Genomic DNA, 70015 nt, shown 5'->3' with positions numbered 1-70015 from the left:
ATATTTGTAAAATTGAAGTCCCACATACCCTGTAACCCAGCGACTGTTTTTTAATGGTTATTATTATTATTATTTTTTTTTTTTTGAGAGGGAGAGAGAGCGCAAGTTGGGGGTGGGTCAGAGAAAAAGGGTGAGAGAAAATCCCAAGCAGGGTCTGAGCTGTCAGTCCAGAGTCCAGCATGGGGCAAGATCATGACCTGAGTGTACATTAAGAATAGGACATTCAACCAACCGAGCCATCCAGGTGCCCCTATAATTCAGCAACTTTATTCTTGGGTGTATATTCCAATTTTTAAAAATTTTTATTTATTTTTTGAGAGAGAGAGAGAGAAACAGAGTGTGAGCGGGGGAGGAGCAGAGAGAGAGAGGGAGACACAGAATCCGAAGCAGGCTCCAGGCTCCGAGCTGTCAGCACAGAGCCTGATGCGGGGCTCAAACTCACAAGCTGTGATTATGACCTGAGCCGAAGTTAGACACTTAACTGACTGAACCACCCAGGCGTGCCTTTGGGTATATATTCTAAAGCTACTCTGTTCAGTATGGTAGCCACCAGCCATTTGTGGCTATTTAATTTTAAATTAATTAAAAAAAATTAAAAATCCACTTTCTCAATTGTAGTAGTTACATTCCAAGTGCTCAGTAGCTACACATGCAACCAGATTGGGTGGCATAGATATCGAACATTTTCATCATCATGGTAAGTAGTATTGGACAGCCAGCCCTGCCCTGGAGAAATTCTTGCATACGTGCACTGGAAGTCATAGTCAAAACTGTTTATCTGAACATTTTTTGTGATTGCATAGCACCTGGAAGAATTCCAATAGTGAATCAACAAGAATTTAAATGAATTGTGACATAGTCATACAATGGAATATTACACAGAAGTGAAAATCAACATGGATGAATTTCAGAAACAGATTGTTGAATGCAAAAAGCAAGTTGCAAAGCAAATGGCATTCAACTATTTTCTAAAATTTCAAAAACAAGAAAATTTGAATAATGTATTGTTTAGAGATGCCTACATGGTAAAATAAATTTTTTTTAAATTTTATTTATTTATGTAATCTCTAGAGCCAACATGAGGCTTGAACTCTCAAGATCCCAAGACTAAGAGTGACATGCTCTTCTGACTAAGCCACCAGGTGCCCCCCCCACCCTTTTTTAAGGGAGGCTCCGTGCCCAATGTGGGGCTTGCACTCACTACCCTGAGATCAAAAGTTATAAGCTTTGCTGACTGAGCCAGCCAGATGCTCCAAGAATTAAAAAACAAAAACAAAAACAAAAAAACAAGGGAATGGGTGCCTGGCCGGCTCAGTCAATAGAGCATGTGACTCTTGATCTCACGGTTGTGAGTTGAAGCCCCACATTGGATGCAGAGATTACTTAAAATACAATCTTAAAAAAAAAAAAAAAGGAAAATTAAACACATTCAGGATGGTGTTTACCTTTGGGAAAGAGACACAATCAACTTCAAAGGTATGGGCAGTGTTTTATTTTTTAAACTGGTGGTTGTTCACTTTATGGTTATACCTAATTTTGTGTATTTTTGTATATATGAAATATTTCTTCTTAAAAAGATTATTCTGGCTGTAGTGTAAATTATGGACTGAAGAGAGACATGAACATAAGCAGGAGACCTGTTAGGAGACAAGAATTTGCTCAGGCAAAAGGTGAATGGTGACCTGGATCCAGAAAGCAGCACTGATAAGAAAAGAAATGGATACGTATGGGAAATATTTTAGAGGCAAATCACCCTAACCCTAATCCTGATCATCTACCATTATGCTCTGGTAGAGGTTTGTGTCATGTAATGTAGAGCATGGAAGAGGAATATCTAAGTCAGACTGGGAGCTTTAGGGAAAACTTCTTGGAAGAGATGACAGATCATCTGAGTTTGGGGCAATTAGGGGTTCCTTAAATGATGACTAAGGAAAGGCATTCCAGTTGCAAGTAATGGCCTATACAAAGATCTTAAGGCAACAAGTTGCTCTTTGGGAACTGAAGACACTGAGCATAGCTAGAACTGAGAAGGCAGGAGTCAAGCATGGAAGGCCAACTGTGTGCACTAAGGAGTTGAGGCCTTATTCTGGAAATGCAGGAAAACTGCCTCCATTTTCCTTTCCCTTTGCCAGGGAGAAACGAAGATCCCTATGAACAACAAAATAAGGCACTGAGATAATGCGAGAGAATCTAGCCCCAGGGAGGCCCTAATAGGGCTACTCTGAAAATGCTTCTCTTTACATTGATCAGTTTCATAAACGGATCACTTAAGATCACCAAAACCTAAATTTTGTGGAATTACATAAAGGTTGAAATGAGAACAAAAGAAAAAAATAAGCACACCAAAGAGAAAATAATAGAGATGAGAAAGAAGAAATTGGACCTGGGAGAACATAATAACTAGATACCACTGGAGACCATAGATCCTGGTTTCCTTTTAGGAATGCTGTTAGACCAGTTTTCCTTAACCTGCAATGAACAAAACCAGAGCTTTCTGTAATTCTTTTGTTCGAGAATTGCATTCATCACTATCTAAAGCAAATATTGAAGTATATTAATTATGACATTTTTGGCCTGTTTTAAAAAAGAGGTTTCTTGAGATGCATAAAAGGCATCAAATGAAAAGCATAAACATGTCACAAATAAAGTTTAATACATAGGAGTTGGTGACTCGAAAGCACCTTCTCCAATTTGTATCCTTTCTACTATTTTCTCATTAGACTTTCATTTTACATCTCATCTTATTTTTCTTTCATTTAATTTTCTTTCTTGCTTATTCCAAGAAAAATAATTTGTCAGATAAAAGTAAAACTGAACACATTCACAGGACAAATGGAAAACTAAAAAAAAGACAACATACATCGTACCCTGAAAGTAGATGAAGTATATATATATATATATATATATATATATATATATATATATATATATGAATGTATTCTCTTAAAAGCCGTCAAATAGAAATCCCAATTTTTTATGTTAAATAAGAAAGGCAGCACGGAGTTAAGAGGGCAAGGTTTGAAGTCCATTAAATCTGGTCCCAACTACTACTATTTATAGGCATAAACAATCTTTTCATTTTTTTTTAACGTTTATTCATTTTTGTTTCGAGAGACAGAGAGAGACAGAGTGGGGGAGGGACAGAGAGAGAGAGGGAGACACAGAATCTGAAGCAGGCTCCAGGCGCTGAGCTGTCAGCGCAGGGCTTGAACTCAAGAACTGTGAGATCCTGACCGGAGCCGAAGTCAGATTCTCAACCGACTCAGCCACCCACGGGCCTCTGCAATCATTTAAACTAAGTGTCAGCCTCCTCTTCCAAAAAGTAGGGTACCAGCTGTAATAACTAAAATTTAGTGAGTGCTTGCTGTACTACAGGTCTTATCATGTACAAGTCTTTATTTTTTTAGTGTTTATTTCTTTCAGAGAGCATGAGTCAGGGAGGGGCAGAGAGAGATGGGGGACAGATCTCAAGTAGGCTCTGCTCTGACAGCAGGGAGTCTGATACAGGACTCAATTCATGAACCGAAATCAAGAGTCAGATGCTCAACCCACAGAGCCACCCAGACCCCCCCTGCCCCCCGCCAAGCCATGTTCAAGTCTTTGTTCCTGCATCCCCTCATTTATAAAATGGGGATAGTAATAGAAGCTACTTCCTAACACAGGGTCATGATAAGGATTAAATGAGCTGAGAGGTTAGGTCACGTGCATATCCTCACTCAGCTAGTGAAAGAGTAGAGTTAGGATATACACCCAGGTAGTTTGATTCCAGGGACTAAGAGTATAAGCACAAAAGACAGAATGTAAGTGAAAGCATTTTGAAACTCAAGTACTTTAGACATGTCAGCCTAAACAATAAGCCTACAGATTTATAAATTGCTGTTACATACGTTATATGTCATTTTTCAATTTGCAACATGGCAACCATTGTGGATATTCCATTTGTGGGTGGTTTAGGTTTATGGGTTCCTTTATTCTAGGCTTTGACAAATGGGATAAAATCAGGAAGTTTGTCTTGGGTGCTTACATATGCAGCTGTTATGTTTTCACACTGGCCCATTTTAATTTGTCTGATACAGGTAGAAAATCACGAAGACCAGGGCACCTGGGTGGCTCTGTAGGTTGAGCGTCCTATTTCGGCTCAAGTCATGATCTCACAGGGTCGTGGGTTCAGGCCCTGCATAGAGCTCTGCACTTATAACTCAGAGCCTAGAGCCTGCTTTGGATTCTGTGTGTGTGTGTGTGTGTGTGTGTGTGTGTGTGTGTGTGTGTGTCTGTGTCTGCCCCTCCCATGCTTGTGCGCTCTCTCTCTCTCTCTGTCTCTCAAAAATAAGCAAATAAACACTAAAAAAAAAATCATGAAGACCAAACAAGACAAAAAAGGATCAATGACAGAAGCCTTAGTTAGATGACTAATAGTGTTATGGAATCATAAAGCGCATTATGCCTGCATTTAGAGTGATCAAAAGAGAGTGTACAGAAATCTTTAGCAGAAATATGAACTTGTTAATAAATCATTAAATATTTTCTTAAAAACAAATATGATCCACATCTCAAATTGGGGCAAAGTCCTTTACACCGGTGATTTCCAAGTGAGCCAAGTTTGTTATTAAACACTTTTATGAGTACCATAACTATAAAATACAGGAATTCAAGGCTATGATTCTTTAGCAGCAGCAAAGTTTATATCCTCTTTGGTGGAATGTTTTAAATTATGTCCTTGAACTGCCTATAAAGCCTACAAATGACATGACAGCAGGAGTGAAAAATGACCTGTTTTGGGCTAAGAATCTGTTGCAAAAGAAGCATACAATTTGCAAAATGCCATACAAAGAAGTAGTGAGGGCTTCTAAGAGGTACTTCATTATCATCGATATTTTTTTAAATGTCAATCATTTAATATGAGGACTCACAGGATCTTAGAGATTATCTTTTGTCTAGAACCTCAATTTGGAATCTCTGGAAGATTATGGGACATCCTTGAGCTGAGCAGCTCATTAGTGGCCGAGCCAAGAAGGGAGGCCTGTTTTTCGAAGCAACTGTTCATACATCTGGTAGCTTCATGTACATCTGGTAACTAAAACTTTTCTGTGAGCAATGTTGAATATACACAGCAAAGTTGCATTACACACTACAGGAATGCAATCACTCCCTTTGGCACCAATCAGGTTCACTGATACCAAGTGGGTTGTGGCTTACTCAAGGATTAAGTTCCAAAGTCGGGCAAAAATTGGTTATAATCAATATCCTTGGAAATCCTTTGAGAAAGTGTCACTTCAGAGACCCAAACAGCTCCTCTTCTTGTGCACAGCAGAACAGGTTTTCATTCCAGTATGGGAAGAGATTGCTGTTTCTTAGGTGGAGAATCAAACTGAGTAGTTGGCCTGCGTTTAGGGGCCATGTTCTAAGAAAAATGCACATCATCACTAGACTCGTCCTCAGCACATGAGATGCTCACACTTTCAGAACTATGAGGGAACTAGAACCGGCCAGGAGAGCTGATTCTCCTCCTCATCTGATGCTCACATCAGGGCACGTGTTCTCTGAGTTGAAAGGCAGTCTTCTCAGAAGCTACCTGTCTCTCCTTCCTCACCCCAGCCCTTTTTTACCCATTCTCCCCTCCCTCCCTGTCTCTCTGCATCCACTTTCTGCTTGAATTCAAATGTTAAATGTGTCACTCACAGGGATTAAGTCAGTCTATATGTGTTTGTTCCTGCCATATAGAGAGTACTGTATAAGTCAGTTCTTAATGTAAAGGTAATTTTTCCTAGTGGTTAAAAACTCAGCAACCATACTGCCTGGGTCTAACTCTGGTCCAGCCACTAATAAAAGCTGCATGACCAAGGACACACATGACTTAACGTCTCTGTGCCTCAGTTTCCTCTCCTATAAAATGGGTATGATAAAAACAGGACCCTTGTTGTGTGAATGTTAGGAGGATTAAGGGAGTTATAATATATTTAAAGTGATTAGGGCGGAGCACAGTAAGTGTAGGAGTGTAACTGTTGTTATGTGATGTCACTTTAGGTTACTCAGAGAACTCGGTTTTGACAGTGTCTATTAATTGCGTGTGTTAGTGTAATTTCTCATCTTCTGTCTCCCTTCTTGGCATACAGTGGTCACGTATAAGGCAAAAGCGTCTTATGTAAAACTGAAAGCAATTGTAGCACTTACGTAGAGCCCATAGGCAGGGTCATGGGACGGATGACTCCTCTTACTAGCTATGTGACCTTGGACAGATCACTTAAACCCCCTGAACTTTAGTCTCTCCAGTTGCAAATCATAAAGAGAGACAGCGCTACCTATGTCAAAGAGTGGCTGTGTCTGTGAGGATCAAAATAAGATACACGTAAAAATGTTTCGTAAACTACAAGGTAGCTTGAAAGTGTAAGAGAATGTTGTTAACACCCATAATCTAAAAGAAGGCCAAAGCTATTATTATTGCTGTCAAGAGTGTCTGAAGAAATAAAGACATATTTCGTGTGCTGCCACAGCAAAGCTTTACTGTAGGAATCTGTTGGCAGGGATTCCAGATCTCCAATTTTCCCTTACCATGTACACAATTCTCTGAGAATTCAGGTTTTTGGGAATGCACAGTGATGTCTTCCACGTTTTCCAGTATTCTGTAAGTGAAAACTACCCATGTTCGAAGTTGTTTGGTAAATGATAACCTTGGTGTTGCAGAAATAGACTCTTGAGAAAAGTCCTGCATGTTAAACAATTTGTTATTCATGTAAAAGTTTTGTTTTCTATAGTTGCTGGCATGAGATTAAATGTTATTTGGATTTTGAATTTTTTTTCATTTTAATGTTTTTGAAAGAGAGTGTGTGTGCGAGCAGGGGAGGGACAGAGGAAGAGGGAGAGAAAGAATCTTAAGTGGGCTCTATGCCCAGCACAGCGCCCCATCTCACAAACCATGAAATCACAACCTGAGCCAAAATCAAGAGTTGGAAGCTTAACCAACTGAGCCACCCAGGTGTTCCTGGGTTTTTTAATGAGACAGGTTAATTTTTTTCTGGCTTGCTCTACTGCTGCCCTATTTCCTTAAAGATGTGTTCTCAATAGATGAGAATTAATTCACTGGGGAAAATGGGATTTTATTGCAGGTTTTTCAGCATTTTAAATGACTCAGGGTCCCTGGTGGGAGGGGTTGGGGATTATTATGAACTTATGCCTGAAATTAAGCATCATTTCATTAAAGTAGATTAAATGTCCTCCTGATTTCTTACTGTAATGAAATACAATTAGGATAAGCTAAGTTATGCCGCAGTAGCAAATTCATCCTAAAATCTAGTGGTTTGACACAAGGGTCTATTTCTCGCTTATATGTGAGTAGGTAGCTCTGGTCCACATAGTGACTCAGAATCCCAGGCTGACAGATGCTCTACTGTGTCTCCACAGTTGCCATGTCAGGGGAACCAAGAACCTAAAGAACATGTGCCCATTCTGTTTTGCTTTGCCCAGAAGTGACACGGTTAATTCTATCCACAGTGCTTTGACTACGACTAGTCTCATGGACTAGCTAATGGCAAAGGGGGCAGGGAAGTGTGACGTGCATGAGGATATTCAGTTAATGACAGATCTCTGCCACAACTCCCAAGCTCCCAGTCAGTAAGATGCTCTCAATCATATTCCAGTACCTTTATCCCTGGTCCCTCACCCCAGGATGGTGCAGTGTAGAGAAGGAGCATGAACTGTGAGGCCCTTGTGCCCTGGGTTTGAATCCCAGCTCCACCCCATGCTAATTGTGCAAGTCTGAGCAAGTTATTTTGTTTCTCTGATCCTCAATTTCCTCATCTGTAAAATGAGGATTCCAACACCTACCTTAGGCAAACCCTTTGGCAAAGAGTAATACTTGGTGATTATTATCATCAGAAGGACAAGCAAATATTTAGGGCAGCAGTTCTCAGCTCCAACACTACAACACTGTAGGACATCTCAAATTATCTCAAGGAGTGTTGTAACATCTGCAAAATACTCGCCAACCAAGATGGTCTTAAATTCCCTTCACTTACTAAAATACGTGATCTGTATATAGGTCACTAGGAGTAGGATTGGACATGAACTTTGTCTTTATTATTCAACCTTTGCTCCTTCTGTGATATCCTCTCCCCCATTCCAGGCCCCAGGCTTTGGATCAGTCCAATATGAATTGTAGCTTAGTCACTCTCTATAAGTCAGTTAAGCATTCTGAGCCCAGGTGTCCTCATCATCGAAGTTGGAACAGCCATGAGTACTTCCTAAAGGTTTTTTTTTACAGAATCGAATAATGTAGGTAAAGTCCTCAGTATGGTATCAGTAACTGTCCTCTGACTTAGTTCTTAATGATCGTGCCTGAGCTTTGGAGGAGAAAAGGATAGCTGTGAAAATTATAAGAGCTGTTTCACAAAAATCTCCACAGGACAATGAAAGCCCAAGGCAACACTGGTTTGTAACTTCACTAACAGAGATTAGCATATATTGGGGTGAGAGGATTCTTCTACTCCTAGACATCCAGGATTAAAAAAAAAAACAACAACCTTTTTTTTTTAATTAGAAGAATTATACATACAAATTCAGAATTCTGACTTCTCTCAAAGAATCAGAAGATCTATGCCGAATGGTAGCTATTAGCCCTTGTTCAGACAAAGATGTGCTCTCCGTTTGCCACAGTTTCCACCACTCCCTATTGTTTTACAGATCTGTCCTGTAAAACAGATCTGCTTGACCCGGTCAGAATTTATGACTCCTGGCCAGTAGGTTCAAGAAGGTGGTGATCATAGCGATAACAGGGGTAAGGTTGGTGAGCAAAGGAGTTTGTAAACTATTTTCAATGACTCAAAAACCTAATGGCAGTGATTATATTGTTAACCCATGAAAGATTGCCCAGGTTAAATAAAGTACCAGATTTCTTTGCTTTGAAATGAAATTACATCAACTGGGTAATTGTGTTGTCATAAAAGATGTTCAGACGGTGAGTAGATACCACTGATGTTTTAAAAATTGGGCAAGCAGATTGCTATTATTTAATAAATACAAGCTGCTTGGTAGACCAGTTTTTTTCAAAAAATGGGGCCCAAGAAGGAGAGAAATGATAATCATGAAAGGTGTCCCTATTGCTAGCTTTGTCTGTCACTTCTCCACTGGTATTTGTAGTCCAAAGTATCAAAAACAGACTAATAATGAATGTTGGCATTTCAAGTATTTCATAGTAGATATAGAACACATTTAGGGAAAGGCTTTGGGGGCTTCTTTTAAGTTCTGGAATTTCATGTCCTTCTAAGTCAGGTTCTAGGCTGAACTTATTAAAAAAAATTTTTTTTTAATGTTTATTCATTTTTTGAGACAGAGAGCATGAGCAGGGGAGGGGGGAGGGGGCGCGGAGAGGGGGTGGGCAGACAGAGGGAGACACAGAATCCAAAGCAGGCTCCAGGCTCTGAGCTATCAGCACAGAGCCCAATGTGGAGCTTGAACTCATGAACCACAAGATCATGACCTAAACCAAAGTGGGACTCTTCACTGACTGAGCCGTCTAGGTGCCCTAGGCTGAACTTCTAATTTTAAATAATAGACACAATTTTGGGGGGCATCCTCAGTGTCTCAGTTGGTGAAGCATCCGACTCTGGATTTCAGCTCAGGTCATGATCTCTCGGTCTGTGAGACTAAGCCCCCGCATTGGGCTCTGTGCTGTTAGCACGGAGCCTGCTTGGGATTCTTTCTCTCTGCCCTTACTCTGCTCGCACTCTGTCTCTCTCTCAAAATAAATAAATAAATAATAGACACAGTTTTTAATAAAGACTCTGTTTTTTTTTCAAAACTGCAAGGCAAAATGAAATGCAGTGACCATTTATAATATTGCTACGCTCTGTTAAAACTAGTTAATGTTCCTCACCTATGCTAATGTACAAGGTCACTGTAGTTTATAAGGGTGACGAAATTCTCTACTGATGACTTGTAATACTCAAGAATTGCTATATGTCCTACAACAAAGCTGATTCATACTTCTACCAGGTAGGGCAAAGGTATTACATTTTCAGCTTTTCTTGCCAACTTCTTCCAGCATTTAACTAAACTATTTGGGAATCTTTCTAGAATCACATGAATTAACATGAAATTTAACATGAAAATAAATCCCAATCCTTCTTCTAATTTTCCAAAAGCCCAAGAGAGAGAAAAGGACTATGCCCAAAGTAAAACAGTCAAGACGGCAATTCAGGTCTCTTGTATCCGAAGTCCAGTTAGATAGAGTCCAGTAAGTTTTTCCTGTTTCCTCTTCCACTTTAAACTATCCCAACCCACCATTGCCTGAGATCTGTTTTTTCCATTTGGTCTCCAGGCTTCTCCTTAATTGTCTAAACTTTTGGATTTTCACACTCCTCCTACTTTGTTCTTATGCCATTTTTAGCAGGGCTTCCAAATTCTACTTTGAGAAATCCTGAATGAGGAACATAATTTGAAATCCCACAAAAGCCTGCTGGGGCCTCCAACAAGATAGAGAAATCTGTAAATCATAGTCTTTAACAGTCTCTCTCTCCATTCCATGCAGAAGTTTTCCAAGGAAGCAGCGAGAAGCCTAACAGGAGGATTGGGGGGAAGAGGGTCTCTCTTCCAAACAAGACAATTGAGATTTCATACATTCTGTCCATTTCTTCTCTTTGCTTCCATGTCAATAAGAAGCTTTTAACCACCAGCTTTTAACCACCTGTCCGATAGCAGATCTCTCTCTCTCTCTTGCTGTAGCACATTTAGCCACTGCCATATTAGAAAAAAAAATTGTTTTTTTTTCTAAACGAGAGGGTGAGCACAGCAGGGACATCAAAGTTGGTTCTGGGGGCGCCCGGGTGACTCCGCTCGTTGCGCATCTGACTCTTGATTTCGGCTTAGGTCATGATCTTGTGGTTTGTGGGTTTGAGCCCCACATTGGGCTCCATGCTGACAGTGCAGAGCTGACAGTGCAGAGCCTGTTGGGGATTCTCTCTCTCTTCTCCCTCTGCCTCTCCCCTTCCTGCATGCACAGTCTCTCTCTCAAAACAAATAAATAAACTTTAAAAAAAAAAAAAGGTGGTTCTGGCCAGGATGGTCTCTCTCCCTAACACATCCCACCTGTGTGGGAAAGCGAACCAGAGACTCTTAAGGGAAAAGAATGAAGAAAGAATGGAAATGGGCAAAGTCGAAGACAAATTAGAAGAGCTGCAATTTAAAACAGGTGTATGAGAAGGAGTACAGGCTGATTCATAATTAATGTCCCTGGATGTAGGCAAGTAACTGCTCCACAAGGTCAGAGGCTGCTTGTGAACAGACCGCTGGCTAGCCCCCGCGCCCTGCAGGTTTTGTCTCCGTCACCATGTAAAGCTCACCAGGTCTGCAACTGTGTCACCAAACCACGATGAACTGAGAAAAATAAGGACATATGCTGACTTTTTCATAACGCTAAATTTATTCCATTTAAAGGAGTGCCTTATATTCTGAGATTGCATCCTTCCTTTTTTGAGTCCTAAAACGTTTCTTTTATGAAACAGCAGCTAAAGTAGATGATAATTGATATTATTTATGTGCTTTCTTGGCGAACTTAAAATACCGATCACTCTATATTCAGCTCTCCTTTTGATTTTGGTTTTGCACCTTATTTGTGAAACCCAAATGTCCATTAATCTCCTACCTAGAAAATATATGCTAAATGTTTACCAATCTCTCTGGAACAAATCTCAATTAACATACCTTTCAAGAAGAAGCCTTAACAGAACCTTCCTTTTCATTCTTAATAGCGTTCTTCATAAAAATGTTCTGCAAGTATATCGTTAGTCATAACAACTACTGTTCAGTGCTTAATGAAACACTTCTTCATAACCTCTGACAATTTGACAGGAGTGAATTTAATAATAGCAATAAATACAGATGGGACTACATAAATCAAGGAAGTCCTGATGCAAAACTCTTGCTGTGTTAGATGGCATCTCAGCTTTCTCATCTGAAATGAACCAAGAAATCAATTATAACAATGATCATAGCAATATGAAAAAAATTCAAAACAAGAGTCATGCCCTTGGAAGGAATGCCTTTGTTCTTTTAACCCACTGCTTACTTCTCCAATGCTGGAGCCAACAGACTAGGCGTTATTTAGAATGAGGACTATGGCTTCTGACCTTGTTGTGAGGGAGAATGTAGCATGGCTTCCCCCAGGATAGGCCCTCTCAGTCATTTACATCACGTGGCAGTACAATGAAGGTGCGGCTTAAGCATTAGCCCAAAACTTCCTAAATGGAGAGCAGGCTTAAGACCAATGGTACTCTCCTGTTCTAGAAAAGCTTCCAACCTAGCCTCGCCTGTCTTCCTGTGAAGTGGAGGCAGATTCTCCTCCACCCTCCATTCTTGTCAGAACCTTCTTCTCTTCACCTTCCAGCACCTCCCATCTCAGGAGGAGTTTGCCTAGGATGGCCTTTATGTTGCACACCACTGTTACCCATCTGCTTATGGGAAATCATTGGCCCCAGCCCAGAGTACTTACAAAGCTGTTTCTCTTTGAGGATCTTCATCCTTTATGCAGAGCTAAAAGCAAACACAAGGGCAATGAGTTTGCATGCTTTTCTAAGGCAGATAAACATTTTGAATGCATCAAGGTGGTTCAGGGGATAGGAAACCCAAATGTCTGTTAATCTCCTACCTAGAAAAATACGCATCAATACAGAGATGCCTGGAAATACAGACACCGCTGCACTAGTCCAGATCTTGTGTTTTGGCCATGTTAATCATTTTTGTATTGAACCTACAGAGGTATAATCCTTTAATCAGAATGCTTCCAGGATTCTTAGGTAGTTGATTCTCTCTTTCTTTCTTTCTTTCTTTCTTTCTTTCTTTCTTCCTTCTTTCCTTTTATAGGAAAAATTTGCTTTGGATTAGAACTGGGGGTTGGGTGAATTTCTTCTTGACAGACATTGTTGCCCTGAATTACACGCAGTTACCATATATTTCAAAGAGATAGTGCTGTGTAATTGAGCCTAGACCACACTGGCTTTTCCTTCGAGGCTCTCTGCCACTTTTGCCTCCCTTTGGCATTGAATTAACTGGTGGAGCCAAATGCAAGGCATTCACCAATACACACACATACTCTGCATCAAGCTAACCAAGAAGATTCACCATTCAACAATTCAGACTCCAGTCGCCACCCCCCCCCACCCCCCCCCCGCCCCAGCCCCCGGTCCCAACCCCGCTGCTGCAGCTGCCCTTGTGGCTGTCCTCAGGAGGTGAGCAAAAAGTGCCACCTTTTTCGTGCAGGTCTCTGAATCCACAGCAGATGTTTCCCTGTATATTTATTTATTGTACCAGAGGTACCATAGCAACAATAAAGGGAAATTTAAAAGGAAGAAAAAATCAGCCCCAAATCCCCTACTCCTAACACCACAGCTATCTTCATTCAGGTTTTGTCCAGATGCACTTCCACTCTTTTGTTAAAGCCATCCTTATAACATACATACAATTTTTATGCCTTTGAGCAACTTCCACTTTAGGTCTTTAGAGAGACCATATTGTCCAAGTATGGTTCCCAATTCTAGAGTCACTTATATAGCCAGTTGTCTGCCTGTATTTAGATGATTTTTTACCTAAATATCTTAGAATACTTTAATACCTTCATTATACTTTTTCTTCTAGCGATGAGTCCAAAGCACAATGTCAGAAAGACCACAACACATGCAGCAATAATGGGTTCTATGGGTATAGCCACACCTTTATCTGTTGGAAATGCAAACACAGGAGATAAGAACTAACATGTATATGCTTTTTAAAAATTTTTTAAAAATATTTATTTATTTTTTAAGAGACAGAGAGGGAGACAGAAAATCCGAAGCAGGCCCCTGGCTGTGAGCTGTCAGCACAGAGCCCGACGTGGGGCTCCAACTCATGAACCATGAGATTGTGACCTGAGCCAAATTCGGATGCTTAACCGACTGAGCCACCCAGGCACTGCTATATGTTTCTCATTTATATGCTTCTACTAAGTCCCAGCCATGGCGCCTTGCACTCAACATGTGTCATCCTCCAAACAACCCAGAAAGGTAGGTGTTAGTAACCTCATTTTGCAGGTGAGGAACCTCTTGTCCAGAGTCACAGAGCTAGGAATTAGCAGAGATGGGTTTTGAATCCATCCCTTTGCGAAAGGATAATTTATTATAATATGAATCACTCCCCCCAAACGGGTAGTCAGACCATTTTGTGCTTTCTTCATCCAAAATTTTTCCACTCAGAAGGTAGAAATAGGCTGAAATCAATGGTTTTTCCTGCCCTTTGAAAGCCCAAAAGAGGGGCGCCTGGGTGGCTCAGTCGGTTAAGCGTCCGACTTCGGCTCAGGTCACGATCTCGCGGTATGTGGGTTCGAGCACCGCGTCGGGCTCTGTGCTGACAGCTCAGAGCCTGGAGCCTGTTTCAGATTCTGTGTCTCCCTCTCTCTCTGACTCTCCCCCATTCACGCTCTGTCTCTCTCTGTCTCAAAAATAAATAAACGTTAAAAAAAAAAATTAAAAAAAAAAAAAAGAAAGCCCAAAAGATACTGGGAGGGATCTCTGAGAAAAGGAGGGAGGAAGGCTTTAAGAGCAAGAAAAGTTGAGGAGCCTGCTGGACTAAGGGGAGAGAGGCCTGTGGGCCCCAGGAGAGGTGGGGACCCTTGTAGCTGTACTGTGATAGTGCCTTAAGCAGGGAGAGGACATTATATAAGGTGACTGCACGGTGCCCCTAGGGAAATGGGACTCTGAGCACCAGCCTTCCTAACCTTGGCAAAGATTTTCATACCTTTCTAAACGACGTGGAAGAACAGAGAGTCTACTTCTTTTTTTTTTTCTTTAATGTTTATTTATTTATTTTGAAAGGGGGGGGGCTGTGAGTGGGGGAGGGGCAGAGAGCGAGAAAGAGAGAAAGAATCCCAAGCAGGCTCTGTGCCGTCACACACTCTATGGGGCTCGATCCCGTGACTGAATGGAAATCAAGAGTCGGTCGCTCAACTGACTGAGCCACCCAGGGGTCCCAGAGAGTGTGCTTCTAACCTGGGTTAGAAAGAGATCAGCAGCAATCATAACAGCCTGGAAATGAAAACCCAGCCCATCATTTTCTGAATACCAGGTAAACTCAGAGCTATTTTGTTCATCAGGCACTGCAGGCACAGTGCCTGCACTTGCAAGCTTCCCAAAAGCCTACGAAAATATTTGAGACCTGGAAAATACATATTGGTTCCAAAGTATGAACATAAAGTGGCAGATTGGTCAAAATTAATAAATGTTTAAATATCTATAAAACGTAGCTTTATGTCAACTGTAACCCAACAGCCAAATTTAAACCTTAAGAACCACATTAATAACTTATATATAATAAAACTCAAAATGTATGCAAGTTACAAACATCCTTTCAAAATTTTTACAGCAAAAAAGTATACTCTGTGTGATTCATTTTAATAAGTTTGATATGACATGGGATGAAACTTTTAAAAGTAAGATCAACAAAGATGTTTAAATGACCTCACCCAAGCCCCTGGATTCTGATGCCACCCCGGGACCAGGGGCAGGGAGCGGGGCTCCAATCTTTGCTAAGATAATATTTTAGGAACTTATAGGAAATAAAAAGTGTGCTATTTATTGTGCCCTTGAGTTTGTAGATTGAGTGTGGTCAAAAAGTTTTTACTAAATGACTACTGTGAGGTAGGTATGGTGCTCAGCCCTGCAAAAAATAGGTCAGACATGGAAGGCCTCATGGGGCTCACATTCTAGTAGTGAAGACAGACATTAAACAAACAAAAACCACAGACTGAGATCAGTGTTATAAAGGACAAAGGGTCGTGAAATAGTATATGAGGGGCAAAAGGTGGAAAGGAGGGGAAGAGAAGACTTTAGATAAATCTCATTTCAAAGCCCAAGCCCTATTTCCCTCAAGATTATAAAATAGCATTTATCCCTCCGTAAATGTATGACACACTTAAACCACTTACCTTTTACTTGTTTTCTTCTTTCCTGTATGTCTAGTTACTGTGCAGGATAATTTTGGGGAGTAAGTAGATTAAGCATCCTTTACTCTGGCTCTCTTTTAGCTGTTACTAAAAATTTTTTTCATGAGAGTGTGAGCTGCACCAATATTCTGGAGAAATTCTGCTCCGTGGGCCTTCTTATAAGCACCGGCCCTGTGAGAGCCAGCCCTGGGGGACACCGAAGAGCCTTAACCTTAGTAGGGGCCCTTTCTACTTTCAGTGCCAAGGAAAGATGTCAAAATGAAGGGGAGGCAAAGGAGGGACAATTAGGAAAAGAAATTAGAATTTGGTCAAAGATCTGGATATTTTTACCAAGCTGAATTAAATGAAGCCCCACGTGACAGCTTTCAGTCCTTAAACAAGCTGATATAAACTGCCTGATCCACTAAGGCTCCCTTTGGATTTCAATGAAAGTGACTTTGGTCAGTATAACTGCATCTCTCCTGTTGTCCTGTTTTACTCTCTCTCTCTCTCTCTCTTTTTTTTAATTTTGTAATGTTTATTTTCGAGAGAGTGCGCGAGCAGGGGAGGGACAGAGAGAGAGAAGACACAGAATCCAAAGCAGGCTCCAGGCTCTGTGCTGACAGCTTAGCACAGAGCCCGATGCAGGGCTCGAACTCATGGAGCTGTGAGATCACGACCTGAGCCAAAGTCAATTGCCCAACCGACTGAGCCTCCCAGGCGCCCCCTGTTTTATTCTCTTATTTGTAAACAGATTTGGTAATTTTTCCCCCTCCATATTTATTATGCAAGAAAATCCCAACACACAGGGTAAACTCTCGTGCTCAAGATCTGTAATTACACTTCTAGCTTTGCATGGCCCCATTTAGAAACTACCCTACGGAGCCCTGAAGCCAGGAGAGGCTCGTGGCAAACACATTCAGCCTGAGCACAGGCAGCAGAGCACTTATTGCTGTGAAAGCAGCTGACAGCCTGGGAAATAATAGAGCAGGAAGAAATAAGAAAAACAAGTTGGCTTGGAAGGGTTCCATCCAAAACAGGATCCTGCCCACCTGAAAGCCAATTTGTCAAGCTGACATCCTGCTTGCCACACAAGTTGTATGTTTTTTATCTCGCGGAGCACTTAAGATTCCTTCTTAACCAAGAGGGATGATATAATTCCCTGATCTCTGCGGGTAGCTTTTTACACCCAGTTAGAATGGCATGGCTGGAGGCCCCACCTACCGAGCTTTTGCAGGGAGGTGAATAGCCACAAGCTTCAGTAAACTGCCTCTTCCACTGCTTCTACCCCATGAGTACTTGGGTTATTTGTGGGTTTGGTTTTTTAAAGCGGACAGACCCTGGGGGTACTCTCACTGCCCTGCAGGACAAATTACTGAGCATGCCAGTAATCACGGTAATGGGCATTCAACTGGCAGCACCTCTTTCTCCTCACCGGCCTCTCTGTTGGTGTCCCAGACCCCCCTGAGGGGCAGGAAATAAGCCCTCTGGTCACATCGTCCAACCCTTCTGGCAGGGATTCAGTTGGCTTCCTAGGAACTAGCAAGAAAGGCAATGAGTGGGCACAGGGAAGCAAACGGCAGAGTGAATAATGTTCTAACAAGAAATAGGAGCCTCAGCTTGTTTGGCTGTTCTTGGCGTACTGGCCTCAGACCAGAAAATGTGTGAATATTTTCTGCATCTGCTACACCAGGTATCTTGCCTTTCTCTTTTTTGTTTTGGGCTTTTTTTGGTATTGTTTGTTTGTTTTTCAGAAAAATAAAATTTTATTTCAACTGATCAACATTATCCAATTAGAGTAAGAAGGGAGTTCATAAATGTCCCCAAACTAAGGCTTTCTAACTGGAAAATTAACTTAGCTTGCCCAAGTCTGCAGATGACATAATTGGGTATGCCTCTCAGCTTCATAATTGCAGTTTTAACATGAAAACAAACTTAAAGATTTTTTCGGTATGTTTTTGCCTATATATTCAGCAATCAAAATTAACATTTTTTCTGACAGCATGAGAGAGAGAGAGAGAGAGAGAGAGAGAGCGTGCTCATGAGTGGGGGAGGGGCAGAAGTAGAAGGAGAAAGAGAGAATCCTAAGCAAGCTCCGTGCCCAGTGCAGAGCCTGACGTGAGATCATGACCTGAGCTGAAATCAAGTCAGACTCTTAACTGACTGAGCCAACGAGGCACCCTGCAAATTAACACGTAAAGGTCTTACTAAATGTTTGTTTCAAATTAAAAGAGATGTTATCTAAGAAAACTTAAATATTTTAACCAAACTTTCAGGATCTGTATCAAAAAGGAAGTTATCTTTGAACTTTTATTCAGTGAACAGCAGCAAAGAATGATTGACAGGCTTGATTGTTGCCAATTCTGTCTCACACCGTCCTGCTTTTTCCCCTGGCTGGGGCATTGTCTAAAGAAGTCCCCAAGACCCAACATCCTCTACAGGTCTTTTCTGCTGTGCTAAGACTGCAGCTTTCTTTACCCTGGTATCAAGATGGCTATTCCTACTCAGGCATCACAGCTGCGTTCTTGAAAGTTTCTTTTTGTGCAGCTCACCTCAAGGTCAAATTTTGCCACAATTGCCAGTGGTAAGTGGAAATGTGGGAACACCGTTCTATATTCCATTTGCTCTCTGACCTCATTTCTTTCTACTGTCTTCCTTGCTTTCTCTGCTCAGGTCCCCTTTCTCTTTTTGTATGAATGAGAAATATAAGGAGGGAAGAACATTTGAAATTTCATTTGTTCTCTGTTATTGAAGAGGTAAAAAGTCTGCGTGGATGAAGCATGAAGCCCAAGAGAAAGACATTTTTCCACCATCTTCCCCCTCCCTCACTACTGATTAGCCTATAGATTACAATTTCAGGGTCAAGAGTGATTGTGTTACTTTTTTAATTTTTTTATTAAAATGTTTTAAATGTTTATTTATTCTTGAGAGAGAGAGAGACGGAGAGAGAAAGACAGAGCATGAATAGGGGAGGAGCAGAGAGAGAAAGGGAGACACAGAATTTGAAGCAGGCTCCAGGCTCTGAACTGTCAGCACAAAGCCTGACACAGGGCTTGAAGTCATGAGCTGTGAGATCACGACCTGAGCCAAAGTCAGATGCTTAACCAACTGAACCACCGAGGCGCCCCAAGTCAGGAGTGATTTCAGAGATTCATTTTCTTATCTGTCTTCCCTTCTTTATGTGTTTCTGACTTCTCTTTCTGTTTATCATTAGGCTGTAAACTCAAAAGTCCAGTTCCTACAAACCTAGTGGCCCAGGAGAATTTACAGAAGTACTCCTCCCTAAAAGCCAACCAGAATTATCTCCTACCACTTGGTTCTAGAAAGGACCTTTGCTCAAAAAGCAGTGTTTCATATGGAATGGGCATGATCCCCTAAATGGAAGAATTAGAATTCTTTTTTTTTTTTTTAGGTTTATTTATTCATTTTGAGAGACAGAGTGTGCAAGTGGGGGAGGGGCACAGAGAGAGGAAGAGAGAGAAAATCCCAAGCAGGCTTTTCATGATCAGGTCAGTGCAGTGCCTGATGTGGGGCTCAAACTCATGAACCATGAGATCATGACCTGAGCTGAAGGTGGATGCTTAACCAACTGAATCACCCAGGTGCCCCATGAATTAGAATTCTTAGTGGAAATTTCTTGGATAGGGGTGATTCTCCAAAGAAAATCGTTGGCTATTAACCATAATTAGCATCATCATTTGTTGCCACACAAAATGTTTACTGAGAACCTATTCTGACTTTTGCACTGTTCTGGATATTACTTAAAAAGAGAGTTACCTTTGACAATGAGGTGAAAGTCCTTGGTCTCCATTTGCAGAGATGAATTTGCAATGCAGCTATAGGTTCCATTGTCAGATTTCTTGACTTTGGTGATTGACAGTTGAAGAGACTCACTTGTCTGTTGGACTTGGTGATTTTGCTCTAAATTCAGGATGTTACTGTTTTTGTACCACATCATTCGAGCCTGGGGGTTGGATTTCACATTGCAAACCAACTTCACATCACTGCCTTCCTCAACGGTTTGCAAGTCGTCTCCACTCAGAAGAGGAGGAACTACAAGACTCAAGCATTTAGGCTTAATTAGTGGATAAGCAGTAGTTTACCAACAGTGTTCAAGATCTTCCTTCAGTCTGTCTCATGCAGTCATTCATTCATTGGACAAAAATTTATCAAGTGCCTACTTTACGCCAAGCACTGGACTAGGAACCAGGGATACAATGGTAAATAACATACATCCAATTCCAAACCTTACAGATCTTCCATGTGGTAGAGAAGATAAACCATGAAACAAATGTATATAATGATGAATCTGTACCAAGTAGACCATTTATAGCACTACCTAAGAGGATAAGCCTTGAGTCTTTGCTCTCTGAAACCAATCTGTACTAATATGTTGGAGAAAACAGTATAATATAAAGAAAGCAGGGATTGCACTTGTCCCTAATTCCATTTTACACCACTTTCTGTGACCTTGAGAAAGTTACTTAATTGCTAAGCAACTGCTCACTTTCTTCATCTAAAAAGTGGGACAATACCTATCTCACAAGGTACTGTACAGATGAAATGAGATAACACCTGTAAAGAATTTACCACAGTGCTAGTTACTATTTTTATGGTGGTGGCGGCGGCGGCGGAAGCGGCGGCTGCCACGGTGGTTTTGAGGTCTCCTCACATCCTCAATTTTTGCATTTTATCTAACCGCATTTGCCCTGGCCACATTTCCCAATGCATATTTGCATTTCCTCAATGATTCTCTAGAAATAATGTCCCCCTCCCAGAAGGTGCTCCGATTGTGGCAACTCTGACATCTATGGAAGGTGAATGTGACATTCTGGGTCCCTCTCGTCCCTCTGGGTGAGCCAGTCCGTACTCCCTCCATGATAAGGGCAGTCCTAGAGACATAGATACTTGAACACATTTATCTTCACCAAATAATTCCAACCCTCACCTGCACCAGGGCTTTCCAACCAGGGCTTTCCAACACCCACCAAAGGGGAGAAAAGGCTGAGCTGACTCTTTCTCTTCTCCATGCCCCTTGCATTTTCTGGTTAAGGTGTAGAAGAATAATGAAATGCTTGAAAAGCGGGCAGTAGGAAGGAGTTAGAGTCAGGGAAGGAGGAAAGAAAGAGCTTGTGTAATCTGCACACTGAATAATTAGACCCTGAGTAGGCTGTGCTATTAATAACTCTTTCAGAAGAATGACATTTTGCTGCTCTTTGGAATGAGCTTGAATTCTGTATCCGTATCCAACAAGGATGTTATATGGTATTCGGATATGTTGGAAGCTGCTACAATAGAGAATGTAATTATCAAATATACCATAGGACCTATGGACATGTCCTATTAGTTGTTCCGTTTGATTTAACCATTGAAGGTCAATTTTAAATCATATCAGCTATATGTGAGTATTCCCTTTTGTAAAAATAGTACATTTCAGGTAAAGTTAAGGTCCTCCTTGATTCCATATTGTTTGCTTCCTCCCCAAAGATACCCACTGCTATGAGTTTGACATAAATCCTTGCAGATCTTTTTTGAAAAAACAGGTTTTTAAGAAATGTTTATTTATTTTTGAGAGAGAGAGAGAGAGAGAGAGAGAGAGAGCATGAGCAGGGGGAGGGCAGAGAGAGAGGGAGGCAGAGAATCCCAGGCAGGCTCTGCACTGTCAGTGCAGGGCCCGACGAACGGCTTGCATCCACAAACCACAAGGTCATGACCTGAGCACAAATCAAGGGTCCAATGTTCAACAGACTGAGCCACCCGGGGACCCTGAACAAAGTTTTTTATACATATAATTTATCAATAGGAAATACACTGTATTGTTTTTAGGAAGCTTATATAAAGACTTTACTCTCTCAAAAGCTTGCATGTTTTTGAGATATATCCACTTTGAACCACAGAGATCTAGCTCATTGCTTTTAGAGTGCTACAATATAAGACTCTTGAATCATTTTGATTGGTGGGCATTATTTTCATTTTTAAAATGTTAATGCTTTAATAAATATCTTTGTATATGTTTCTTTAAGTACATTTTGCACGCGTTTCTCCAAGCTTATCCCATCTAGAAGGAGAAACACCAGATCACAGGGTAGGCATCCTTTAAATTTTGATAAAAATTGTACAAGAGGTGGTCTGAATTTATACTTTCAGCAGCAACTGTGAAAGAAGGGTCAGGTTCTGTGAGAAAAACTTGTTTCTGCACACCCTCCCCCAAATTGTGTATTATCAAGCTTCCATGTAGTTCTCAATCTGCTATTTATAACAATAATAATACTTCCCCAGAATTGTACATTATATTCTTATCACTTTTATGAGCTTATTTTGATTTATTGATTATGAGTTTGTGCCAATTGTTGTCATTACGAATCACTGACCAATTGGCTTTTTTATATGTGCTTAGCAACAGCCACATTTAGGAGATTGTTGTAAAGATGGTCTGAAACATGCATTCAGGTTGGAAAACTGAAAATCATTTCTTTAAGCCACCGCACGCTATCTGCCATGTCTCCCTTAGGAAGACAATGGAAGGGCACTGAGGAGCCTGGGGAATGGTGTTCTGTTCTCAGCTCCAGCTGTGATAATTTGGGCCCTCAGTCTGGGCCTCCGTTTCCTCATCTATAATTTTATAAGGATTATAAGACCTCCAAGATCCCCTGATAGCCTTGAGTACTATCAAAGTAGCCAAGAGGTAGCTTGCTAAAAACCACATTTTACTGATTCATAGAAAAAAAAAAAAAAAACTCCTTTGCCCAGGAACATGCAAATGTTTCACCCTAGAAACCCAAACTGTAAGATGCCAGTATTTTCCAGAGTTGGATTCTTCAGCCTTTTTTCCACCTTTTTATTTCAAGAGCAATGACATCCATTTTTCACAGAAAAGTTTGCTGAGCTCATGGAGTCAAATGCCTTTGACTTTATTATTAGGTTCTGAGTCCAGAGCTACTTCTTCCACCAAATCATACCACATCGTCACCTTATCCTACATCACCCCTCTCTGTATTATCCATACCTCCCTCACATAGCACCACTTTCCACCCAAAACACCTATGTGATCACCTATATGGAATTACTTGTAGGACTCCCTTGCCCCCATGTAGTCTACCAATGGGTTACCAATACCTGAATCCAACCATCAAAGAGTTTCCTCATTTTGGGTGTTAAGGTGATGTTAAGAGATTCCCAGGGTGCCTGGGTGGCTCAGTCAGTTAAGTGTCTGACTCCTGATTTCAGCTTGGGTCATGATCCCAGGGTCATGGGACTGAGCCCCACGTGAGGCCCTATGCTGAGCATGGATCTTAAGATTCTCTCTCACTGGGGGCACCTGGGTGGCTCAATCGGTTGAGCGTCCAACTTCAGTTCAGGTCATGATCTCACAGTTCATGGGTCTGAGCCCCATGTCGGGCTCTGTGCTGACAGCTCAGAGCCTGGAACCTGCTTTGAATTCTGTGTCTCCCTTTCTCTCTCTGCCCCTCCCCCACTCGTGCTTTCTCTCTCTCTCTCTCTCTCAAAGTAATTTTTAATAAAGCTTTTAATAAAACTTTTAATACGTTTTTATTTAAAAAAAAAAACTTAGGGGTGTTTGGGTGGCTCAGTCAGTTAAATGGCCGACTTCAGCTAAGATCATGATCTCACGGTTTGTGGGTTCGAGCCCCGTGTTGGGCTCGGTGCTAACAGCTCAGAGCCTGGAGTGAGCCTGCTTCAGATTCTCTCTCTCTCTCTCTCTCTCTCTCTCTCACTCTCTCTCACTCTCTCTCTCTCTCTGCCCCTCCCCAGCTCATGCTCTGTCTCTCAAAAATAAAAACATGTTAAAAAACTAAAAAAAAATTTTAAAGATTCTCTTTCACTCTCTTCCTATGCCCCCCCCAAGATAAAAATAAATAAATAAAGTTTAAAAAAAAGATTTCCAATGAATGTCTAAGTAGAACACAAAGCTAGAAACAACAAAGGAAAAGATCAAGGGTTTTAAATACATAAACATTTAAAATTTCAATATGGCCAAAAAAAGAACTATAAGAAGATCAAAAATAAATACAAGAAATACAATAATCTCAAATGACAAAAGGTTAATTTCCTTAATATATAGCCCTTATCCAAACCAATTTTAAAAAGACAAATAACTCAATAGAAGAATGGGTAAAGAACATGAACAGGCATTTCACAGAAAAGAAACATGAACAGCCAACACATTTATAAAAAGGTGGACACCCTTATTTGTAATTTAGAAAGTGAAAATAAAATTTCAAACCAGGCTGGCGAATTCTTTGAGTTGAGGATACTCGATGCTCACAAGGGTGTGGGGGAGTAGGCCCCCACCTGCACCGCTGTGGGAGCATAAATTGGGCAATTTGGCAATACCAAGCAAATGTTAAAATGCATGTAACTCTTTAGACCCAGATTTCAAGTACCACTTAATATAGTGCAGATAACACAGATTGACTTGCAATTTCTTCCCCCTCACTCACAAAAGACATTCAGCACCACTGAGATGGACACCGACTGATCCCTCCGTAGCTTGCAAGTAAAGGTGATTCCGTGGTCATTTTCACTGATGGAAGAGACACAGACAGAACTGGAGTTGATTTTGTTTCCAGATTTCAAATCCACTGTCCCCTCTCCTCGGTACCAGAGTAGTTCTTCCTCCCTGGTGTGGTTTTTAACAGCACATTTCAGAGATTCTTGGGAGCCAAGCCAAGTGTCCAGAATATAGTTCTCAGTTTTATCATTCACAGTTAAGACAGAACCTGAAAGGGCAGGAAGAAACTTTTAACATAGACTGAACATTCTAAATAGCAGAAATAGGGGATTGGTTAAATAAATCATGTTACATCAGTACAATGAAATACTCTGCAATAATTAAAAATAGTCATATTGATCTATATGATTTTACAAGGAAAAAGATTAATACAGATAAAAATAATGTATTATTAACTAAAAAAATGAAAATGTTAAAATGATGGTTACAAAATCTTGCTGCACGTCAGAATCACCTAGGGATCTTTAAAAACATATTGATGCTTGCCTTCCTCACCCAGACATTCTGGTTAATTGATATGAGTGCAGTCTGGGCATTGCGTTTGTAAAAAACCTTCAGACAATTCTAATGTACAGTGAAGTTTGAGAACTACTGGGTTAGAAAAGGGTATGTACAGAATTACCCTCATTTACACACACATACACACACACATTTATGAGGAAAATTTGGGGGAAAAATCTCCCTGTGTATACTGAATAGAATTAATAAAAGTAGAGAAATGCTTTCCAGACTTAAATTGTTTAATTCAAGGGGTTGGAAGTAGCAAAACAAGGGGGTGGGAGTGGGAAAGGACAAATGAAAACAAAATTGAAAAATACATAAGACACAACTTTAGGTGAATAGGCAGAATGTAAGTTACATCTGTAATAATTCCTATAAATACATAAAAAATTGAATATGCAATTGAATATGGGCAAAAGTTGATTTGGAAAGATTTCTGATTTGTTGATGGGATTGTGGAAAAATGGGTCTTGCATTTCTGATGTTTTAATATTTTTTTGGCAGTGTGGTAAAATAATTGTTGGTTAAACAACTGGTTTGTAGGGTAGACAGGTTATAGAGTGGATGATCAGGATATATAACAGTTGTTTTTAATCTCTGATTTTCAGAAATACATTCACTGTAACATACCTGAATTTCAATTTTTACTTTCCTAGTTCAGAAGCAAGTTAACAAAAACTAAGAATGACTTTAGCTGTCACAGACTTGCCCCCTACATAACATTTGTTAATATAATCTGTAAACATATGAACTTTTCCTTTAGAATGCATAAACTACTGATGAAAATAATGTCACTTTGCAGCCTAGGATTTTTTAAAAATCTAGAGGAATATATACCAAAATATTGTTGAGTGCATCTCTGGATGATGGGATTTGGGGGACTTTTAATTTTCTTTATTCTTTCATATATTTCCTGAATTTTTTTTTACTGACTAGGTATTACTTAAAAAAATTTTTTTAATGTTTATTTATTTTTAAGAGAGAGTGCTAGCGGGGGAGGGGCAGAGAGAGAGGAAGACCCAGAATCTGACGCAGGCTCCAGGCTCCAGGCTCTGAGCTGTCAGCCCAGAGTCCAATACAGGGCTTGAACTCAGAAACTGTGAGGTCATGACCTGAGCTGAAGTCAGATGCTCAACCGACTAAACCATCCAGGTGCCCCAATATGTATTCCTTTTAAAACGGATGTGCGTGGGGTGGGGGGGGGCGAAGGGTTCGGTGACATCCACTTCCAGACTGGGGTAGAGAACAAGTACAGGAAGGATTTTCCTGTAAGTGGTATGTTCAAATAAATAGCATAGCCTGTTTGGGATGTGATTAGTAATGGAATGCATTAAAATGTAGGAAAATTCTGGCTGTGGCTCTGGAGAGAATAGAACATTTACTCTGTCTCATAATTACCAGAACCATAAAAATATTTTTCCATTGACTGTTATGTCATGTTGTCTGACTCCTGTACTCTGAGCCATATCAACTGTGTATTTGGTGATTTGGATTTTGGATTTTCCCAATGCCCACTGATAATTTTTTAATCTGAAATTTTTCTTTATTTAAAAAGAGACCAAAAGAATATGAACTTACTTGTCACCTCACAGGGCAGAAACAAAATCACTAAGAGAAGAAATCTGCACATTCTCATTAGGCAACTGATCTTCCAGGCCATCTTTAACAAATTTACGTCTGCTCTGCTGGGGGGAAAAAGGGAGTAGTTGGTTCTGTACTTTGGTCTATGCTGAGTTTATGAAACTTCCTCTTGCCTATTATGCATTTAAAATAAAATCCCAGATGAGTCATCCCAGCTGTAACAGTACTATTTCTAGTTTTTAATTAAACAATCTTGTTCTGATTACTGAGTCCAAAGTACTTTTAGTATTCAGGATATTTTTTTAAGGCAAGAAAAAGAAAACCACAAGGAAATAGGCTTTAAGATATAGGGCAGCTATAGGGCAGCCCCGGGGAAGGTAGAACCAGTCTTCCCTGGAGAAATTGATTGAATGTCATTTTAACAGAAAGAGAAAGAAACTTCCTTCATTCACAGACAGTCTCTACTGAACTGTAGTAATTCTGATCTTGAAAGCCTGTCGGGTCATTTTTGTAAAAGTTGCTTTCTGCTAAAGAGAGTTGTTGAGATTGTTCCAAATCCCATAGACTCAAAAAGTTAATACCTTAGAGAAGACTCAATTGCAGCATAGACTCTAGTCCTTTTTCTTTCTTTCTTTTTTTAAGTTTAATTTATTTGGGGAGGCAGAGGGGCAGAGAGAGAAGTGAGAGAGAATCCCAGGCAGACTCCTTGCTGTCAATAAAAAATAGCCTGACGTGGGTCTCCATCTCAGGAACCGTGAGATCATGACCTGAGCCGAAATCAAGAGTCAGACACTTAACCGACTGAGCCATCCAGGCGCCCCCCCCCTACTTTTTTTGTTTATTTATTTATTTTGAGAGAGACAGGGTGAGTGAGTGGGGGAGGGGCAGCGAGAGAGGAAGAGAGACAATCCCAAGCAGGCTCTGCACATGCAGAACCCAACGACTCAGGGCTCAAAGTCATGAACCATGAGATCATGACCTAAGCGGAAATCAAGAGTTGGACGCTCAACCAACTGGGCCACCACCCAGGTGCCCTTAGTCTCTAGTCTTAAACCATGTTAATCTCTTTGCTTCCTTCCACCCCTCCCCCATACTCTCCCTCAGAATACCTATTCTCTTCAACCCAGGATAGACTAAGAATAAAAGATAACAAAGTCCTTCTTTTTTCCTTCTATGCTTTTGCTGCTGCCATCCATCTCCCTAGACATTCTCTACTTCATCTAGGAAAAATATATATTTAATTACTTCCTTTCAAGAGTACCACTATGAATATGGTAGAAACACATACTGAATGCTTTCTATGCAACAGGCACTGTACTAAACACTTCACATACATTATTCCAATCTCAGTGAAGTCCCTAACAACCCTCTTGACATCATTTCTAAAGGTTTAGAGAGATTATATCATTTGCCCAAGATCCCAAAGACAGTAAATGTCAGGGCCAGGATTCGAACCCAGGACTCCCAGGGCCAGACTCTTAATCACTGTACTGCCTAGACTGATATTCTCCTCCTTTAAGAAGCTGCTGTTAATCCCTTCTGAGCCCTGGCCGTTCCATAGACCTCAGTGACTTGGAGTTTCATCCCTGTATTACAAGTATTAACCTTCAAGAGCTGTAACATTCCTACGACTGTGTGGATGGGCTTTGCCCCAGGCCTGTCCTGACAAGAGCAAGCTTCATTCCCACCAGACTCACCCTTTCTGGCTGGCAAACCTGCATCAATATTTCAATAAGATGCAATTAGTACTAACATTGATTCTTCTGTAATTTTAAAACTATGCCAAAAAAAGATTTCTATCCTACCACCGTAATAGTGATGATTTCAGAATCTGGTCATTAATAGAGTTTTCTCAAGCACTGTCCACTGTAGGTGCCTAATAAGTGCTGAGTGTGAGCTTCTTAGCAGACCATACCCTACCCTATTAATTAAAGAGGAGGATGGATGTCACCCCTTCCCTTCTACCACATTAGACAGCATCTTTTCAAAATGAATTTCCCTTACTTGACTTGTTTTTAATTTTTACGACTCTCTATATAGAAGACAAAGTTTTACCACTTACCTGCTAAGCTCTGAAAAGGTGACTTCGTTGGCCACTTGTTTCTTCATCTGGGAACCCTGAATCCTTTCCCTGTTACCATCTTTATAATACTTGAATTTGAACACTTTATGACAGTAGGGTCAAGTACACAAAATAAATTGGGTTCAAAGTCTCTTTCTTTTTATGGATTCTTAGAGAAGACACTAACTGGGAAAGACATCTTCTTCAGACCTAAGTTTTCATGTGTCTCTAAATAACTAGGTGGGGCCAGATATTACTAACAGTGATGTAATTATTCCAAGAAAACCTGACCTTGTGCAAAAATTTGTAGCACATTTCACCAAACATTTCCATGTTCAAGTTAGATAATGCACCGGGCTTGGGTTATCAGTGGGAAGTGATATTTTTCCAGCATTATTTAAGTTGTGGAATCTTCTAATATTCTGGCTGCTGTGAAAACCAACCCTCTTCTCAAACTTGCCCCATTACCATTCTCAGGCTGTCAAATTACCAAAGTTATCTAACTCGAACATGGCAGCTAAAATATCGGAAGATTCCACAACTTAAGCAATGCTGGTAACCCCAGCCCAGTGCATAAGATGTACTAAGCCAAGCACAACTGGGAGAAGTTTTATCCCTTTGAGACTTTCACATGATTGGGGAATCCTTGCATTATACTTTCAAGAATTAGCAATTGAAGATAACATTTTTTTTGGTTGGTTAAAAAAATGTATGTTTGTGGTGTTATTACACTGTGTTGTACAGTGTTATCTGGGTACTACTATTGTTCCCATTTATGCAAGAATAGGATAAAGAATATTTATGGTTATCTGCACATTTTAACACAATGGGTAAGCATACCAGAAGAGATCTGCTTCTTACTAGTTATGTGACTTCAAAAAAGCTGTGTAGCTTCTATGAGCCTCAAGTTCTTTGTCAATACAACAGAAACAGTAATAGTGCCCTCCCTACAAAGGCACTGTGAGGATTAGGTGAAATAAAGTATGTGAAGCAGCCACACAGTAAGCTGCTAATTTACAGTAGCTATTATTATTATTATTATTATTATTATTATCATTAATACAGGCTGGGCAGGGCATAATAAATAAACACAGCCTTTGTATATACCATTGTTCCAGTAAGAATCATAACTAAGAGCAGTTTCTGTTGCTGAGTTGCAAGCACCATCTAAGGAAGTTTTGAGTTTGCTTCTTGGTGGATCTAAGAAGAGTGTGTTTTACTATCATCATTTGTAAGTGAATTTAGCAATGAATTGATGTCTTGGTTCTGGGTCCCTCCAGAGCAGACTCTAAGACAAAAGCTTTGGCTGCAAGTAGTTTATTTAAAGGTGACCTCAAGGAGCACAGTAAGGAAGTGAGACAGGGAAGGAAGGACAACTAAGAAAGGGTATGTGTTAATGGATAGGTTATAACTATGGACACTGTCACCGTGGACCCTTTGACAAGCTCTGGGGAACATACCTCAGAATCGACTCATGAGGGGAAGGAGGCTTGGGTATTTATCCACTAACTTCTCTCCATCATTGATTAAGGAATACTCGGGGTATTGACTCCCCAGCATCTCCAGCCCATCCTATGAGGGTAGAGTGCACTCTTTTGGTCTAGCCATGAATGTTCAGGGAGAGACATTCAGGAAGTCACCTTTTTGCTATATGGGAACTGTTTGCAAGCAGACCAAGGGGATGTGGGCGGGGCACCGACACCAGCTTCTACAGTTGGATATTAAATGATATTAGGAAGTAATGGTTAATTATTCTTAGGAGTAATAGTAGAATTGCAGTTGTTTAGGAGAATGTCCTAATTCTTAGGAGATACCTGCCGAAATATTTATGGGTTAAGTGTCGCGATGATTGCAATTAAATTTCAAATGATTCAGCAAAAATACACACACACACACACACACACACACACACACAGTAAGTATAGCAAAAATTCACACGTGCTGAATCTAGAATCTATATAGGGTTAAGTAGATATCCAGTTTCATTTTTTCTGTATATTTGACATGTTCATGTTGGGGGAAAGTATTTAGCAGTTATTTATTGAGTATCCTCCATGTACTGAGTATTCTAAACATTGGAAGTGCCAGTGCCATCCAAGCCAATATGGTGTCTTTATCATGAATAAATAAAAGACTTGGCTTCTCAAGTCACTCAACTGCCATCTGTGGAAAACTGTGATGTCTACAAGATAAATGGTGCTCCCTGAATTTCACTACATTAAGTGGATACCCTGAGAGATACAAAGATGAGCAAAACAAAGTTCCTCAACTTGAAAGGTCTTATCTTCTAGAAGGGAAAGTTAATGATGGTTAGGAGCCAGGTAGAGTGCACTCAGTGCTGGGGCAGGGTTTCAGATTTTAAAAATGATATCGTGGTGCCCCTGCTGGAGAGTCAGAAGAAGTGACAAGATTTGTCCACTGTCATTCCTGGAACATTCCTCTTTCCTAAAACTGACAGAATGGGGAAACTATTTTTGCCATAAATAATTAAGCCTAGTAGTTAACCATTAAGCCTAAGTAGTTTGGCTGGTTGCAGTATTAATAGAGTCTAGTACTTCACATCTTCTATAAGTAGCTCAGGCCCAGAGGGAGAGGAGAGAGGCAGCCTCGCATCTGGAAATTCCTGGGAGTAGAAACCAATTGGCTCCACATTAGGCCTGTGCACTTCTGGACAGAGAAGGGGGTCCAAGAACTAGCAGCCACAGCCTTTTTTTTTTTTTTTAATGTTTATTTATTTATTTTTGAGAGAGAGAGAGAGAGAGAGAGAGAGAGAGAGAGAGACTGCACAAATGGGGGAGGGGCAGAGAGAGAGAGAGAAAGAGAGAGAAAATCCAAAGCAGACTCCGGGCTCTAAGACGTCAGCCCAGACACCGGGCTTGAACCCAAGAACCATGAAATCATGGGGCCTCAGTCAAAGTTGGAGGCTTAACTGACTGAGCCACCCAGGTGACCCACACAGCCTTCTGATTTAGGTGAGCCTAAGAAACAGCATTTCTAAGAAACAGTCTCCAGGCACCTTTCCTTCAGCACTTCTTTTTTTTTTTTTTAAGTGTATTTGTTTTGAGAGATACAGAGACAGTGAGAGGGGGGAAGGGCAGAGAGAGAGGGAGACAGAAAATTCCAAGCAGGCTTCACAGTCAGCACGGGGGGGGGGGGGGGGGGGGGGGGGGGGGGGGGGGGGGCAGGGGAACAGCAGGGAAGTGGGGGAGTCTCGAACTCACCAAACAGGTGAGATCATGACCTGAGCCGAAACCAAGAGTCAGCTGTTTAAATGACTGAGCCACTCAGGTGCCCCTCCTTCAGCAGTTCTGATGAGACTCAGGACTGTCATCTTTAACAGCCTCCCAGGTGACCAACACCATGTTCAGGATTCTCATTTTGAGAACCACAGACTACGGACCAAGTGTTGATGAGAGTGATGGCTGTGGAAGAGCTTCAGCCAAGGGGGAGGGGCCCAGCACAGACCCTACTGCATGGCAGGTACTCAAGAAACATTAACAGGAGGGAAGGGAAGAAGGAAAGGAGGGAGTTGGGGAGGGCTGGAGGGAGACTGACTCTGCAGGCGCACAGAACTCAGAGTACCTCTTGTTGTATGGGAATGAACAACAGGAGAGGGAAACAAGCAACCAGAATGTGGGAAGAGTCTGAGGGGCACAGTTTCTAAGCCACTTTAACCAGTGCCATTCCCAAAGGTCTTTAAGCCACAGTCTTCACAGCCGCTGTCCCCAAGCTTTATGGGACAGAGGCAGCAGCTCAGCAAATGGCTGGAGGGTTGCAGGCCAGACAGATCATCTAGCTGGGTCACTGGGAATTTACTGAGGGTTTTAAAGTGACAGAAAAGCTAGAAATCTGGCCGTCACAGCTAAGCAACAATAGAGTGTTCTTTGAGCAATTCAGGGAGCCAGCGTGGTGACTATTCCATCCAGAATCCAACAGTGTCCATTAAACTGCTTTAACTCAGGGGGCCTGGCTGGCTCAGTCAGAAGAACATGCGACTCTTGATCTCAGGGTTGTGAGTTCAAGCCCCACATTGGGTGTAGAGATTACTAAATGAACAAACAAAAACAACCAAAAAAAAAAAAAAACTTTAAAAATAAGCTGCTTAAACTCAGCCACAGGACTTCAGCATTTCTAGCTTAAACAGTGATTAATGATACTCCAACTTCCCAATCTCCATTAGGATTCCTTCATCACCAAAAATTTTAGACCTTAAATCAAGACCCAACAGGCCACCTGTCTAGGCTTGCCCAGTTTAGCAAATAAAAATACAGGACACCCCGTGAAATTTGAATTCCAGGTAAACAATGAATACTTCTTAGTATGTCCTGTGCAACCGCTATCTGTTCATTCAGGACAAAGTCAATATTTGGGATATAGTTGTACTTAAAAAAAAAAAAAATCTGTGTTTATTTGAAATTCAGATTTAACCAAGTATTATTGTCTTTTATCTAGAAATCCTACATTTGTCTACCCTTCCTTTTAAAAAATTTTCTTAATGTTTATTTATTTATTTATTTTTAATTTTTTTTAATGTTTATTTATTTTTGAGACAGAGAGAGACAGAGCATGAATGGGGGAGGGGCAGAGAGAGAGGGAGACACAGAATTGGAAGCAGGCCCCAGGCTCTGAGCCATCAGCCCAGAGCCTGACGCGGGGCTCGAACTCACGAACCGTGAAATCGTGACCTGAGCTGAAGTCGGACGCTCAACCGACTGAGCCACCCAGGCGCCCCAATGTTTATTTATTTTTGAAAGAGAGAGAGAGACAGAACACAAGAGGGGGACGGGCAGGGAGAGAGGGAAGCACAGAAGCTGAAGCAGTCTCCAGGCTCTGAGCTGTCAGCACAGAGCCCGACTTGGGGCTCAAACTCACGAGCCACAAGATCATGACCTGAGCTGAAGTCAGATGATCAACTGGCTCAGGCACCCAGGTGCCCCATACCCTTCCTTTTTCTAATAGATGAGGAAATGAAGTTCAGAGAGGTCAAGGGACTTGTCCAAAGTGAAGGGGTTAGAGTCCATTCAAGATTCCTGGCTTCCACAATGCATTCTTATCCAAATGCCTTATTTCAGAGTTTAACTTGGCTTCTGGAACCACTGTGGATGTGCCTTAGAGTATCAATGAAATTTCTGAATTTCAGGCAAAAATGGGTGTGTGGATGTGTGCCTGAGTGTGCAAGTGCACATCGTTATTTTTCTGAGGAGATGGCTTCTGATTTTTAATTAGCTTCCCAAAGGAGTCATGATTTTATTATTTTTGCTTATTTATTTTTTGAGGGGGGGGGGCAAGCCAGGGAGGGACAGAGAGAGAAGGAGAGAGACGTCTCAAGCAGGCTCCATGCCATTAGTACAGAGCCCAATGCAGGGCTCGAACTCATGAGATCGTGAGATCATGCCCTGAGCCGAAACGAAGAGCTGGAGGCTTAACCAACTGAGGCTCCAAGGCACCCCAAAGAAGTCATGATTTTAAAAAGGGATTAAAATCCACTCTTTCACAATATTATGCTCTGCCTTCAAAATGAAGAACATCTATTACTTTGGGTTGGAGTCACATTTCTGCTTCCCTATAACCCTTCACTCCCTGGCATGATGCTGGGCCCCGTCTCACTAGGAGCTGGGTAGATTTTGTCAGCAAGCATATAAAAACACATCTACCACATCCTCTACACACAATTTAGCAGAGGTCATCCTACCCCTCATTAACCTACCTATATCAAAACCCAAAAATTCCTCTGACCTATTCTGTATTTTCCTTCTTCTACCTCTTGGGATGGACAACCCAGAGTTGACAGACCGGAACACCTTTGAGAGACTAGGGAGAAGGTTGTGATGATGTGACCTTTGAGACTGACCACTAGAGGTCCCTTCTCATCTGCAGTGATTCTGAAGTTAGCCAGCTAAGGGATTAGAGAAGATACTTCCTTGGACCAATGGGGAAGGTCTCTGCCTGTTACAGGCATTCTGTTGTATTCTGTGCCAAGCACTGGGGGAGTAGCCATGTGATACAGTAGGAGTGATACAGAATAAAATGGCTTCCTCAGAAGTTGGATAATGTCTTCCAGTATCAGGCTCGAAGGCAGAGTTTTGAAGCAGAACAGCATTTGGGGCTTCCTCCTCCTCTAAAAGGAAAAAAAACACAGGACATTCCACCACTCCCCATCACTAGGCAAACATCCAGTTTTCTCTGGAGCATAGTCTGGCTACAGAGGCATATCTACTGGAAGCTAATGAAGCTTCCTCTGGAGACCCTCATTGGCCCAGACCCATTCTAAAGGCCCTGACCCTAGTAGCTTTATATTTATAATGGTGTATTCTTTTCTTTAAAGAAGGCTCCCCCCACCCCAAATATATAAATGTCAGGCCTAGACATAGCTCCTCTGGCTCCAGGATACAGGATTTCAGAGAGGAAAGGAGTGGGGGGAGTTTCAAAGGGAAACCGCCCTGAAGACTAATGAGGGAGAGTTTCCTGTGGGATGAGGAAGAGAGTCATACATGTGCCAAACAACCAGGCAAGCACTTAATTTCCAAAGAGCTGTAATGGTGGGGGCACAAGAAGTGAGGGAGCTCCCTCTTGCCTGCTTGGAGCTTTCCTTGGCCAGCAGGAGTTTGCCAAATCTTGAAAGGCAGGGTGGTTCACTGTCCGGCCTGTAGCATCCTGTTGGCTGCTTTCTGAATAAACAAATGGTCTTGCCAACCATTGTGTAGATTTAGTCGGGGTGTGTGTGTATGTGTGTGTGTGTGGGTGGGTGTGGAATACTCCAGTCCCAGAATTCCTATGAACTGTGATGAGACATGAACTTTACAAAAGAGTGAATAATCAATCAGGGTTGAACGAACAGTGCTGTTTGGGAGGTATAGATGGATTCTGGAATAAAAACTAAATCCATATCCACAACTTTAGAAGCAAATGAGTGTAAGGAGCTGGGAATTTTTTTCTGTTTTGAAAGAGAATAGTGCTGGAAACCTGTAGCCAGCAGTGTGTTGGAACTAACTGGTACTGGCTGCAAGAGCTGATTCTGCACATTTCTTTCAATTCTGCATTCAGTTACTGCAAGTTAGTAGTGTGAAATCAGCCACATTGGGAGTATTTACACCATTGAAATTGGCAACTGCCAGGACTGGCTCTTAGACCTTTACCAGCACATCACTGCCTGTGCTTCACCCCTAAAGCCTCCCCTCCCTGCAACCACCCCCACAACACACCACACTGACAAATCACAGAACCTGCAAGCATGCCCCCCGTGTATCTGTGTATGGGTAAACACACAAAGGATCACATTTATCCACTTTCTCGTTCATAACCAGTTTGGATGTCCACAATACTCCTTGCTCTGTCATGATATTTTTCAGTGTTTTTCTACTAATTGAATCTTGATCCCAGGCAGTGATATCTCTCCCTCCCTCCCTTTCTCTCTCTCTCTCTCTCTCTCTCTGTCTCTCTCTCTCTTGAATTCACAATTGTTCTGTCTCTTACATCATGAGATCTTCAGCACCTCAGGGACTAAGTAGCCAATTGTGAGAGATTCTGAGGCACTAAAACAGGACAGCAAATTACTTTAACTGCCCATAAGTAAGCAGTAAAGACCATATCAACAATATTGTCCAATATTGCACAATATTGTCCAAATGGAAATTGTGTTAATATTTGGCCAGTGTTTTTTCCAGACGCACGGTTTTCACCAGCGTGCATCCTGTTCCTCCAGCACTTGAAGAAATTTTAGATGAGCATCTTTGTGTCAGATGAACAGAATCAGTCAGAGAAAAGTCATGTGGCTTGCTCAGGCCAGACCCAGGAACATATGTCACTTCTCAGCCTGTAAGTCTGGAGCTGCAAAATATTACATGGGAGATATGGGGAGGGGACTGACATTTTCATGCCTACTTTATGCAGATACTCCTGTAACAAACAGTTGGAGGAAGCCGTTATTATCCCTAATTTCCAGACAAAAGAATGGAGGCCCAGGGAATTTAAGCAATCCTTTCAAGGATATGTAGCTAATAGATAATAGAATATTTGTTGGTAACTTAACAGATTTAATATATGCATAGTATAACAGAGCTTGCAGGAAAAACAACCCCTGTCCTATTTCTCTCCACCCACCCCCTCCACCCGCCCCCAAGGCAACTCTTTTTAGACTTTTACTATTTCTTCTGGTAGGCACCCAATGGGCTTATTAGTAGAATAATGAGTGTAGTGACTTTGTTTAGTTTGTTTTATGTCTGTATCCTCATTGCCTTAGCACAGTGTAAATATTTGTTGAAAAAAATACCACCATTTCTTGATTTATCAGTTGGCTTTCTGCTATGTAAGATAAGGATCTAGTGTACTAACATTTCCCTTTCACCTCCCCAACTGCTTCCCATTAAGGCTTTATTGATATTTTTAGTTCCTCAGCTGGCCACCTTTGTAACTCTTAAGTAATGCACATACTCCTTTATTTCTCTTCCACAACTACAGATAATATCTTTGAACTCCATTGTGAGAGTCTTGGTTTCACTGCAGGTCTGCCTGACTTGAGAATCCATACCGTTTCCACTAAGGCTCTCACACAGACCACTTCTGGGTCAGGGAGTGTCCCTCTGCCTAATTTTGGGAACTATATTTAAAAATAGTAGGCACTGGGTAATGGATTTTGAACTAGAGGCATTCTTGGACCAGCCTATACCAACAGAGAACAGTCTCAAGATATTGGAGTGAGTTTATCAAACTAAAGTTAAGTGTAGTGCAGAAGCATTAAAAAATGTGCACAGTCCAGAATTCTGATAGCAGGTTATAATTACTGAAATTCTCCTAATGCCTAAGGTGATTTCCTGCCCTGTCTACAAGGCAGGACTTGCATTCTACATTAGGAGTGCTATGGGCTTAAGAAACTGGTAGGTAGGGGCGGCTGGGTGGCTCAGTCGGTTAAATGTCTGACTTCAGCTCAAGTCATGATCTCACGGTTCTTGGGTTTGAGCCTTGCATCCAGCTCTGGCTAACAGCTCAGAGCCTGGAGCCTGCTTTGGTTTCTGTGTCTCCCTCTCTCTCTGCCCCTCCCCCACTTGTGCTCTGTCTCTCTCTCTCTCTCTCAAAAATAAATAAAAACATAAAAAAAAAAGAAGAAGAAGAAACTGGTAGGTACTCTGGGTTCTCTATCAGCACAAAATACCTCACAAATGCCTCCTAGGTATGCTTAGAGCCAAGTTATTTCCTTGGCATGCAGTAAAAAGGAGAGTGGGAGCTGAGCACAGCCCTGGCATAAGCCTGGTGTGGGTTTCATTAGAGAAAGTAATTGACACCGTGGAGCAGAGGCCATGAAAGGAAAACAGACATGGTCTTTGTTTCCCAAGGCCCTCTGGCTGGCATTGCATACACAACACAAACACTGTCCACGTTGGTGCTTGATACGGGCTTTTTGTTTTTGTCCAGTCCCCACCGACTTCCAGAAGACAGCTTCACTTGTCTTTTATCTGTACTTCCTCATCCCTGGCAACTCCCACTCCTTATTCTTAAAGGTACTTGCTGGCTCTGCATATCTGAGTTAGACAAGGACTTGACCTACACATCTTGAACCTGTCAGGCCTTTGGACTTAGGCAACACCCAGGACAGATGGCAGGAGGGCTCAGTTTGGAGCCCCACAGGCACCTGTTGGTCCTTCTATCTAACGAGAACCCCAAGGACTAGCCCCTGACCTGACCTAGCCCCATCCCTACAGTTCAGCAGGAGCAGCCAGCTTTCTGCAGATTGCAGAATTGCCAGTGGAAACCTAACAATGTTTGCTTTAATTCTTTGCCTTATATTTAGAGACAATGCCTGCCTACTAGAAGAATATTGTAGGAAATAGTGGGGGAGCTAAGGTCATGGCAAGATTGTCTGTTCTTGAATAAAGCCACATCATTAGTTAGGATTAGAATCAGTTAGAAGTAACAGAAAAATCTGGAAATAACTTAAATATACAAATCTATTTCTCTCTCATATTTAAGAAGTCCAGAGATAGTCATCTCAGGATTGGTAAGATATGCCATAGTGTCCTTCTTGCATATTGCTTTATCCTGCATGGTTATGGTTCCCAAGGTTATCTCAACATGGCTGCTAGACTTCCAGTCATCGTATCCCTACTATAGCCAACACAAAGGAAGAAGGGCAAAGCAGGGCATACTACTTTCTTATAAGGCTTTTTCCTAGAAACTGCTCATATTGCTCATACCAACTACTGCTTATATCTCATTGGCCAGAACATGGTTACGCATGAAGACTGCATCTAACTGCAAGAAGACTGATCCTTGTTGTTTTTATTCCAGGCAGCCATGTGCCCAGGTAATAATCAGGGATTTTATTACTAAGTCCAAGGAAAATGGAAATTGAAAGACAACCAGCTGTCTCTACTCCCTGATGAAGCAGATCAATAAGAGACTCATTGCCTCAATTCAGGCCACTCTTATTTGAGAGCCACCTTCCAAGCCATAAAGATAGAGCATCCTCTCAGGTTGAACCCACTGACCTCTCAGGTCAGGTCAGACCGACTCCATTTGAAAGATAGGGATAATTAGTTTCTCAATGTATCCTGGCTAAGAGGGCCTACTATCTAAAGATAACCTTTGTCCCTGCCATGGCGAAGAAGAATAGACTTAGACCTGTTCTACCAAATAGCCATGCCAATGAAGGAGGCAGCGGGAAACCCACCAGCTCTATAATAGATGTGTACCCAAGGGCATTGGACCTTGCATCTACCTTCAGTGACTAACATGGTTGGTCAAGGTATGCCTCTGGATCACAGAGCACTGAGAATTCAGGCCATGACAGATGGAGGAGTAGAGAGCTTTACTGAACAAAACCTTGTGAATCATGGGGCACTGTTGGTCCAGGTAAAGTCACACATATAGAAGTATATGGATAGTGTGACAGGAAGTCTTAGAGAAGGCCTCAATGATCCCTCCCTCTTGGTATCCATACCTGTGTGTAATCACTTCTCCTTGCGTGTGGGCAGGACTCACTGCCTCATTTCCAACAAATAGAATATTCAAAAGCTATAGGATGTCACTGCTGAGATTAGGTTACAAAAAGACAGTGGCTTCTGTTTTGCTCTCCCTCTGTTGCCATCTTGCCCACTTACTCAGGAAATCCAGCTGCCATGGGGAGACCCATATGGCAATAAACTGCTGTCTCCAGCCAACAGCCAGAGATGATGGAGGTCTGCCAACAGCCACCTGAGTGAACTTGGAAATGGATCCTTCTCCAGTCAAGCCTTGAGATGACTGCAGCCCCCACCAATAGCTTGACCACAATTTTGTGAAGAATCCTGAACCAGAGTTACCCAGCTAAGCTGCTCCCAGATTCTTGCCCCACAGAAACTGTGAGATCATAAATGTTTATTGCTATCAACTGCTAAGTCTTGGGGTGATTTTCTACACAGCAATAAATAACCAATATAGGTTGTTTACATCTTCTTAAGAAATTCTGTCTTAAGAAATTCTGCTAGTTTAATCCCATGCTCAACTTTTAAAACCTGTTGCTATATCAGTCTTGAAGGGCCAAGTTCAGGCCATGCAAGAATGTGAACACAGAGCTGACATTAGAGAAGTATCTCTACAGGCAGGATGAGTGTCACAAAGAAATACTATAAATCACTTTCTTTATCTTAAAAAAATGTGTGGGAACGCCTTTCCTCAACAGATGACATGCCTCCACTTATAAACGCAGAATCTTGTTCCTTCTCAAACATGCTGAAAAGACATTTCCTCATTGGTTGTATTGCATATTTGCAATCTCCTCTCCTTCTTTCGTCCCTGATTCAAGGTCGGGCATCTGTTGTTTGCTTTGTTCTCTGTGAGTGAAGCAGTGCGTGGATTAGCATTCAGGTGCAACCTTTTATTCCTAGAATAACGCTCTTCTTTGCTAAGCATATGGCCAGGTTTCCATCAGTACTGACCCCAACATGTATTTTCTCATGTAATAATTATTACAGATGAAAACTCTCTTCTCCCACAGCATGGATCTGCAGTGATGAATAGAATAAAGTGTCATGGAGCATCTTCCCATTACTATATGTAGCACATGTATGCCAAAGGCTGTTTTGTACATAGAACATCAGCTGTTTCCTTCCTATGTCTAGGGAAGTATCTTCCAGGATGCACACATAATAGTAATTGCCCTTTTACATGGTACGCTGTTGAATTTTTGCAACGGCCTAGAGCATCACTAGATAAAGGACTTCTGTTTGCTTTCTCTTCAAGCATAAAATGTGTCATTAGCTCCGTAATTGGATTTATACCTTTTTGGCAATAGAATGATTTATAGCCTTGTTTTGCTGCAGAAATGTAGATTTCAATCATGTTGCTATAGTTATGATATTTTCTGTCTGCCTTTAGAAACAAAATTCATCAATTTGGAAAGCATTATTTTGCTCTTATTCTAGAAAAAATATTATTTCTTTACTGAGGGGTCACCGTGTTTTGTTCAAAAAAGCCAGTAAAAAGTCACGGGTGGCTTTATGCTTATATATGAACAAGTTCATAATAATACATTGAGGAATAGAGATGAATAAATTGCTAGCCCAGTAACATCCAATTTTCAGGTACTCACAATCCCTCTTAGAATTTGGCTGCTATTTTTTTGTACACTTGTGCAAAATAATCACATTTTCAGGTGTTTATCCTATAACATACAGAATCATACTTTATATTTTCACTAGAGTCCTGTTCACTATTTATAATGCTATTTTTACTTGTGGTAGTCACATTACTATATTTGTGGTTTTTAAAAAAACTTTAATAACAGGGGCACCTGGGTGGCTCAGTGGTTAAGCGTCCGACTTTGGCTCAGGTCGTGATCTCATGGTTTGTGGGTTTGAGCCCCGTGTCGGGCTCTGTGCTGACAGCTCAGAGCCTGGAGCCTGCTTTGGGTTCTGTGTCTCCCTCTCTCTCTGCCCCTCCCCCATTCACACTCTGTCTCTCTCTCCTTCAAAAATAAATAAACATTAAAAAAAATTAAAAAAAACAATTAAAAAAACCAAACTTTAATAACAGGTTAAGATATAATTCACATAAAATTTGCCCTTTGAAAGTGTGTAACTCAGTGGTTTTCAGAATATTCATGGAGTTGTGCGACCATCACTATTATCAAATTTTAGGACATTTTTGTCACCCCAAAAGGAAACCCTCTACCCATTATTAATCACTCCCTATTTCCCCTTTCCCTCCAGCCCCTGAAAACCATTGATCTACTTTCTGTCTCTATGGATTTGCTTATTCTGGACATTTGCAATAAACGTAATCACACAATATGTGGTCTTTTGTGTGACTTCTTTCACTTGGCATGATGTTTTCAAGATGCATCCATGCTGTAACATGTATCATTTTTCTCCATCCCCTTCTATGGCCAAATATTATTCCATTATATGGATATGACACATTTTGCTTATCCCTTCATCAGTTTGTGGACAATTAGATTGTTTCTACTTTTTTTAGCTATCACGAATAATACTGCTATGGACATTCATGTAAAAGTTTTTGTGTGGACATGTGTTTTTATTTCTCTTCGGTATATACCTATGAGACAAATTGCTGGGTCTTATAGTAATTTTATGTTTAACGATCTGAGAAGCTTCTAAAGTCGCTGTGCCATTTTACGATCAGCAGTGTACAAGGATTGTAATTTTTCTGTGTATTCATCATCATTTGTTATTGTCTGTCATTTCTATTTTAGCCATCCTAGTGGGCGTAAAGTGGCATCTCATTGTGGATATTTGGTTAACAGCTTTATTGAGATATAATCTACCTCCATACAATTCACCCATTTATTATTTTTTTAATGTTTATTTATTTTGAGAGAGAGAGAGAGAGGCAGAGGGTGGGGCAGGGAAAGAGGGAGAGAGAGAATCCCAAGCAGGCTCCGCACTGTCAGCACAGAGCCTGATACGGGACTGGACCTCATGAACCGTGAGATCATGACTTGAGCTGAAATCAAGAGTTGGATGCTTACCTGACTGAGCCATCCAGGTGCCCCCCAAAATCAAATCTATTTTAAAAAGTTTACAATAAAGTGATTTTGATACATTCACAGTTGTGCAAACATCACCCAATCAGTTTTAGAACACTTTCATCATCCTCAAAAGAAACTCCATTCCCTTTAGCAATCTCATCGTGGTCTTTATTTGCATTTCCCTACTGAACAATGTTGGACATCTTTTCATGTGCTTTTGGTACATTGTCTTTGGAAAAACATCTGCTTAAATCTTGCCCATTTTCAACTGAGTTGTTTTTCTTTTTATTGTTGAGTTCTAAGATTCTTTATATGTTCTAAATACAAATTCCTTATCAGATACATGATTTGCACATAGTTTCTCCCATTCTGTGGGCTGTCCTTCTATTTCCCTGGTAGTGTCCTTTGAAGCACAAAAGTTTTAAATTTTTTAAAAAAGATTTTATTTTTAAGTAATCTCTACACCCAATGTAGGGCTCGAACTTAAGAGATCAAGAGTCACATGCTCCAACAACTGAGGCTGCTAGGCCCCCCCAAAAGTTTTAATTTTGAAGAAGTGTAATTTACCTACTTTTTTCTCTGTCATGTCAAGTATAAGCTTCTGGTGTCATATGTAAGACCACATTGCCCAATCCAAAATTACAAAGATGTATTGCTATGTTTTCTTCCAAGAATTTTACAGTTTTAGCTCCTATATTTAGGTTTATGATCCATTTTGAGTTAATTTTTTTACATACAGTGTGAGATAGGAATTTAAATTCATTCATTTGTATATGGACATCTTGTTGTGTGGGCAGCATTTGTTGAAAAAACTATTTTTTCTTCCCCGAATGGTGTTGGCACCCTTGCCAGAAACCAACTGACCAAAAACGGGAAGATTTATTTCTGGCCATTCAATTCCATTCCATTGATTTATATATGTCCATTCTTATGCAATTACCACACTGTTTTGATGATGATAGCTTTTTACTAGGTTTTGAAATTAGGAAGTATGAGTCCTCCAACTTTGTTCTTCTTTTTCAAGATTATTTTTTTGGCTATTCCAAGTCCCTTGAATTTCCATGAAACATTAAGATCAACTTATCAATTTCTGCAGGAGAGAACACTGGTATTTTGATAGGAATTTCACTGAATCTGTGTAGCAATTTGGAGTATTGTCATCTTAACAATTTTAACTCATGAGCATGCGAAAAATTCCAGTTTTTTAGATATTCTTTCATTTCTTTCAAAGATGTCTTGTAGTTTTTGGAGTACAAGACTTACACTTCTTTTGTTAAATTGATTCCTAAGAGTTTTAATTTTTTTGATGCCATTGTAAATGGAGTTGTTTTCCTAATTTCACTTTCAGATTGTTCATTGCTACTTTATAGAAATACAGTTAATTGTTTTTTATTTTATTTATTTTGAGTGTGCACGCAGGCAGGAGAGAGGGGCAGAGAGGGAGAGAGAGAATCTTGAGTAGGCTCTATGTTCAACCCAGGGATCATGACCTGAGCTGGAATCAAGAGTTGGACACTTAATGGACTGAGCCATCCAGGGGTGCCAAAAGACAGGTGATTTCTGCATGCTGATCATGTGTCCTCCAACCTTGTTGAACTTGTTTATTAGTTCTAATAGTTATTAGTGGAGTCCTTGGGATTTTCTGTATAAAAGATCAGATTCCATCACCTGAAAATATAGTTTTACTTTTTCCTTTCCTATCTGAATGCCTTTCATTTATTTTTTCCTGTCTGATTGTCCCAAATGGAACATCTGTACAATGTTGAACAGAAGTAGTAAAAACAGACCTCCTTGGTTTATTCCTGTTTTTAAGGAAAGTTTTCAGTCTCTTACCATTATGTGTGGACTGTATTAATATTTTAATGAACTACTTTTGAGCCACTAGTTCTTTTTTTAAAACTTTTGGAAATAAGGTGCAATGTGATAGTGGCAATGAAAATGAAAATTTAATCATTGTTCAGTCAGTGTTCTTGGTTGCAAGCAACAGAAATTAACTCTAAGTGATTAAGCACAAAAGAAAATTTACTAAGGCGATATTGCTGGGAATGATGGAGAAGCAGGCTCTGAAAATAGTCAAAACAAGGGGTGTCCCAGCAGTAACCAGAACCACAGCCTAAATATTACCATAAATCAGTCCAGGAAGATATTATGACTATGACTGCTGAGCCATCGAATGACAGAGATTGGACAATGTTCCCCAGAGGCCCTGGACATTGCCCCACTGCTAAAAGTGTAGCCCCTGCAAATGGATGTTTCTGCCACCACTACCGTCAGGCACCAGGCACCACAACCGGTTCCCGATTCTTTGTGTCACTTGCTCTCAATCCAAAGTTGGAGAAAGGGGGGTACAAGTTCACTTCTCCTCTTGTCTCTCTTACCTGTAGACGTTTCCCAGTGGTGAATGGGTATAGAGCTCCCCTGTTCACAGCTTACCTTTGGAATAAGACTGGGGAAGTTCAAGGTGCAGCAATCTGGTTGGAAGGAGGTCTTGTGTTGAAACTGCATTTACAGCGTTAACAATTGGTTTTCCTTAGATGTATATTTACTTGGGGTGGCTTTGGGCATATAACGGAGATTATGGAGAGGCTGGTGGTGGCGAACTCCTCCACAATAAGTCACTCTTTGGCATATATAATTCAGACATAGCCAGGTTTAAATCCTGGCTGAGCCACTTAATTTAGTTATGCAGCTTAGGAAAATTACTTGAGTTTTTTGAGTCCATTTTCTTTGTCTAGGAAATGAAGGCATAATAGTATCTCTTTTATAGGGTCATTGTGGGAGTTAGATGGACAAGGAACACAAAGTGGTTAAGACAGTGTCTTAATAACTGGTTGCTATTGTTCATATTCCTGTGTCAGTCCATTTCTTGGCTACCAGGCTCTTTTCCTTGGAGTCAGCAACAGCCCGTTTTTCACTCTAGCTTTTGAACCATCTCTGGCTTCTAGTCTTTTGTATTTCAGCTCCCAGCCAGTGCCAATGTTGTTGAACTAGAGTATCTGATCTACTCAGAAGCAGCATGGCCTCCTATTGAATTTGGTATTGGACTTCTAGTCTTGGCCATGCTATGGGTTGAAAGCTGTCTGGCTTAGAAATGTCTCTCTGCCCCTTCCACAGTTAGCCATGGCACATGGCACATGGCCATGGCATGAAAGAGGGCAGAAGAATCAGGTGTCACATGCATAGCCTCTGGAGTTCAACTGCCTAGACTCAAACCCACTCACCTCCATCACTAGGTAAGTATTAACTCTGGAGAAGTTATGTAATCCCTAAGTTTCATATTCTGTAAAACAGGGATAGTAATGTTATTTCATAGAGTTGTGATGACTAAATAAATATGTTTATCAGAACAATACTAGGCCAGAAATAAACTCTGTAGCCCTTGCTTTTATTTTATTTTATTAAATTTTTTAAGTCTGGGATTCAAACCTAAGCACAAAGGAATGAGGACACAAGGCAGGAAAATTGTACCTGGTAACTAAGATGCTGAAGTCAGACTGTGCCCAGCAGAAAAACTGGCTCAGGACAAACAGTGAGTTGGTGATGTTGGTTTCTTGGCAGGAAAGTGAAGGATCAGAGGGTGGTATGTGTGCTCATCCTTGGGGATGCCCTGGAGTACAGAAAAAAATATATAACTTCTATTTATATTTCTTTAAAAAAATGAAGCCTTTCTGATATCTAATATGTGGATTGATAGTGGCAGGCACACTTGTCTGTATGTGAGTTAAGTGTCTTAAATGGTTTAAGTGAAGTCTCCTGAGACGAATTTGTGTGCTGTAGGGTATCATTGTTAGGGCCATTTTTATAAAAACAAAACCCAAACACCCCCAAGACTTTTAAGTAGAATCTTGTGTGTGTGTGTGGGGGGGTGTTTTTGTTTTGTTTTGTTTGATTTTTGTTTATTTGTTTTTGTTTTTAGTAAGTTCTATGCCCAAGGCAGGGCTCAAACTCGTGACTCTGAGATCAAGAGTTGCATGCTCTACATACTGTGGCCCTAAGTAGTAGAATCTTTATAATATTGTGTAATGAAATAGGGAGAGACCATAAAAATCAATTGTATCAGACAGGTTCATAGGTCATTCTGGGAGTAGAGACCTTAAAAGAATTGCCAACTTAGAGATGAATTACACATTTTTCTCTCTTACAAAAAGACTAGGATTCCAAAATTTCTGACCTTTTCTCTTATGCCAAGTGACCTTCAATACTGTGCTACACAGTAGATATTAAAATTATAAATACATTTAAACAGTATCTTTTAAAAAAAAAAAAGGTGTTTAATAGTGAAGGTGAAAATAAATGCTTTTGCAAAGAAACTCTTTTTACTGAGACCATTTTGAAAATGGATGCTTGGAAATCCGTTGTTATTTTATTCCTGAAATTGACAAAGCTGTAACATTACCTAAGAAACATTTGTATCTTCGTGCTTAAAAAAAATTGGAAACACAGCCCTGGAGTCTATTAATATTCCAGACATAGGTTTACAATACCTTTCAATTGGCTTGCAAGAATAACTCTTTGACATCAGTAAATGTATTGGCTGAATTTCAATAAAACTTCACATAATTGGTGGATGGAAATGAATATTAGGATTTAGTAATGTAGTTTTAGTGAATTTTAATACTATATTACTTTGTATCATTTTCAGCTATGACAATTAATAAAACCTATTTCCAAAATAAACTGAACTTAGAAATATATTTGTGAATCTCTGAGTCACAAATTATTAAACCAACATTAAAACAAAAACAGTGAAATCTGGGGCACCTGGGTGGCTCAGTCGGTTAATCATCTGACTCTTGGTTTCGGCTCAGGTCATGGTCTCACTGTTTGTGAGTTTGAGCCCCACATTAGGCTCTATACCAATAGTGTGGAGCCTGCTTGGGATTCTCTCTCTCTCTGCCCCTCGTGCACTCTCTCTCAAAAATAAATAAATAAAGTTTTAAAAAACAGTGACATTTATTCAGGTATATAGAGAACAAAAATGTTTTTGAACTCTGAAAAATCAAATACAAATTTAGGTAAAAATATTCATTTCCTCTCTATTCCCTTTTAATTTACATTCTTTTTTTTTAAGCTTATTTATTTTGAGAGAGAGATAGAGAGAGAGAGTGTGTGTGTGTGTGTGTACGAGTTGGGGGGGAAGGGCAGAGAGAAAGGGAGAGAGAATCCCAAGCAGGCTCTGCACTGACAATATAGACTTGGGATGCAGACTTGGGGCTCGATCCATGAGATCATGACCTGAGCTGAGATCAAGTCGAACACTTAACTGACTGAGCCACCTAAGCGGCCCTTTAATTTATATTCTTATGCCCATTTTGCAGTGTTCATATATGTTTAGTCATATGTATACATTGCTTAGAAATAAAGAAATATACTAGAAATTCATGCTCAAGCATTTTTATTGGGACAGTGTGCTTTCAAAAGAATTTGAAAACCACTGCTTAGAAAGAGAAGTCTGAACCTACGTAAGAGATAAAGGAAGAGAGAGGCAAAAAGATGGTAGGCCAGGAGACCTGTCAGGCACCTCTGGTGTGCAACATTCCACGTCAGCGGTAATAAAAAAGGTTGAATAAGAGTGGTGACATTTTGAATGGAAAGGGACAGATTCAAGAAAACGAAGTGATGAGAAGACAGAGCAATAAGCTTTGGTGACTGATGGCATGTAGAAAGCAAAGAGAGGAAGGTGTCAATGATTGAATTGAGGAAGAAAAAGTTATTGGAGCATAAAACAATGAATTTAATTTTAAACATGTTGAACTTGAGTGCCTTTTGGGACCTTAAGAGAGAGGATGAAAGGAGCAGTTGAAAAAAAGTGAGTGGGTGACAGCAACTAAAAATGTCTTTCCAGTCCATATGTTTTACAGTTCCAACATATTTCTGTAAAGATAATATGTATTCATGGGAACCAACAGATTTGACTTCTTAAAATATGAGTACCCTTTAGAGGCACATGCATCTCTCTTCCTCCTTCAGGACTTTCTACGGTAGCAGAAAGGGAGTGAATCCAGAATCCAGATTAATGTGGAGACACCGCTCTGGGAAACTCAGCTTCCAAACCCACTCTACCACTTACTAGTAAGGCAACTCTGAAGACTTATTTAACCCTTCTAAGATAGTCCCCCCATTATTAAATGGGGGATTATTAAATGATGGCTTAATAATAATAATTTTACATAGTTACTGTGCAAATGAAAATCAAATAAAATGCATAAAGTACTTATGTCCTTGCCTTGTACAATTTTTAAGCATCATTTAAACATTAAATAAAAATTGGTTCTAATTATTGTCTGGTCTCTGTAGTTCTTGGAAAACAAATTAGCTGCTGTGATATCTTTTACCTCAGCCTACTATATCAGAGACTACACATTCACATACTTATAAAACTTGGACCTTGTGTTATATCTGTCCCAAAATAAGTGTTGTTTTCTCCCCTTCAATATTACTATAAACAGTAGCAGGCATGTAGCACACATTTGGTTCTTTTTAATGTTTCATATGAAAACAATGTACTCACATTCCCATGTATGCACACAAGCACATACATACACACTGAAGACTATCCACAAAGTTTTTAGTATCTAAGACCTGAACTGAAAAATAACATTAACATTCCCATATTTGGATCATACCTATAGTAATAATTACGCTTATGTTATAAACTGGATGTCTGTGTCTCCCCAAAATTCATATGTTGAAATCCTAACCTCCAAGGTGATGGCATTAGGAGATGGGGCCTTTGGAAGGTAATAAGGTCATGAGGATGGAGCCCTCATGAATGGGATTAGTGTCTTTATAAAAGAAACCCTACAGAGTTCTCTTGCCCCTTCTGTCATGTGAGGACACAGTGAGAATACAGCCATCTATGAACCAGGAAGTGGACTTTCACCAAGCACTGAATCTACTGGCACCTTGATCTTGGACTTCCTAGCTTTCAGAACTAAGAGAAATAATTTTCTGTTTGTAAGCCACCCAGACTATGTTGTATTTTTGCTACAACAGCTCAAACTAAGACATTTTATGTCTATATAGAATTTTGCAGTCATAGAAATGATACACATTGAAAAAAGACAACAGAAATCTACCATATACATATATACTTGGTGTACCTGAAGTATAGAGCCGAGCAAATGCAGAATAAAAAATATTCAAAGAGAGAAATAATTTCCTGAAATGAAGAACAGAATCTACAAATTTAAATTACACATTGTGTCATAAGAAAAATTAATGCCAGAGGCATAAAAACATGATAGTCACATGAAATGACTAAACTTGATAAACAAGTGAATAACCCTACACATATCTAGGCAAAAAACACAAGTCAATTGTAATAGGAAGAGGTAAAGCTGGATTCAAACTCATTTATAGTAATGCTCCATGTCAGAAAATGATAGAGCAATGTTTACAGAGTTTTAAAAAAAAATGAGTGTGACCCAAGAATTTTATACCCAGCCAAATTTCTACCTGTGTATGAAGGCAATCCACAAATAGTCTCACATGTGCTTAAGCTCAACGAAGGTACGGCATATGGGACCACTTTTTGTTTTTTTTGTTTTTTGGGTTTTTTTTTTTAATATGTGAAATTTATTGTCAAATTGGTTTCCATACAACACTGAGTGCTCATCCCAAAAGATGCCCTCTTCAATGCCTATCACCTACCCTCCCCTCCTTCCCACCCCCCATCAACCCTCAGTTTGTTCTCAGTTTTTAAGAGTCTCTTATGCTTTGGCTCTCTCCCACTCAAACTTCTTTTGAGACCACTTTTTGAAAAAGCTACCTGATGATGAAATCCAGCCAATTAAGACATTTCAGAATAAAAAACTAGGGAATGGGGAAAATATTATACAGGACTAATCATGAAGTCAAATCTATGTAAATCTATAAATAAAGCAAAACAATACATATAATTACAAAATAGGTCCTTCATGTTTGACCAAAGAAGAGCTGGCATGGAAAGTGAGGAGGACATCCATGTGGTGGTGTGTCCCGTCACAGGGTGTCAGAGCCTGAGTGGAGCAAGGAGGGCATCCATGCAGGGGAGCAGGCCCACACAGGGTGGGTTTCAGAATCTGTGCAGGGTACTGGAGTTGGAGGGCTGCTTGAGTTCAAGGAGTTGGAGCCTGTGCAGGGTGAGAAGGGTGTCCATGTGGTGTGGTGGTGGTGGTGGCTGAGGGTAGGGTCTCAGAGTCTGAGCCAGATGGGGAAGGTGTCCACGCATGGAGGTGATCTGATGAGGGTGTCAGAGCCCAAGTAGGATGAGGAGGGCTTCTCCATAGGAGCAGAGACTGGCATAGAGTATGAGAGCTTGAGCATGGTGAGAGGGAATCCCCAATGGAGCGCATAAAAATGAGTCCTTATTTGTGATTCTTCTGACAGTACGTGATTTTAAAAAAAGTTTTCTTTTTAATGTTCATTTATTTTTGAGAGAGAAAGAGAGCGTGAGTGGAAGAGGGGCAGAGAGAGGAAGAGATACAGAATCTGAAGCAGGCTACAGGCTCTGAGCTGTCAATACAGACCCTGACATGGGGCTCAAACTTGTGAACCACAAGATCATGACCTGAGTCGAAGTCAGAGGCTTAATCGACTAGGCCACCCAGGCGCCCCAAGTGATTTTTTTTTAAAGTAGGCTTCATGCCCAGCATGAAGCCCAACACTGGGCTTTATTTCATGACCCCGAGATCAAGACCTGAGCTTAGATCAAGAGTCAGATGCTTAACTGACTGAACTACCCAGGAGCCCCATGTGACTATTTTTCTATATGTGTTTTAGCATAGACCTTTTTCTGGTGCAAGCTACTTACCTAGAAGGAAAAAACATAGAAAATATATTTTAAGTCTTATTTATTTGAGAGATGCCTAGATGGCTCAGTTGGTTAAGCGTCCAGCTTCGGCTCAGGTCATGATCTCATGGTTTGTGAATTAGAACCCCGTGTTGGGCTCTGCACTGTCAGTGCAGAGCCTACTTGGGATTCTCTCTCTCTTCCTCTCTCTCTGCCCTTCCCCCACTTTCACTCTCAAAATAAATAAATCAACATTAAAAAATAAAGTCTTATTTTATATATATGTATACAAATGCTGGGAGTATCATATTAATCACATGACACAGATTCCTTTCAACTGTGTCTTTTTTAATATGTAAATACTTTTGGCTATACCATTAAGGAATTTTGTGATGCTATTTTATTAAATCAGCATAAATGTCATTAATTATGCTAATTTAATAAAATATGAAGGGGGTAGACTGCAGACATTGAGAATTCCTGGACCACCTCACTTTGCCATGTCCATTCACCTCTTTCCTAGGCAGGTACATGAAGCTTAGTCAGCGTTCAGGCTCTCAGGATTTTCTGGGACTCCGCTGCAAAGGCTGAACCTTGGAACCAACTATGAATTTCCTTGTGGTTTCACACTTGCTATATTTTCTTCTCACCTTGCCACCACCAACGCAGACTCAGCCTCTCTGGCTACGTCAACTTTGGGTTGCTTTACTTCCTGGCTTCTGGGAAGCCGCAGCTGCAGAAGCTTTTGCTGGCTAAGCAGGTGACCCATTAAAAGCACGCAAATTAGAGCATAGGTGCAGGAGAACCATGAATGTGCTATCTAATGGTATCAGGGTTAGGAAAATACTGTTTGCCCAGCCTTCACTGTCATCCTCTCGTGAAGAGGCCTCTCTGGTCTCAGTCTTTCAGTAGCTGTCTCTGGGCCATTTTTTAATTAAATTCTTCCATGTGAGGGGCACCTGGGTAGCTCAGTCAGTTGAGCGTCCAGACTTTGGCTCAGGTCATGATCTGAAGCCCCATATCAGGCTCGCTGCTGTCAGCACAGCAGATTCTCTGTCCCTGTCTCTCTGCCCCTCCCCTGCCTGCGTGCTCTCAAAAATAAACTCAAACATTAAAAAAAAGATTCTTCCATATGAAAGAAAGCATGCTCTCAGGACACTAGAAATGTCATATTGGATGAGAATAATGGTTTGGTGAGCTCAGGATTTCTATCACTGGTGGTGCCATCAATTCCTACTTTGTAGTATCTACTAGTTCCAAACTCGGGTCTCCAAATCGGTGATCTGGGAAGATTTTTAAAAAATTAATCAGCAATGAAATAAAAAGAGTAAGAATAATGTGGCAGAACATATCCAAATGTCATTTTGGGGAAATAACTGTTTTTTATCCTGAGGCTATGCCCTTCTTACATTTCTTCATTTCAAAAAGATCCCTCCTGGGGTGCCTGGGTGGCTCAGTTGGTTAAGCATCAGACTTTGGCTCATCATCTCACAGTTCATGAGTTCAAGCCCCGCATCAGGCTCTGTGCTGACAGCTCAGAGCCTGGAGCTTGCTTCAGATTCTGTGACTCCCTCTCTCTCTCTGCCCCTCCCTCGCTCGTGCTCTGTCTTTCTGTCTCTCAAAAGTAAACATTAAAAAAAAAAAAAAAAACAAAGAAAACCCTGATTATTCTAGTTTGGAGTACACACTGTCCCTGAACCAATCACCATATTTATGGTGGAGACTGACCTGGGTTGTGTGCCAGCCTTGTAGCAGGAGAATGGGGAAACTATGATTGGACTATCCCACCATAACTATGTCTGGAATAGGGAAGGGGCAGTTTCCAAAGAAGCAGAATACTCTTTGAGGCAGGTAAAACAATACACGTCTGTATATTCATCTTGATTTTTAAGAATGTTTGTATTCTCATGATATCCAAAAGTCTTTCAGAGTCCTTGTTCTTCACTTCACTGACAACCACAAATCAGAGATATAGCCCAGACATTTCTAATCTCACTTAACTTGTACATCTCTCAGCTATGAGTTTATCTAAGCATACATGGGCACGTTCCTGTATGATCTCTCAGGCTAACTTAAAAACTGGGAGGTGGGGGTTCCACTTAGACAACATTCTGTTGGGCCAAGTAGCCAAAATCCCATCCAGGCCTCCTAACAGCCTACCCTCCCTTGCTAGCATGTTCACATTCCCTCTTCCTATATTCTCCTTTGGCTACTTCATCTTGCCTTTATTTTTTTAATGGCCTTGACCCATTCCTATACTGCTTTTCTCTGGACCTGCTATCCACCAAGTTCTGCCTGGTTTAACATTATCCCCAAGCTTTAGTCTCTGGGCTCCACTGGTACCTGAGTTCAGCTTCGAGAAGTGACCATAATTCTAGTGCTCAAGGCTATGGTAAAGAAGGCACATTTGTTGAAGCCATATCTTTATGCCTGGGGTCATATAACCCCCCAATTTCTGTATTTCTAGCTAGTGGTAAAAGTACAACATGACTTAGTGCACTCTAAGATGGAAACTATACTTAGTGTGCTCCAAACCTTCTCCACACCTTGAAGCACAACTACCAAAAGCTCCTTCAGTACCTTCATACAAGAGACCAACGCTTTTTGTGGGATTTTGTCAGCAAGCAGGCTGGTCCTTTTTCCAGAATGCTAATTCTTCCCTTGCTGCCACCCCATCTTCCTTTCACTCATTAACAACCATGATGACTACCAGAAATTGGGAAAGAGAAGAGCCGTCGTGGTAGCCAGAAAAGCAAGGGTCATCCTCCCATGGGCTTTTGAAGGGCAGGGAAAAAAATATCCATAACTGGGCCACCCCTTAAGACACCAGCAAAGCAAGAACACCAAAGTGGAAGCAAGAGAAATGTTCACCTTTAACTAATGGAACCAGAATTTTGTAATCCTCGAATCTAGAAAGAAGCTATTTTAATTTTAGCATATATGTAAGGTTTGTGGCATTTTGAAAAAAAAAATTTTTTTAAATTTTCTTTCAGGAAGGGGACACCATAATCTCTTCAGTGCTTAAGGCCCGAGGGTCTTCTTAATCTGATCTTAACTGTGTTTTCTTCATTTCTTTGTGTCCAGAGCCTGTACTCGGTCTGGCATAGAGGCCGTGTTTAGTCAAGGTCTGTTGGATGAACTAACAAATGGATGGAATGTCTGCAGAACAGAATAAAGTGCTGGGAAGGAGACAAAGATTAGAGCGAGGAGTGGGGTGGTGCTGGGAAGCAGCATTCAAGAACCTGGTGGGAACATCTGCTCTGGTGCCCCTAGAGATTTGCTATAATTTCCACTCATTCCGTCGTATCTTTGATTGCATCGGTTCACCCTATTTTATCTGGCTTCATTGTCTGTTCTTTCCTTTCTTTGGGTGTTGCAAAAAGTGTTTCCTTTCTCTAGTGAGCATATGAGCTAGCAATTGCTTCTCACAAGGGTCCTTTTGCAAACCCACTGCCTTGTTCTGTGTCCTTGGCGCTCAGGGTCTCCTGGGAGCTTTGGCTCCTGGGTGGGCTTGTACCATTTCAGTAGCTGCTTTCTTCTTATAGCTTGTATATTCTCTTGCACCATTTCCACCCAGACCTATAACAGAAAGATGACTGCAGATTGTTCCATAAATAGCATCAATCTCTTCACCTTCTGGAGCTTTATCGTGTACTCTTGAGATGGAGTCCAGCTGGCTGGGTGTGAATGCACGTTGTTTGTGCCAATTCAGTCTCGGCAAGTATTTTCATCAAAATTAGAGGCTGAAGTTGCTGGCTGCCAGAGCATCCCTGGTAACTGAATACTTTTCTGGTAAGGGGGTGTGAGTTGTGCTCTGAGGCTTTATGCAAGAGTGCACAGTCTCAGTTACTTGCTCTTTTTTTGGAGGATATCTTTGGATTCAGGCATACCTTACCACATCTGGGCAAGGGAGCACTTAGTCCCATTTGAATGTGTGGCTAGAATCAAGGGCCAGCCTTGGGCAAACTTGTAAAATAGGTATAGGGTATAACCCAAATAAAACTAGGCTGTATTTAGCCCTGTCTCAGCACAGAATCACATCCAAAAGAAATCCAAATCCAACTCCCATAAAAGCCTTGAAAAGTAAAGTATGGTTAACTTACCTTACTATTACAAAGCACATTCTCTCTCTTCAAGTCCACTTCTTCATTTTTTTTTAAGTTAATTTATTTATTTTGAGAGAGAGAGAGAGACAGAGCATGTGCACCCGTGAGCATGTGAGTGGGGCAGAGAGAGAGGAAGAGAGAGAATCTCAAGGAGGCTCCATGATGTCAGCACATGAGATGAACCATGAGATCATGACCTGAGCCAAGATCAAGAGTCAGATGCTTAACCAACTGCACCACCCAGTTGCCCCTAAAAGTCTCACTTCTTAAGAGCTTCCTCCAATCTTCCTTTTCTCTCTGAGACTCCTCCACCCTCATACCCACCCTTTATTACCCTCCCCCCTCTCAGGGGATGCAGGGTGGTAGTATTTTAAAAGATTTCTTTTTTTTTTTAATGTTTATTTTTGACAGGGAAAGAGACAGAGCATGAGCGGGAAAAGGGCAGAGAGACAGGGAGACACAGACTCCAAAGCAGGCTCCAGGCTCTGAGCTGTCAGCACAGAGCCTGACGCGGGGCTCCAACTCACGAGCTGTGAGATCATGACCTGAGCTGAAGTCGGACGCTCAACCCACTGAGTCGCCCAGGCACCCCTCCCTGGGTGATTTTAAAAGGTGTCCAGGGTTGAGAGCCATCAGTAGCAAATAATCCTGTCTTCCCTGGGGCTTCCCCTGCTGACATCACCACTCTTTTTTTTTTTTTTTTAATGTTTATTTATTTTTGAGACAGAGAGAGACAGAGCACGAACGGGAGAGGCGCAGAGAGAGAGGGAGACAGAATCCAAAGCAGGCTCCAGGCTCTGAGCTGTCAGCACAGAGCCCAACGCAGGGCTTGAACTCACAGACCGTGAGATCATGACCTGAGCCGAAGTTGGACGCTTAACTGACTGAGCCACCCAGGCGCCCCAAGACACCTCCAGGCTTTACCCAGGCAGACTAAGCAGACAAGCCAAAGATCCTCCATAGAAATGCAGGGGCAGGGATGCCTGGGTGGCTCAGTCAGTTAAGCACCCAACTTTGGCTCGGGTCATGATCTTACGGTTTGTGAGATCAAGCTCCACATGGGGCTCTCTGCTGTCAGCACAGAGTTTGGATCCTCTGTCACCCCCTCTGTGACTCTCTCTCTTTCTCAGAAATAAACATAATATATATATATATATATATATATATATATATATATATATATAAAGAAATGTGGGGGCAAATTCTGTTTTTGGCTCCAGTCACATGGCAACCTTATTCTTCTTTTAGTATTTCTCTCCTTCTCCTGTGCCACCCACCCATATCCATTCTCATGGGCCCCACTCTCAAGCAGCTGTTAGACAATCCTCTCTAAGGTAAGAATCCCCACCTTTCCTGTCCCATCCCTGGTCTCAGCTAAGATCACAAGATCCCTGCCATGCATGTCTGTGAAAAGCCTTTCAGATTTCGAGGAACCCATCTCTAATGGTACATTTTAGGCCCTAGACATACGGGGAGAGGGTAGGACTGTTTGGGAACTGAAGGGGCCTTTCCCAGTTTCTCCATTACCTACGAATGAGGCATGTACCGAAAAAACAAGCTGGAAGATAATGTGATCCTCAGCACTGGTTACTTACTTTTTCAGAGCCTGTATATTCTCACCTGAAAAATGAGGATGATAAAACTGACCCCAGGGGTGCCTGGGTGGCTCAGTCGGTTGAGCGTCCGAATTCGGCTCAGGTCATGATCTCACAGTTTGTGAGTTCAAGCCCCGCACCGGGCTCTGTCCTGACAGCTCGGAGTCTGGAGCCTGCTTCAGATTCTGTGTCTCCCTCTCTCTCTGCCCCTAACCCACTCGCATTCTGTCTCTGTCTCTCTCAAAAATAAATAAGCATTAAAAAAATTTTTTTAAGTAAAAAAAAAAAAAACCCTGACCCCAAAAGGTTGTATTTCAATAAGCTGCAGCCACAAAACTGATTCTGGTTGAAGATGAATTTATTTAAAGGATATTGGTTGGTCCACGGAATTGCTAGGAGGGTTGGAAAACCAGAGATTATACCCAGCAGGGAACAATACCCCAAAGCAAACAGTCAAATTTAGGGGATTGCTGCTACCATCACCACATACCATTGTCACCGCGGCCACTACTGCTGGCGCTCAGAGTGGCGGGGTGGGGGAGGGACCTGTTTGCTCTGTTGCATGGAAACTACAGGTTGCTGCCACCCTTGCTCCAGTACAACCAAAACGAGTTTCCCATAGTCTCCGCCTCCTCGTGTCACAATTCAAAGCTGGTCATGGGTTCACCTGTTTGGCCAAACCTAGGGTGTGTGCCCACATCCTGGCATTTTCACCCTGTGTAGTGAGAGAAGGTCCTGCCTCCCACTAAGACTCATAAGGTGGAGGATTCCCTAAAATAAGGGAGGAGGTTCAGATACAGGGCAGCCAGAAATAAGGACAAATGTCCCTCTTCAAATTGTGAGGATTAGCAAACAAACTGTATGATAAGCATACTGGAAGCTCTAAGGCCCAGGTAGGTATTAGTTATCATCACCGTGTGCATACATAGTTACTTATTCACCTATTTCTTACTTATTTCACCATGTTGCTTATTTCACTTCATTGCAGCACTTTCTCTTCCTTCTTCCTTTCCTCTCATGCACAGTAACACGGCCCCACACCCCACCCCTCGTGCCAGAACAGGGCACACAGATACATGTCATAAATGTAGAGTGAATAAAATATTCTGCTGCTAGTCTGGTGAAGCAGGTGGGTATAGATTGGTTGTCTTCCCAGCTCCCATTCTCCACTTACCTTTTGCCATAGGCCCTGATTTCCCGGTGAAGATCCATGCAATTCTTGGGGATCAGATTCCATCCCTGGCGTTCGTATCCTAAACTAAGCCAATCATTATACGCCATCTTCCCTGTAGTGATTGGTTCACGGGTAGGCATGTGACCTAAGCTGAGCCAATCCAAGTGAAACTCAGCAATATTAATAGGACAAGGGCATCCTCTGTTTCTTGCTGAGTATGAATGAGAAAGCGTGTGCTTTGGGGAGCTTCAGGGAGCTCTCTTGGGACCACAAGTGGAGTCAAACTTAGACTAAAGTGAACACTGTAGAAGGCAGGTGCGTGGCGACTATTTAGTCACAGGGTTAAAAGCAATGACTGACTCCAAACTTCTCCTTTGGACTTCTCAGTTATCCGAGCCAATAAATTCCATTTATTATTCAAGTTAGAATGGTCAGGTTTTCTGATATGTATAACTGAAAGTGTTTGATACTTGCTTCCCTCCCTCTCTGCCTTTGGTGCTGGCTGATAGTGAATTTTTTGGCAATACAGATCAAAATCACTGTCATAGCCTCGTGACTGGACAACAGCTTATCTCTGCCCTAGAAACAGGCCTAACTAAAATTTTAAGAAGAGGCTTACCTAACCAAGGGCAAATTTTAGAAGAGATTTCAATAAACATCTTTCATTTCTCTTTGGCCTGGAAAGATACAGACCCCAAGGAAGCAACAGCAAACTTTATGAAAACAAAAACAAACAGCAAACAACAACAAAAACATAAAGCAAAATGTGTTCTATCTAATCCATAGAGAGACATACTGTGGAGTTACATCCGATCCGACTGGCTTAAGGCAGGTTTTCTAGAAGCACAGTCTGAGACAGGGGTTCTTGGATGAATGATTTATTGAGGAAGTGCCCTCAGGAGAAACCTACAAGGGATTAAAGGAAGCATGATAGGGGAAGAAGCTAAGTAGAGATGAAAGAACTCTTACCTCAGCCTGATTCCACAGAGAGCTCTGGAGCATAAATTGCTCCAAAGTTTCTCCCATCCAGAGACAAGGCACCCTGTATCTGTGAAACAGTAGGACGAGTCTAGTGGGAGAGCGGAGCGAGGAGGGGGCGTGCATACAGGCAGTGTGTGTAACTTGGCAGGGATTTCTGGGCAAAGCATCTCCTGTCAGCTAAAGGAAATCTTCCAGAAAAGGGTGCAGGTGTAACAGCAGCTAGGGAAGGGGTATGCTGGCTTGGTACAGAGAATCTGGGCAGGGAACCAACAGCACCTGCAAGAACTGATGTGGTCAAATCCCTTGAAAATTCCTTTGATTCACCCACCTTGAGACTTCATTCCATTTTTAAAAATTGCTCTTCAGAAATTAAGCCATTCTTGTGTTTTGCTACTTAGAACATGTCAGCAAATTTGTGAAAATTCTAATTGGATATTGCTTCATGTCTTTATCATCCCTGTCACCTATAGACAACTTTTTGTCGGTTTCTCTAATTCTTCTCTAGATGAATGTTGTCTCTGTGGGCCTCAGTTAATTCTTCAGTTTCTTCTCCCATAGGCACTAACCATGTGTCTGGTCACCTGAATAAAGCATTCATTTCTTTGTTATTGATCACTAACACCTTAAGATTATTTCCACATTCTTTAAAGAGTTTTCACCAACGTACATTTCTACTTCTGTTTTAGTCTTGGTTGCTCATTTCTTTCAGTCTTTCTCATTATAAGTTAGATGTGCACACAGCATACACATACAGCTCAGAGTGAGTTAAGCGCAATGAGTCCCGGGGTGTGACGGCAGGAGCTCTGGAAAGATTTTGCAGGTAGGGCTGGAGTTCCCAGCTCTGCCCTGTGTCTAGCTGTGTGACTTGTCTGAGCTGGTTAGTGACAGCTTAAAGCTAGAATCTTTGTAGGCAACCTTGGTACCCCTCAGAGTTGTGAGCAAGATAACATATGTACGTGAGAAATCACATGTAAGGAGGTATTATTATGCAAACTGTGACTGACACGGTATGTTTCAAATCCCCAATTTGCTTTCAGATGGTTGCTTTTGGTCAGAATGAGATGACTTGATCTCTTACTAGTGGTTCTTGGACTGCAAGTTTCTTGGATTGACTTTCTTTTGCAGAGATGACGAAGAGCAAGTGGTCACTTGTTTGGGTAAGTTAACACTAGGGGGGACCTGGGCATGGAGCAAAATTCAAATGAAATGGAGAATTTAACTGTGATCCAGTCTTGCCCTCATCTCTGTTTATCTTCTCAGGAATCTCACATCCCCTCAAGCTGGCTTTTCAGAACCCAATTCTTTGGGCTCTAATTATACCTTTCAGGCTCCCAGACAATCTCCTTATCAAAAAACCAACCAACCAACCAACCAACCAAACAAACAAACAAACGAACAAACCCTTCTGTTCCATGTCCCATTAGCTTTCAGGTCTAGAGGATGCGTTTAAAAACAGCCAGTTCCTATTAAGTGTCAATGACTGAAAACTATTATTACTCTCCATTTCTCTCTCCCACTCTTTGAGAGGATTATTTCATACCTTTCTCTCTTTTCTCAAACTTCTGACATCTACTATAACATCCTTACTCTTGGCTAATGGTCTTATTTCCCATTTCATTAGAAAATAGAAGCAATCAGAGAACATCCACCAGCTCCCAACACCTCGCCTACCCACTTAATTGTACCTATGCCCAAATATTCTGCCTTTCCATTCGTGTCTACGGATGAAGTGTCTGTGCTCCTACTTAAGGCCAGCCCTTCCACTGGTGGATTAGATCCCATGGCTCCAGCAATTCTCCACCTTCTCTAACGCATCATCAAATCTCTTTATGAGATCATTCCCATCAGTACACAAACAAACTATGATTTCTCCCATCTTAAAAACAAAAAAACAAACCCAAACCCAAAAAACTCTGTTGGCCTTGTGCCCCCTTCCAGCTTAGTCCCAATTTTCTACTTTCTTTTATAACAGGACTCTTCAAAAGAATTACTTCACCAGCTCTACCTCATCATCTTCTAGTCTTTCTTGATGCCACTCCATTCTGGTTTTCCCTGAACCATTGCGCCATGACTGCTCTTATAAACATCACGAGGAACCTGTGCATTGCTAAACAATGGTCAACCCAATTTAGTCCTCATCTCAAGGAGATTTTCTTCTGCCTTTCTTGTCTTAGATAATAGCAAGGCCATCTACCTGGTCACTCTCACTAGCTTGTGAAATTGTTGTCATCGTAGTCCTCCTCCCACCATTCACCACCTGCCTCTATCCCTCTACCCTTGCTGGTCATTTTGCCTGGAGTGACCTTTTCTCCACTTTTTTTTCCTATTTTAGAATTCTTCTTATTATTAAAAAAATAAACAAAAATAATGATTTCTGAAAGCTTGTAATATGCAAATATGACATAAATATTATACATGTATTATCTCATTTAATTATTAGAAAAATGAAATAAATTTCCTTAAGTTAAAACAGCTAGAAAATGGTTGACTTAGGATTTGAACTCGGTTCTGATGCCAAAGCTCATGATCTGGTGGTATCGGTAAAAATTTCTCTGATTCATCACAATTAGTTGTCTTTTCCTGTGTTCCAATAGCAGGGGGTTTGTTTGTTTGTTTGTTTTGTTTTGTTTTGTTTTGTTTTTTTAGTTCACTACAAAAAAGCAGTTTTATTATAGAGATTAAACAGAGAGACTCTGAGGCCAGACTCCCTGGGTTCGAGTCCTGGATCTGTGGCTTGCCAGCTGTAAGACCTTGTGCCTCAGTCTTTTTATCTTTGAAATGGGAATGATGATAGCACCTACCTCAGGATGGCTGTGAGGATTAAATGTGTCAACAAATGAAAAGGGCTAAGCACAGTGCCTTTAGCTCTGGCCCTGTGGACATATCCTGTCCTGGCTATGCTCTATCTCCCTCACTAGACTCTGACCTCCAGGGGGAGGAGAATCTCTTATTCAGCTTCCAGTCCTCCTGCACCCAGCAAAGCAGACCTTTCACTAGAATGGGTGTTCCATAAATATTTATCAAGCTGAATTTGTATGTATATGGATGTTTGTGCCAAATAATGTGACATTTACAAATTCATGGTCTATGCTGTGCTTCAGTTACTTTTAAGTCTTTTCAAGAAAGTAGTTACCAAAGTCAACAAGGCTATCCAATGGCTCTGCCTTGCTTTTAAAAATCCAGGTCATTACTGCTCTGCTTCTGTGAACAGGAAGCCTTTTCACCTTCAAGCTTTTCCTCAGTTTCCTCATTTGTGAGGCCAAGACTCTCCTTGTTGGGGAGGAGGAAAGGGACACCTGTCACAAGGTTCAAGACTTCTCTGGGACAGCTGGAGGTATCTAGCTGGAGGTTTCCTCTCCAGTGAGCAGTGGCCAGGGTTAGGAGCTTTGAGTTTCACTTCTAACTTCTGGCATAGGGTACCTGATTAGAATGGGGGCTCCAGACCTGAAAGAGGCCTGGGGATTCCTGGAAGGGCGCTGACTCAAGTTACATCACATTGTCTTGCACTCAGGCTTGTTTATTTACATTTCAAGTCTGCCACACTAGGTGAGGCTACCAGAGTGAGGTGGCAGGAAGAGGTTTCAAAGGAGAGTGAAAATAGTAGAAAAGGAAATATTTGATTAGAGGTTAACATGTCCCCTGGGGCTTCTTTGATTTGGATTATTGTAAAAGTGCATAGTGTAATGATTAAGCACTCCCCAGGGGGAAGTGGTCTTTGTACAGAGTTGGGGCTTATGTTCCCAAGTCGCAGCTGCTGTGCGTGATGTGGACTAAACCAAATGGGGCGTGGAGGAGAAAGAGGCATTCACAGGACCGGTCACAGCGACTGTGCTAAACTCATTATCTTCACCTAAGCCTGCACTTTCTCCTGTCCTGTATCTTGGCGAACACCTGCCAGGTTGCTTAGGCTGTAACTTGAAGTCAGCCTACAATCCTCTCTCTCTGTCCCCAGATCCTGTATACTTTCTCTCCTGAAGGTCTTTCGAATCCATTTCCTTCTCTCCACCTCCACTGGCACTGCCCTTGAAAGGTTAAGAGCTTCATCACATCTTCTTGGATTATATCTTTCTTACAGGTTTCTCGGTCTCAGAGTCTTAGGCCTCCCACTCCATTCTCTGTGTTACTGTGAAGGCGATTTTTCCAAATTAAAATCCATCTAGTTTAAAATCCATCAGTGGCTCACCATGGTCTTCTGGATTAAATGCTCCCCAGAGCCTAGCTTGTGAGGCTATTCGGGTTCTGGTCCTGCTTCTCTGGCCTGCATCCTGTCAGGTCACCTCCACACCTGTGAGTGCCTTCAGATCAGTAATCTTGATCTGCATGCAGTCCTCAGAACATGCAGTATTTGCTCTCAAGCCTTGCAGCTTTCTGGGCTTGCTCTTCCTGCTGTCCAGAATTCCTCCTCTCCCTTCCAGCTTCTCTTCTCCTTTTCTCCTCCCCAGGTTGAATGAGATTTCCCTCACCTGAATATCTCTATTGTAGCACTATCACAAACTGTATCCGATCTCTATCTTACCAGGACCTAGCTCTGCCATACAGTAGTTACTCAATAAATATTTGACAAAGGAATGAACTAATTCTTCACTGGTCATATTAGTGTTCAATCAGAGTTCAAGAAAGGGCCTTGAAATGCCTGGCTCTGAAAGAAGGAAATACAACACTTATTGCAATTATGTTGTTAGATGAGTAGAATTTCACACTTGATAAAAGAATTGTGAGGTTTTATGTTTCTTCAAGCTAAAGTGACTGAAGCTTATTTAAAAAAAATGTTTTTTTTAATGTTTATTTATTTTTGAGACAGAGAGAGACAGAGCATGAGCGGGGGAGGGGCGGAGAGAGAGGCAGACACAGAATCGGAAGCAGGCTCCAGGCTCTGAGCCATCAGCCCAGAGCCCGACACGGGGCTCGCACTCACGAACCGTGAGATCGTGACCTGAGCTGAAGTCGGTCGCTCAACCGACTGAGCCACCCAGGCGCCCCTGAAGCTTATTTTAAAGACCAGTTTAAAAGGCCCTTTCTCTAAACGATAAAAACCGTATTATTTGCCAGCTTTGACAAAACCTTAAGGAGTTCAGGAATTATACTCACCAAGCGTTTCCAGAAATGTCATACCTGCTGCTTTGAAAATGTCATTCTAAGGCCACGGTTAAACAAATAACTTGTTCAGGAATAAGTGTGAGAGGTGAGAAAGTGAACTATGAAATGAAATCTGCGTACTGAGGGCTGACACCAGCACACACAAGAATTAGTGGCAGCGAAATAGCCTGGAGTGACACCAAAAGACAAAATATACATTATGCATTATTACACATTAACACAAAGAGAGCCTACTACCTAGCAGATTTCCATTAAACATAAAGGAGACACCTCCTGTCAACACAGAAACTAAAAACTGGAACGGACTGCTTTGTGAGGTGAGCTTCAAGTGTCCCACTGTCTTCAACAGCTTACAGGGCACCGGGCTCAAGCCAAGGCAGGGCGGCTCCGTTGGAAAGCGTGCAGGGTGGAAAGAGCTAAGGCGTCCTTCGGCTCTTAAAAGGTTGATTCTTTCGAACCTTTTGATTTTTTTTTTTTTTTTTTGAGTCCTTTGATTCTTTGGAACCTTTTGATTCTTTCGATTCTCGGTTCTAAGCGTTAAAGCGCAGCGGGAGATAGCTGCAACAAAGATGGGAAAGGAACTAATAAGAGTACTCAGAGAAAAGCGGGTGAGAATTTAAGGGGTAAGCCATAAAGGAGAGATCGGACGAATAGAGGAAAAGCGGAGTAAACGCAGAAGAGGAAACGCGGAGGAGGGAAAGCGAGCGAGAGGAATCTTAGGGAAGGAAGAGAGCGACCAAACTCGTCCGGGACGAGAGGAAGGCACGCCCAGAGGGGGATCTGGGGCTTTAAGGAAAACCCCGCCCGCTGCGTGACGCCGCAGAAGGCCCGTCCACGATTGGCTGCGGCCGGAGGGCGGGAGGGGGTTGCTAGGCGCGGAGGGGATCCGGCGGGCCCCTGCCTCCCGGAGCCCGGAGCTGCGGGAGCGGAGCCGGGGTTAGCGGCGCTGCTGGAAGATGGCGAGCGGCTGGGACGCGCGGCCGCCCTGGCGGCCGGGGCGCCTCCCGCTTCTGCTGTGCCTGCTCCTGCTGCTGCTGCGGAACCCGGCCCGGGCAGCGCACATCAAGAAGGCGGAGGCGACGACAACGACGACCAGCGCTGGCGCCGAGGCGGACGAGGGCCAGTTCGACCGCTACTACCACGAAGAGGAGCTGGGCTCGGCGCTGAGGGAGGCGGCGGCCGCGGGGCCCCCGGGCCTGGCGCGCCTCTTCAGCATCGGCAACTCGGTGGAGGGCCGGCCTCTGTGGGTGCTGCGCCTCACCGCCGGCCTGGGGCCGCCGCCTCCTGACGGCGAAGCGGGGCCCGACGCGGCGGGGCCGCTCCTGCCGGGCCGGCCGCAGGTGAAGCTGGTGGGCAATATGCACGGCGACGAGACCGTGTCGCGCCAGGTGCTGATCTACCTAGCCCGCGAGCTGGCGGCTGGCTACCGCCGCGGAGACCCGCGCATCGTCCGCCTGCTCAACACCACCGACGTGTACGTGCTGCCCAGCCTCAACCCCGACGGCTTTGAGCGCGCCCACGAGGGCGACTGCGGTCTCAGCGACAGTGGCCCCCCCGGGGCCAGCGGTCGCGACAACAGTCGCGGTCGTGACCTCAACCGCAGCTTTCCCGACCAGTTCAGCACCGGCGAGCCCCCTGCCCTGGATGAAGTGCCAGAGGTGCGCGCCCTCATGGACTGGATCCGCAGGAACAAGTGAGTGTCGTGAACCTTCTCCTCCCACCCCCATCCACGTGGGCCTCCACGGGCAGGGGCTGGGGCGGGCACTCAGTAGACACTCAAACAGTGCTTGCAGGCCTAAGGGACCGGGGTAGTGAAGGTGGAGAGCGACACGCCGTAACCTGGACAGGGCCCAGGCCGCTTAGCCTCTTATCTCGCTAATAGTCCAAGAAGCGCTGTCTAGAGGCTGTCATTTGTTCAACGCAAAGAGCTCTTTGGCTGGAAGAGAGACTCCTTTCTGACATTCTGGTCCGTGTTGTCACAAGACCATAGAATATGAGCAATAGAAGAGAACTTAAGGATAACTTAGGTCAGCTCACTCATTTTATAGATAAGCTGTCGCTATTGCTGTTACTGCTGTGGGCACCCTGCTAAGTAAGCTCTTTCCCTGGGCTGCATGATCTCACTTTATGTTGGCCACAACCTCATGCAATAGACATCATTAAAATCCCTGTTTTGCATATAGAGGAAATTGAGGGTCAGATTGGTTAATTTCTATGGTGGGAAGTGTAGCTGGGACTTAGATTCTTTGACTCTTTGTCAGTGCTTTTAACAGCTATAGAGGGAGACTGTAGCCCAATAATGATAAATGACACTCCCTGGGTCTTCTTGGTTATTTGACAGAAACTGGTCCTCTTCCAGTCTTTACCTCTGACTCAGCTAGGGAGCATATGGCTATGGCTGGAGAACTTGCACAGAGCTGGTATCTTCATCTGTGAGCTGCTTCATTTTAGACTCTCTGGAAGGTTTCTGATGCTCTTCGCACACTATTAGTGGGCCAGGGCTGAATGGCTAATTGTCACATTTAATACATACCATAAGTGTTATTAAGCACTATGTGGGATGTAAAAAATTAAAAGCATGAGGACCTCAAGAAAATAGTGTGTAACAAGAGAATATTATAAATACATATGAGGTGTGTTTATATACCCAGTTAAACTTTACAGGAATTGTTCCTACTGGCAAAATGTGTGTGGGCTGCAATAATAAGGATCCTCTGTGGAAGAGGTAGAACTTGAACTGCGTCTTGAGAGATGAGTAGGATTTTCAGCAAAAAGGAGGAGGGGAGGAATAAAAGGAGAGAGAACTTACTCCAGATGGAATAATGTCTGGAGTGAGCATGTACTTCTTCCCTTTTCAAGCATCAGCTTTGCCAGCACATCCCCATTTTTGTGTCTTTCATAAGGCTTGTGAATAAACAGTTACTTGCCGTCTTGATTTGAAGATTTCTAAGTGACAGATACAATAAAGGTAATAATGAACAGAGAAGTTTCTCTGTGGGAATCCTCGCTTCTACAAGATTTCAATACGTATAGCAGACCTAGAAAATTCATAGGCATTATGACAATCCTACTTTTTTTTTTTTTAATCTTCCACCTTTGACTTTACTCCTCCTTTTGAGCTCCCTTGTAGATATTTAACTTCACATATATTCTGGGAAGATTTTTTTTTTCTTTTAAAGATAACCATGTCATGATCTCTGAACATTTATCTAAGAAACATGACTTTAATATATATATCTTGTTGTCAGAAGCTGGGGTGGCTGAGGCTTTTCTGAGATGATATATCAAATGCGTTGTTTGCATTGCTTAAATGAAAACGCCCCGTCATGACCCTTGCAGATATGATATGAATTCCATGATGAGATTTTTCTCTTCAGTGTTAGTTCTGCAGTGGGTGACCAGAAATGAAAATGAGCTTTGCCTTGGTGCAAGTCACCTTGAGGCTATACCAAAAGCTTTAAACTTTAAAATGTGGAGCCAAAAATTTGCTCCCTGGTTAACTTTTTCATATTACAGTATTTAACAATTATAAGTTGTGGTTTGGGCCGGTTAGTTCAATGATTGGAGCTTGTGACGATTTTGAGTTCATCTGTGTTTGTTGGTATTATGCAGAAAGTCATTTTGTTCTGTGGCTATGGACTATCCTGATCGTACCCAACCAGGTTTCAAACACATAACTCTCATCAGAAGGGAAAGTAGGTGACTACCTACATAGGGTGTACATGAAAAGTACATCCATCCATCTTCAGCTGTCAAATATCAACTCAAAATGCATACTCTTTAATGGTAAATTAATAATAAAGGACACAGATATGTGAATAAAATGAAAAACACAAGCATACACACAATTTGAGATGATGCTTAGAGTTAGCTTTATGAATTGGAAAATTAAGAACTGAACACATTAGTCTGTATGGGAAAATTACCTTTTTCAGTGTATTTTCTGAAATCATTTGAGTAATTTTTTTAAAGTTTATTTATTTTGAGAGAGAGAGAGAGTGCTAGCACAGGGGGAGGGGCAGAGAGAAAGGGAAAGAGAATCCCAAGCTGGTTCTGTGCTGTCAGCACAGAGCAGAGCCTGATGCAGGGCTCCATCCCAGGAACTGTGCGATCATGACCTGAGCTGAAATCAAGAGTCAGATGCTCACCCGACTGAGCCACACAGGCGCCCCGAGTAACTTCTTGATATGCTACTCACCTAGCTATATTAGAAATAGATTTTTGTTGCTGTTTTGGATATGTAAGAATTTAACACTTATTTCCGTCTGCTTAAGAAAGTGAATTTTCTTTGTTTCACTTTATACTTCATCCAATAGGTATTTTTGTATTATTGGTAATTGACACATATACTTAGGAAAATATACAAGGTTTTAACCCCATTATTAAAATAAAGATTTAATAGTTTTCTTCACCCCCATTTTTGAAAGCACACTAGGCTTCTTTAATTAAATATACCTGCTTAGACTTATATAGGAGATTAGCATATAAATGATTATTTGGTATGTTTGTGAAAAGCATTATCTTATTGCTGGGGGTGGGTACAATTTACTTTTGAGGAGCTTGTATTATATGTACAGTTTCCTGAATCTTGAGAATTTAGTTTATCATACTCAAGTCCTCTTAATTTTTAAAAGTTATAGGGTTATCCGGAAAGCATAACACAGTTAACTTAGAGATTAACTTTTAAATATCTATAGATTCTTGTTTATAATATTTATATTTAGCAGCTACTTTAAATCTTATGCAAGAAATAATATATGATACTAAAGTCAAGTATGAAAAACACTTAAATGATTTGAATGGAGCCATAAAATACCTTTCAAATAAATTGGATTGACATGCAAAGTTGGTTTGATAAAGACTAAAAGCGGTAAATTTCTAGCTACTGTAATAGGTATCACTTTGTCTTGAAATCCTTATAAGAGTAGCATTCAAACTTTTAAGACTACATAAATAAAATGAGGAAGATCTAATAAGTGAATTTTATCGCTCAAGTAGATTGCAAATATTTTGTTCTACAAGTATTTGGTTAGGCCTTTTTTTTTTTTTTAACATTTATTTATTTTTGAGACAGAGAGAGACAGAGAGAGACAGAGCATGAACGGGGGAGGGTCAGAGAGAGAGGGAGACACAGAATCTGAAACAGGCTCCAGGCTCTGAGCTGTCAGCACAGAGCCCGACGCGGGGCTCGAACTCACGGACCATGAGACCATGACCTGAGCCAAAGTCGGCCGCTTAACCGACTGAGCCACCCAGGCGCCCCGTGGTTAGGCCATTTTAATATTTCTGAAAAGCATTGCAAAAAAAAATGCCAAACAGTGAAAACTGCATTTAATAGAGAATCTTGGACTTTAAATTTTTTTTAATGTTTATTTATTTTTGAGAGAGAGAGAGAGAGAGAGTCAGAGCACAAGCAGGGGAGGGACAGAGAGAGAGGGAGACACAGAATCTGAAGCAGGCTCCAGGCTCTGAGCTGTCAGCACAGAGCCCGACGCAGGGCTTGAACTCACAAACTGTGAGATCATGACCTGAGCCGAAGTTGGACATCGAACTGACTGAACCACCCAGGTGCCCCAAGAATCTTGGACTTTAAAGTTTTAATTGAAAAATATACAATTAAAACAACATGCTTCACTTATTTCAAATATGCAGTTATCCATTTTAGTTTACTAGAATATGAATGCCATGAGGGCATTTTTATGTTTGTTCACTGAT

At 41.6% G+C, this 70015-nt stretch overlaps 2 protein-coding genes and 1 long non-coding RNA gene across 3 annotated transcripts in view; 2 read left to right on the top strand and 1 right to left on the bottom strand.

The window, feature by feature from the left end:
- Positions 1 to 11889: 11889 nt before the first annotated feature.
- On the bottom strand, positions 11890 to 26631 carry TMIGD1 (transmembrane and immunoglobulin domain containing 1). Its single transcript, XM_007076087.3, has 6 exons — positions 26550 to 26631; positions 24400 to 24678; positions 19718 to 19993; positions 13601 to 13704; positions 12482 to 12522; positions 11890 to 11944 (listed from the first exon to the last, which is right to left on the bottom strand). The coding sequence occupies exons 1-6, from the start codon at positions 26629 to 26631 to the stop codon at positions 11941 to 11943; spliced, it is 786 nt and encodes a 261-aa protein (XP_007076149.2). The 3' UTR covers positions 11890 to 11940.
- On the top strand, positions 15019 to 48641 carry LOC122233702. Its single transcript, XR_006211370.1, has 3 exons — positions 15019 to 15084; positions 45689 to 45807; positions 48545 to 48641. It is a non-coding gene; the product is annotated as an uncharacterized LOC122233702 (long non-coding RNA).
- Positions 48642 to 65202: 16561 nt separating this feature from the next.
- CPD (carboxypeptidase D) overlaps positions 65203 to 70015 on the top strand; it is an 81161-nt gene continuing 76348 nt past the window's right edge. The window contains exon 1 of the mRNA XM_015534877.2: positions 65203 to 65993. Coding sequence (XP_015390363.2) covers positions 65257 to 65993 — 737 coding nt within the window. The 5' untranslated portion in view covers positions 65203 to 65256. The remainder of the gene's footprint in view (positions 65994 to 70015) is intronic.

This window comes from Panthera tigris, chromosome E1 (genome assembly GCF_018350195.1).
Source record: "Panthera tigris isolate Pti1 chromosome E1, P.tigris_Pti1_mat1.1, whole genome shotgun sequence".
NCBI lineage: Eukaryota > Metazoa > Chordata > Mammalia > Carnivora > Felidae > Panthera > Panthera tigris.
The sequence above is the reverse complement of the archived record's forward strand: the minus strand, read 5'-3'. Positions and strand labels throughout refer to the sequence as shown.

Coding starts and splice junctions, on each gene's coding strand:
- TMIGD1 (XM_007076087.3), bottom strand. CDS start 26,631: ATGGCCTGGAAGATCAGTTGCCTAATGAGAATGTGCAGATTTCTTCTC. Junction 24,679..26,549: donor TCTGCCCTGTGAGGTGACAA/GTAAGTTCATAT, acceptor CTGCCCTTTCAG/GTTCTGTCTTAACTGTGAAT. Junction 13,705..19,717: donor CTTTCACCTCATTGTCAAAG/GTAACTCTCTTT, acceptor CATTTCCAACAG/ATAAAGGTGTGGCTATACCC.